The 56916-nt window shown below is 42.4% G+C and overlaps 1 protein-coding gene across 2 annotated transcripts; it reads left to right on the top strand.

Moving 5' to 3' along the window:
* Positions 1-18424: 18424 nt before the first annotated feature.
* Positions 18425-34362, top strand: RAB29 (RAB29, member RAS oncogene family). 2 transcript variants are annotated; one of them, XM_075264202.1, is made up of 5 exons: positions 18425-18644; positions 19437-19508; positions 23094-23275; positions 32332-32453; positions 34061-34362. In XM_075264202.1, the coding sequence occupies exons 1-5, from the start codon at positions 18521-18523 to the stop codon at positions 34173-34175; spliced, it is 615 nt and encodes a 204-aa protein (XP_075120303.1). In that variant the 5' UTR covers positions 18425-18520; the 3' UTR covers positions 34176-34362. The 2 variants fall into 2 exon arrangements, with proteins under 2 accessions (XP_075120303.1, XP_075120304.1); XM_075264203.1 differs by lacking the exon at positions 19437-19508.
* Positions 34363-56916: the final 22554 nt, after the last annotated feature.

Here is a 56916-nt window from a genome sequence, read left to right as displayed (position 1 = left end):
TGAGGTGTCCAGGCTGGTGGTCTGGATTGTATCTCCAGCACTGGAAACTGTGGAAGAGTCAGTGTTGGCAATGCCGGCTGACGATTGTCCTGCGTTTGCGCTCTCCCACTGTGCCCAGGGCTTGCCTTCCAAATGACTGCGCATGCCAGAGGTGGTAAGGTTGCTCTTTTCAGAGCCCCTACTCAGTTTAGACTTGCAAAGTGTGCAAACCGCACTAAATTTGTCCTCCGCATATACATTGAAAAAATCTCCACACCGAGGAACGTAGCCTCGATGGGGGAGTTTCTCTCGGGTGGCTAGAAGAGGGAACATCTTGGGCCTTGCTGCCTCAGGTCTGGCTTCTGTGAAGCAGCTGTCCTGTGCCTCTGGACATGCCTCTGCCCACTTTTTTTTTTTTTTTCTTCCCCTATTAGAACAAAGGATGAGATTTTTTACTTATATCGGGGGTCGAGGATTGCAAAAATCCAGTATTTTGCTCTCCATGATGTGAACTATGCCTTTGTCTCTTGAAAAGCAACCCAACAGGAAGTCAGCCATGTGTGCCAATGTGTTACTTGGCATGACTTTTAATGAGCTTCTAACCAGCAGAGTTGGGGGGGGGGGGGGGGGAATCGGGGTGGATTGAGCCTAGTAGGAGCAGAATTGTGCAACGCTCATGGTGGAGGAGTATGAGGAGGAATTGTAGAGGGTGAGCATACACATGAAACTTCATGTCGGGGTGCTTAACACTGGTGGACATGTAAATGATGTGTCAATCCATTGGCTGTTCATTTTGTTGAAGGTCAGCAGCCAGCCGGCTGTGCTTATACATGATGATGCCACCGGCTGCACTGAAGGCCCTTTCCGATAGCACGCTGGCGGCAGGGCAGGAAAGGACCACTAAGGCATATAGCGCAAGTTCCAGCCACAAATCCAACTTGTAGACCCACTAAGTGTTGGGCGCAGAGAGGACAGGGCTGTGGTCGGCCAGGTACTCCAGCAACATGCACCTATACTTGTCCCTCCTGGTGACACTAGGCCCCTCAGTGGGGTGCCACTAGGCTCCTGATTGACAATGAGATCATCTGCCACTTCGTCCTCCTCCTTCTCTTCCTCCATCAATATACGCTGTGAAGTGGACAGGAGTGTGCACTGACTATCCTTCTCGGATGGTTCTGCTCCTATGCCCGACTCCTCAGTGTACAATGCGTTATCCCTGATGGCGATGAGGGATTATTCCATCACACACAGGAGCGGGATTGTTATCATCACTAATGCGTCGTCACAGCTGACCCTCTTGGTGGACAACTCAAAGACACGCAAGATCTCTATAAGTCTGCCAACATGAGCGAGTTTTGCGCGAGTGGCTAGTACATGAAAAATCTTTGGCCTTGCTGCCTCTGGACATGCCTCTGCTTCTAGCCACCTTTTTTGCTGCTGCGCTTGCCTCCACATCTACACTGCTTCCCCCCCTAGACATCACTCCTGTCCATGCCTCTACCTCTAGCCACCTTTTTTCCTGGTTAGCTTGCCTCCACATCTACACTGCTTTCCCCGCTAGACATCACCCCTGTCCATGTCGGGTCGGTGGCCTCATCGTCTACCAACTCCTTTTCCAATTGCTCACTCTCCTCTTACTGCAAACCACACATAACCACAGCTTGTCCTGATGGCAACTGTGTCTCGTCATCATCGCTGAGGCTCAGAAACGCCAGTTGCGGGTCCACAACCACAAAATTGGTAGGAAATGGCGGATGCTCCAGTATTTTGGCATCAGGACACAGTCGTCTGGTAGCTCCTGGGATTCGGGAAGTGGTTCAACAGAGGGAGAGACAGTAAAAGGACCCGAAAAGAGATCCTGGGAGGGGGAAAGGGTGGGATGACTCTTTTGGGAAGATTGGGTATGTTGGCAGGAAGGAGGGGAAGACTCTTGGGTATGACCACGACTGCAGGTAGTGGCTGAATGGCTGGTGGAAAAGCAGCTGGAAGCATTATCCGCTAGCCATTGTAACACCTGTTCCTGGTGCTCGGGCCTGGTCTGTGTTGTACCCTGCTTAACGCAGTTGTCATATCAGGAATTGTGATGAGTGCATGCTAATGTTTCTTTCGCTTTAACGTTATGTTTCTGTCCATATTAATGTACAGGAAAGAAGGTTTCAAATTATCCACTTTCATAGAGGTTCTAGTGAGTTTGTAAAGTGTCCAGTGGAAAGGATGGAATAGGATTTCACATAAGTGCCACGCATGGTCACTCATGGTGCAGAAACTGAGGGAGCTGAATTTGATGAATCCTTGGGTTTTGGAGATGGAACTCTATCTAAGGTCTGTGCTGCTCACACACTCTGCTCAACATATGGTATCTAGGGTTTCAGCGTGTGGTGACCTCGCACAACAGCCGGTGCTTCAGGCAGATGTAGGTGTTGCTGGAGTGTATTGAGGCTAGCAGCAGCTACTGTAGACTTGCCAAAGTGGGCGTACAAGTGCCACACTTTCACCAGTAGCTCGAGAACGTTAGGGTACGTTTTTAAAGACCGTTGCACCAATAAGTTGAAAACATGGGCCAGGCATGGACCATGTTGGAGGTTGGCAAGCTCCAGAGCCGCTACCAGGTTCCAATCATTATCACACACGAAAAAATGCCTGGGCCCAGGTGCAACGGCAGAAACCACATTGCCATATCATCCAGGATGGCATCCCTCACCTCGGAGGCAGTGTGTCGTCTGTCCCCCAAGCTGATGAGCTTCTGCTTCACCTGCTGACGTCTCCCCACGCCAGTGTTGCAGCGTTTCCAGCTTGTAGCTGGGGTCGATTTAACAGCGGAGGAGGAGGTTGGTGTTTCAGCACTCCTGCCAGGAATATTAGGCAGGGAGACAAGGCAGGCCGCCACAGTTTGCGACCCAGTCCCAGGCTCAACTACATTCAGCCAGTGTGCCTTGATTAAGATGTAGTGTCCCTGGCCGCATGCACTTATCCACGTGTCGGTGGTCAAGTGGAACTTTGTGCAAAGCACAGAACTTAGGGCCCTCCTGATGTTATGGGACACATGCTGGTGCAAGGCTCAACTCACCCTAAGGGCCAAAAACACTGCTGGTGAATTTTGTTCAGTTCCAAAACATGCCTTGGAAGGCAAGGTTTCCAGAGGAGGAGGAGGAATGAAGAATATGACGCTTGGTTAAATCTGGTGTCAGAACACCTGATCAGAACCCTATAGAGGTAATGTAGAGTCCGATATTAGAGGACCATTACCGGTAGTAGTGGTTGCAGCCCATTCTCCACCTTTGCGGTCCTCTAAATAAAAGTTACCCCCAGGACTTGATGCCAAAATATTATCAATTTCCCAATCAAGGTCAATGTCTGGGTCGTCAGTCCAATCCACTGCATCAATCCCACACAATGAGAGTGATGGTTCTGGAACCACAGTTTTAGGGGCTAACAATTTTAAAGGGGCTAAAACTCTGCTGGTGCAAGGCTGAACCAAGTTAAAGGACCTAAAACTCTGCTGGTAAGAGGCTGAAGTCACCTAAAAAGCCTCAATCTCTGCTGGTAGCTCAGCTTATGGGCCTCTAACTTAATTTGGAATGGCTCACGTTAAGGGCCAGAAAAGTGAATTTTGGAAGGTCTTACCACATCACACACATCCACAATGACAGTTAAGGGTGGGTACTATTGGATTTCTCATTGCCTATTCCATCTGTGGTTGTCATGGGCAACGTGATTTAAAGGGGTGCTTGGTAATGTTTCTTTAGCTTAAAATTTGGGTTTCTGTCCATCCAATTGGGGAGGAAAGAAGGTTTCCAGGTATTTTCCTACTTTCATAGTGGTTTTTTTGAGTGTGGAAAGTGTGTAGTTGATAGGCTGTGATGGTTGGGTAAAACTGTGACTTGGGCTTGTTAGATGCCCCCAGACATGCTTCCCCTGCTGTCCCAGTTGCATTCCAGAGGTGTTGGCATCATTTCCTGAGGTGTCATAGTGGACTTGGTGACCCTCCTGAGTCCAATTGTGTGTTCCCCTGAAACGAAGCATTTTTCTCCATAGACCATAATGGGGTGCGATATTCATTTGAATAGTCGAATATTGAGTGGCTATTTGAAACGAATATCGAATATTTCACTGTTCGCTCATCTCTACCAGTTTATAATTTGATTTGGGGGCCTATGGCAGCTTCCAGAATGGGTGAATGGCTTTGGTCTACTCAGTGCCCTTCCAGACCCTAGGAACCTACCTGAATCCTCAGGACCCACAGCGCCATTCGTCATTGTGGCTGAAAAATGATTTGGACTATCCAACTATATGCTGTGGCCATACTGCATGCCAATGTGGTTTAGAAGAACAGAGATGTATATTTAACTATTGTCTCAGGAGAGCGAAGGCAGTATGTTGAGTTTGCCTTCGGGATTTTGATCAGCTAGTGGTGGGTGTTCTCGACATTTCTTCAAATGGCTCTTGCCAATGTGAAACAAGTTATCCAAGCCTGTGTTGTACTCCACAATTTTGTCAGGCTTCATGATGTTACCCATGATACTGATTTGGAGCAGTTAGTGCTGATTTTAGACATTCCTCTGGACCAGTGGCGCAACTAGAAAGACTGGGCCCTTCAACAAACTTTTGACTTGGGGGTGCCTCTTTCCTGGCCCCTACACAGAACACCCCATTTATGTCAACTATAATGTCCTAAAGTGGCCTCCAGACAGTATAATATCCTGCCACGGCCCCTGCACACACCAGTATTATTCCACATAGTGGACCACCCGTGAACAATTATACTCTGGAGTCTTTTCAGACCCCAGAGTATAATGATCAGAGATCTGGGGAGGTAACAAACACTGTCCTTTATCACTCCCTGTTGCTTTTGGCCCACTGCAATGTTGGTGCAGATGTCACATGACCTAGGCCAGCGTCGCTACGCATAATGACGCTGGCTTGGCTCACGTGATTTCTGGGATGTCACAGAGTAAGCCTGAAGCCTGCTGAAGTGCAAGAGAGGTAATTAACACCGTTTTTTTTTTTGGTTTCCTCACCACCCCTGAGTCACTGATCATTAAATTCGGGAGTCTGGAAAGGACACCCTCCCCCGCCTCGCACTTCCCGAGTAAAATGATAGCAGTGTTTGTTGGGGTTCGCGGGCCCACAGCCTCACTGATGCCAATGCCTGCTTCCACAGAAGGGGGGGGGGGAGTGCAGGTGGCCAGGAGCAAGGATCGTAAAGCAAATAGGGTCTGTTGCCTGCTGGGATTACTACAACAGGTGCTCCACTGTTAAAAAGCAGCAAGAGTTCCCTAATGTCCCGGGCCCCATGGCAGCGGCTACCGCTGCTACCCTGGTATTTATGCCACTGCTGTGGACATCATCATTTATGGATGACCTTGAGCAGCTGTGAACTGCATGCAGCTCACCCCCCCTCCTGCGGGAGAAGTTCCCTGGTATAGACTCTATCCACGGTGGGAGATAACGTGGGTGGCAAGTTTGATGTGGGTTGCAAGCTTAAATATTTGTGCGTGCATACCTTTGATTGATTGCAAGGCCACCAACAGATTTATTTAAAAAAAAACAAACTGCAGAAATATGAAGAAATGCTGTGAAGAGATCAATAAAAAGAAAAACAAGAATTTACTAATCCTATTAATATTATAAATGTGAAAGTTTGTGAGTTTGGATGTTTGTGGGTTTGTGTGTTCGGATGTTTGTTAGTCAATCACGCAAAACCCGCTCGACCGATTTGGCTGAAATTTTCCACAAACATAGTTAATACACCCCATTGCGCAATAGCCTACTTTTCGTCACAATAGCGCACATACGTTTTTCCCAGGACCCCCACAAACCCCAAACTCACATCACCATCTCTGCAATCTCACACACTTTGGACCATAGCAAGCCACAAAATTCATATTGCCCTCTCCAGCCTCACCCCTAACCCCACACAATCACATTCACATATACTTTACCACTTTGCCCCTCACCTTAACGATACTCCAGGAGGTTCTCTTTAACGCTCCGGAGCAGCCATGTTTGCCAACCCCCACCGCTCTGACAATTCGCTACACCGCCCACCCATGTCAATACCCCTAGGCGGTCTAATAAATGCAAAAAAAAAAAGTTTAAAAAAAGTAAAAAAAAATATTAAAAACAAAAAAAAAAAGGATTAAAAATTCAAATCACCCCCCTTTCCCTAGAACACATATAAAAGTAGTTAAAAACTGTGAAACACATACATGTTAGGTATCCCCGCGTCCAAAATCGCCCGCTCTACAAAGCTATACAAATATTTTTCCTGTTCGGTAAACGCCGTAGCGGGAAAAATGGTCAAAAGTGCCAAACCGCCGTTTTTTCACGGTTTTTATTCTGATAAAAATTTGAATAAAAAGTGATCAAAGCAATAACATTTCCTGAAGATGGTAGAACTACAAAGTACACCCAGTCCCGCAAAAAAAGACGCCATATACATCCCCGTACATGCACGTATAAAAAAGTTACGGCTGTCGGAATATGGCGACTTTTCAAAAAAAAAAAATTTTTTAACAGTTTTGGATTTGTTTTCAAGGGGTCAAAATGTAACTAAAACCATATAAATTTGGTATCCTCGGAATTGTAACGAAACACAGAATACAGGGGACATGTCATTTTGGTTGCACAGTGAACGCCGTAAAACCAAAGCCTGTAAGAAAGTCGCAGAAATGCATTTTTTCTTGAAATCCACCCCATTTTGAATTTTTTCCCTGCTTCCCAGTACATTATATAGAATAAATAATGGTGGCATCATGAAGAAAAATTTGTCCCGCAAAAATTAACACCTCATATGTCTCTGAGAGCGGAGAAATAAAAAAGTTATGGGGTTTAGAAGGAGGGGAGTCAAAAACGAAAATCAAAAAATGCCATTGGCGGGAAAGGGTTAACTTCAAATACTTCCGTCCCAAAGTCACTATTTAAAGTTTCTCACAACACCGTATATATAGCAGCTCAAATACAAATTAACTTCAACACAAAAGTCTCACGTATTCTCTGAATTACAGAAAAAAACAAGATACAAAGTTACATTTCATATCCCATACCTTATACACAGTACGAAAACCTTACCCGCGCCTGTATAAACCAACTTCTACAATCACCGCAGACGAAGTCGCGGGTACCAGCTAGTCTTCAATAAATACAACATTCAGCATAGCTACACAAAATCCCACATGCATCCTGATCACTAAGATACAAATGTTGAAGAAACTTGATCAAATTTTATCTCACACTATGAAAAAATATATTAAAACAGAAGTACAAACATAAACTCACCCACACTCAACAGTCTGGGTGGACAAGGGGGTTGCTGTTGGTCCTCCAGTTCAGGAATGAGTGTCTGGCTGGAGTGTGGATCACTATTGTGTGATTGAGCTTGGTGGGCAGCAGTGGCGGCAGAGGAGGAGGATGATGATGACCCTGATGGATAAGGCCCACTAGAGGATGATGAGGGGTAATAATACTCCTGTGAATACATGTGCTGCATGTAATGAGGCCTAGCTTGTGGTGGAACAATCAAGTATGTCGGTATCTAAGGATATTTTTACTCCTAGGCCAGTGACAGTGACAAGAGGACACCCTCTACGTCTGGAGGAGAGAAGGTTTCACCAGAAACACAGAAGGGGATTCTTCACAGTAAGAACAGCGAGGCTCTGGAACTCTCTGCCCCAAGAAGTGGTGATGGTGGATTCATTAAACAAGTTCAAAGAGGGCCTGGATGCCTTTCTTGAAGAGAAAAATATAACAGGTTATGGTCTCTAGATTTAAAGGACACGTTGATCCTGGGTTTTTATACTAACTGCCAGATTTGGAGTTGGGAAGGAATTTTTTTCCCCTGAAATAGGGCAATTGGCATGAGCCTCATGGGGTTTTTTGCCTTCCCCTGGATCAACACTGTAGGGTTATAGGTTGGACTTGATGGACTAATGTCTTTATCCAATCTCATTAACTATGTAACTAACTATGTAACTATGAAAGAGCAGCACTGTGCTTCCAAGCATCGGTCCAGGCTTTATTTTTATTATTTATTATGCTTACTTATATAGTGCCATCATATTCCGCAACGCTTTACAGATATTGTCAGTCACTGTCCCATATAGGGCTCACAATCTACGGTCCCTATCAGTATGTCTTTGGCGTGTGGAAGGAAACCGGAGTACTCGGAGGAAAGCCACGCAAACACGGGGAGAACATACAAACTCCTTGCAGATGTCGTCCTAGGCAGGATTCGAACCCAGGACTCCAGCGCTGCAAGGCTGCAGTGCTAACCACTGAGCTTCAATATTGTCCCTATTACCAAATGAAATTAATTTGCTTACAATCCAACATCTATGGCTTACCCTCCCAAAACATGTCTGGCGTACGTGTATGGCTGTTTGTTGGATCTCCCATCTCCACTTTTCCAATGTTCTTGAGCTCCCTCCTAAATTTGTTCAGGCAGGTGTGCCACCGGGTTATTAATCTGTTTCACTGGAAAAATTTAAGACAAATGTATTGCTTACATAGAAAAAGCATTTTGAAACTATTTTTTTTACATTGCCAGAAATAAAATAGCAATGTTCAAAATGTCATTTTTTGATGGCAAGGGAAAAGATGGGTACTTATAGAGGTTTAAAGGGGCTCGATCAGCAAAATCATGCTGATAGAGCCCCACATATGCGTGCATAGCCTTTAAAAAGGCTATTCAGGCATCGGTAATGTTATATTAAACTACCCCCCCCCCCCCCCCCCGTTTTAAAAAAATAACCTAAAAAAGAATGTGCTCTACTTACGGATCGTACACGCTGGGCGGGCATTCTGGGTGTGTCTTCATCTTCTTCCCCGCCTCTTCTTCCTCCGATTTCCTCCGGTCCCGTCTTCTTCCAGCGCTCGCTCGCGGACAATGATATGAAAAACCGGCCTGGGCGCATGCGCAGTAGCATGCGGCTTCTACTACGGCTACTGCACATGCGCCCAGGCTATAACTGGCCGTTCGCGAGCGCTGGAGGAAGACGGGACCAGAGGACATTGGAGGAAGAAGAGGCGGGGAAGAAGATGAAGACACACTCAGAATGCCCGCCCAGGGTGCACGTTCGGTAAGTAGAGCACATTCTTTTTTAGGTTATTATTTTAAAACGGGGGGGTAGTTTAATATAACATTTACGATGCCTGAATAGCCTTTTTAAAGGCTATGCACGCATATGTGGGGCTCTATCAGCATGATTTTGCTGATTAAGCGCTATGATCTTGATCCATTCTGCAAGTCAGTAGGATACAATCCTCCCACACAATGTCTGTTTCACCACGGTCACATTATTCTTTGGACCTCTTGTCCCTGCTCCAAGGCCAAGAAAAGGAATAAAATATGCTATAACTGCATTGAGTCTGCAAGATACTGTGGGGAGTTCCTGATGGGGCTGAATAACGAGGATACAGTACACTATGGGGGCTAGATGCGGGGGTTAAACACTGCATACAAGGGCCAGATACTGTGGTGGAGCACATGACACATATTATGGGGTGGGTACCCAAATGGAGGGTCCATAATATTGTGGGGGGTCACATAAAGATGGTACAGTACACTATGGGAGCTGCATATCCAGGTCATATACTGTGGGGGGAACGCATGATGTACATTTTTTTCCCACATTTCTGGCTTCAAACATAAAGATATAAAATTTTAATTTGGGGGGGGGGGGAGAATCTACAAGTGGGACACAATTGTGAAGTGGAAAGAAATTTATTGGATATTTTAAACTTTTTTAACAAAGAAAAAACAAAGTGAGGCATGCAGTATTATTTTGGCCCCTTTACTTTCAGTGCAGTAAACTCACTCGGTTCAGTTCAGAGAGGATCTCTGAATGATCCAATGTTGTCCTAAATGACTGATGATGATAAATAGAATCCACCTGTGTGTAATCAAGTCTCTGTATAAATGCACCTGCTCTAAAGGTTCTGTTTAAAGCGCAGAGAGCATCATGAAGACCAAGGAACACACCAAGCAGGTCCGAGATACTGTTGTGGAGAAGTTTAAAGCTGGATTTGGATACAAAAAGATTTCCCAAGCTTTAAACATCCCAAGGAGCACTGTTCAAGCAATCATATTGAAATGGTGGCAAAAGGTGGCTACTTTGAAAAACCTAGAATATAGACATATTTTCAGTTGTTTCACACTTTTTTGTTAAGTATATAATTCCACATGTGTTAATTCATAGTTTTGATGCCATCAATGTGAATCTACAGTTTTCATAATCATGAAAATACAGAAAACCCTTTGAATGAGAAGGTGTGGCCAAACTTTTGCTCTGTACTGTATATGTATATACTAGCTGGTACCCGCGACTTCGTCTGCGGTGATTGTAGCAGTGGGTTTATACAGGCGTGGGTAAGGTTTTTGTACTGTGTATAAGGTATGGGATATGAAATGTAACTTTGTATCTTGTTTTTTTCTGTAATTCAGAGAATACGTGAGACTTTTGTGTTGAAGTTAATTTGTATTTGAGCTGCTATACGGTGTTGTGAGAAACTTTACATAGTGACTTTGGGACGGAAGTATTTGAAGTTAACCCTTTCCCGCCGATGGCATTTTTTGATTTTCGTTTTTGACTCCCCTCCTTCTAAACCCCATAACTTTTTTATTTCTCCGCTCTCAGAGACATATGAGGTGTTAATTTTTGCGGGACAAATTTTTCTTCATGATGCCACCATTATTTATTCTATATAATGTACTGGGAAGCAGGGAAAAAATTCAAAATGGGGTGGATTTCAAGAAAAAATGCATTTCTGCGACTTTCTTACAGGCTTTGGTTTTACGGCGTTCACTGTGCAACCAAAATGACATGTCCCCTGTATTCTGTGTTTCGTTACAATTCCGAGGATACCAAATTTATATGGTTTTAGTTACATTTTGACCCCTTAAAAACAAATCCAAAACTGTTAAAAAATTTTTTTTTTTTGAAAAGTCGCCATATTCCGACAGCCGTAACTTTTTTATACGTGCATGTACGGGGATGTATATGGCGTCTTTTTTTGTGGGACTGGGTGTACTTTGTAGTTCTACCATCTTCAGGAAATGTTATTGCTTTGATCACTTTTTATTCAAATTTTTATCAGAATCAAAACAGTGAAAAAACGGCGGTTTGGCACTTTTGACCATTTTTTCCGCTACGGCGTTTACCGAACAGGAAAAATATTTGTATAGCTTTGTAGAGCGGGCGATTTTGGACGCGGGGATACCTAACATGTATGTGTTTCACAGTTTTTAACTACTTTTATATGTGTTCTAGGGAAAGGGGGGTGATTTGAATTTTTAATCCTTTTTTTTTTTGTTTTTAATATTTTTTTTTACTTTTTTTAAACTTTTTTTTTTTGCATTTATTAGACCGCCTAGGGGTATTGACATGGGTGGGCGGTGTAGCGGATTGTCAGAGCGGTGGGGGTTGGCAAACATGGCTGCTCCGGAGCGTTAAAGAGAGCCTCCTGGAGTATCGTTAAGGTGAGGGGCAAAGTGGTAAAGTATATGTGAATGTGATTGTGTGGGGTTAGGGGTGAGGCTGGAGAGGGCAATATGAATTTTGTGGCTTGCTATGGTCCAAAGTGTGTGAGATTGCAGAGATGGTGATGTGAGTTTGGGGTTTGTGGGGGTTCTGGGAAAAACGTATGTGCGCTATTGTGACGAAAAGTAGGCTATTGCGCAATGGGGTGTATTAACTATGTTTGTGGAAAATTTCAGCCAAATCGGTCGAGCGGGTTTTGCGTGATTGACTAACAAACATCCGAACACACAAACATCCAAACTCACAAACTTTCACATTTATAATATTAATAGGATTATAGTGTGGGTGCCACATACCTAGAATGAGGAGATGCAATGCTCCACAATTGCTTACACGCTCATTTCGGATGTGTGTATGGGCCCATAGAAATGCATGGGTCTGAGGACCTTTCATGGGTTTGGGCACAGGCAGTTTTATATACCGCTGGAAAGCTGACAGTGAGCTGAATTCAGTGCACTGTCGGCTTTCCCGATCTGTGCCCCGGTTGAAGAGCTATTGGTGCCGGTACCGTAGCTCTTCACAGTCAGAAGGGCATTCCTGACAGTCCGTCAGGAATGTCCTTCTTCCCAGAAGCGCCTATATCGCTGTACTGTGTGAGCGGGGAGGAACGCTCCCTCCCCTCCTGATAGTGCTCTTCTATGGACGAGTACTGGGAGCAGAGGGAGGGGGCTCACACAGCACAGCACGATAGGCCCTGCTGGGAAGAAGGACGTTCCTGACAGACTGTCAGGAACACCCTTCTGACTGTGAAGAGTTACGGTACCGGCACCAATAGCTCTTCACCCGGGGCACAGAACGGGAAAGCCGACAGTGCGCTGAATTCAGCACACTGTCGGCTTTCCAGCAGTATATAGAACTGCCTTTGCCCAAACCCATGAAAGGTCCTCTTTAACATCGGGTCCCGGAGAGGTGAGTAACAGTGTTTATTATGTTCCCTCATCTCCCCTGGGGCTCCGATTATTATACTCGGGGGTCTGAAAAGACCCCTGAGTATAATAATAGTTCATGGGTGTGCAACTGTGGGGCATAATAGAGCTTGGAGGGTCCACTGTGGCCCCGTAACCTCTATTATGCCCCACAGCAGCCCCCCTGCAACCTCTATTGTGCCACTGTGGGGCATAATATAGGCTGCAGGGGCCGCTGTGGAGAATTGAGGAGTCAAAGATGTCTATGTTTCAAACTTTACAGAGTCAAGTCACAGCTGAAAGAAGTGGTCATGGCGGTCCAAAGGGAAGAGACTGGAAATGTGGGGAGACGTCTCCTGTGAGTATTACTGCTTTGTATTTATTGTAATGTCCCCCCCCCTGCTGTCTTTGGCTGGCGATCAAGAGATGAACATCACACCCCCCCCCCCCTCGATCTTTCGATCGTCCGCCCCAGGCAGCAGAGAGGCTAGGTTCACCACTGCCCATATTAAAGAGTTACAGACAATAAGATTGTCTTTAAATTTAGGTCTGAATTTTCTTCCTAATGTAGATACCTTTTTTAATGGCTAACCAAAATGATGACAGATTGCAAGCTTTCGAGGCTGCTTGGGCCCCTTCGTCAGGCATGATTTAAACACAATTTAAACCAAGCCTGACGAAGGGGCCCAAGCAGCCTTTAAAGCTTTCGATCTGTCATCGTTTTGGTTAGCCATTAAAAAAAGGTATCTACTACTAAAGACTCTCAATTTTTATATTTCATATCCACTGGCTAACATGGTACAAAGATATATTTTTCCTTCCTAATGTAGTCTTGAACTTTCATAGTGATCAGGAGATTATTCTTCCCTCTTTTTACAATAACCTTAAAGGGGTTGTCCCATCACAAGGATCCTATCTATACAGCTTGTTAATGTGGATTTAAGACTTTTCCTAAATACACTGCTTCAGCAAAACTGCTTTGTTTGTCCACTATCTTACTTTATTCAATTCATTGTGGCCACAGCCCTGACTTAGCTGCTCATGAGTCAAGTGATGTATCTGCTGCTCTCAGGGGGGAGGGAGGAGGGGATAAGTGCAGGGAGCGAGCCTGTGTATCTAGCTATTCCTGTGTCTACACCATGTGACCTAGGTCATGCACTCAGATAGAGGAGAGGAGCTGCTTTCATTTCTTCTGTTCTCCCAGTTATCGGCTAGCTAATTCAATTGTGTTCATTATGGCAGAGACAGGCAGTCTCTGTATGTAACACAGAATGGAGTTGCTGCTGCCTGTACTTCATAGTCCAATATGGGTGGGCGGAGCTACACGTGAATTTGGGGGCGGAGCTAAACGGCATGTTGCATGTGAAACCCCGCCCACCAAATGATGCAAGAAACCAGGAAGAAAGAAGATTTTACAGCAGTAAAGACTGATGAGTATGTGAGGTGGGAATACCCCTTTAAGTCTGAACAAGAGAAGCAATGGCATCTGTTAGATGTGATGTCCTGCAAGCGGTAGTCCGTCCCTAAAAACACCTCATTGGTTACATCTTCACTTGATGCCATTATGGGGGACATTATGATAAATGGGTTTTAGGATTACCGATAATTCTGTTTCCATGAGTCCACAATGACTGTACATATATATTCCTACCCTTGTATATATGAAAAATGTTTTCTTTGGGTATGTGGAGTAACATATAGTTTGTGTGGCTTCTTCCCTTCCAGTGACGTGGTTTGGAGGATACCGGTAGGATGCAGGGATGGAGTTTTAACTTCTCTCAGTTCCTGTCCCAACATAGGTCAAGAGTCATCTTCCACACTTTGTGCCATCATTGCAGATTTATGGAAACAGAATTACTGGTAATCCTAATTTCTATTTTCTGCTGACATGGCTTTATTTAGGACAAGCTGTATATTATTATTCCTGTACTATGTTTTCCATATAATGTAGTGCAAAATGGTTACATTATTTGTATGGTGAAAAGGAGGAAAGGGGGTGCAAGTTGGAGAAGAAAAATTCTTTCCCCTGCCATATTGCCAGTATCTGGAAAAGAGGTGACAATATAAGTTAATTCAAACACTTTTCTGCTTCTGTATTGGATAAATACACTCACCGGCCACTTTATTAAGTACACCATGCTAGTAACGGGTTGGACCCCCTTTTGCCTTCAGAACTGCCTCAATTCTTCGTGGCATAGATACAACAAGGTGCTGGAAGCATTCCTCAGAGATTTTGGTCCATATTGACATGATGGCATCACACAGTTGCCGCAGATTTGTCGGCTGCACATCCATGATGCGAATCTCCCGTTCCACCACATCCCAAAGATGCTCTATTGGATTGAGATCTGGTGACTGTGGAGGCCATTGGAGTACAGTGAACTCATTGTCATGTTCAAAAAACCAGTCTGAGATGATTCCAGCTTTATGACATGGCGCATTATCCTGCTGAAAGTAGCCATCACATGTTGGGTACATTGTGGTCATAAAGGGATGGACATGGTCAGCAACAATACTCAGGTAGGCTTTGGCGTTGCAACGATGCTCAATTGGTACCAAGGGGCCCAAAGAGTGCCAAGAAAATATTCCCCACACCATGACACCACCACCACCAGCCTGAACCGTTGATACAAGGCAGGATGGATCCATGCTTTCAGGTTGTTGACGCCAAATTCTGACCCTACCATCCGAATGTCGCAGCAGAAATCGAGACTCATCAGACCAGGCAACGTTTTTCCAATCTTCAATTGTCCAATTTCGATGAGCTTGTGCAAATTGTAGCCTTAGTTTCCTGTTCTTAGCTGAAAGGAGTGGCACCCGGTGTGGTCTTCTGCTGCTGTAGCCCATCTGCCTCAAAGTTCGACGTACTGTGTGTTCAGAGATGCTCTTCTGGCTACCTTGGTTGTAACGGGTGGCTATTTGAGTCACTGTTGCCTTTCTATCAGCTCGAACCAGTCTGGCCATTCTCCTCTGACCTCTGGCATCAACAACGCATTTCCGCCCACAGAACTGCCGCTCACTGGATGTTTTTTCTTTTTCGGACCATTCTCTGTAAACCCTAGAGATGGTTGTGCGTGAAAATCCCAGTAGATCAGCAGTTTCTGAAATACTCAGACCAGCCCTTCTGGCACCAACAACCATGCCACGTTCAAAGGCACTCAAATCACCTTTCTTCCCCATACTGATGCTCGGTTTGAACTGCAGGAGATTGTCTTGACCATGTCTACATGCCTAAATGCACTGAGTTGCCGCCATGTGATTGGCTGATTAGAAATTAAGTGTTAACGAGCAGTTGGACAGGTGTACCTAATAAAGTGGCCGGTGAGTGTATATTTCAACAGTTTGGGCAACAAAGACAGACTTGCTGTATTAAAGGGGTTATGTAGTGAGAGAAGTTTTTAGTGGCTCTCCAGCACTCCTATTAGATTTGTAGAATATAATGGGGTTTCCGAAGTCTGTTATCATCCCCTACTAATGCTCTGACTCTGTGAACTATATGTTGTGTAAAAGAAGGGATAGAGCGGAGTTGATAACTGAAAAGGCTGAGCACTCGGACTTCTAGCACTGAATAGCCCCCACCCCTTTTTTTTGTTGCTTCTCCTGTACTTGCCATGGATCCAAAGCAAGATGTAGTTCAAGTTCATGCTACCACCTGGTGGTTGCAGTGTGAAGACGCAGTCTGAGCTTTATAATATCAAATAACAACAAGAAGAAATTTAGCCTTGACAGTACAACTTGGGAGCCATGTAAAAAAATAATGGCAATAAAATAATCAAAAAGCATTGTTCTACACACAATAAAAGCCCTGGAAGTGGCTTTCTAATTAAAAAATGCTACTGAGATGTCCAGTCAACATTTATTTTTACCCCAGCTTCCGGGTCTTGGGAGGCAGGCCGGAACCTTTGCAGCGACGTTGCCGGTCTTCTTCTGTGCCAGACGGTGGACTTCCAGATTTAGGCTAGCGGCGGGCCGGAGCCTATTTAAGGAGGGCTCTCTTAAGGAGGGCTCTCGCTCCAGACTACCACTGGCTATTCAGTTGTACTTGTTGTCCTTCTTGTACGACTACGATTTACTCTCTGCTGCCACCTGCTTACCACCCGCTTCAGCTTTCTGGATCTTTGGAACTACACTGCAACCCAAAAGATCTGCTGGTAAGAGAATGTCTCCAAATGTCCTGCCATGCCAAGAGGTTATTTGTAGGTACTTTTCCATAATATCCTTTAGATTAAGGTCCAAAAGTAGAACCCCTTCCCCCAATGTTTGGAGAATATAGCTCAGACATGTATGAATGCATTTTTTGGTACAGTAGTGCTGAATAGCTGTTTTTTATTTTCGTTTTTTTTGTTGTTGTTGTGTGTGGATCTTAAGTTGGGCTATTTAGGCCTCGTTCCCATGGAGTAATGCACCGCTCAATTAGACACGTAAACACGGGTCAGAGTGAGGCGCTTCAAAACAGATCCCATTGACTTCAATGGGTGCCGGCTTACCTGCGCTACACATTGAAATCAATGGGAGGCTTTATAACCCATTGATTTCAATGTGTAGCCCGTGTAAGCCGGCACCCATTGAAGTCAATGGGGTCTGTTTTGAAGCGCCTCGCTCTAACACGTGCTTACGTGTCTAAATGAGCGGCGCGTTACTCTGTGGGAACGGAGCCTTAAGATGTTGCAAACAGCTTTCTATCATTGGATTCCTCATTGCTGATGTTTTTAAATATACAACATTCACCATGGTTTTAACTAGTACATATTTTGGGGACTTTTATTAATTTTATTATTTTGGTACTATTCCGTTATCGGGCCAGCAGCAGCGCAGTTCAGCACCAGCTTTCGGGACAGCAGTTCAGCAGCGGGAATTACAATGACATCCGAGGACTGCTGGCCCGATGCTTGTGCCCAGTAACCAGTACATCGATGACCCCCCTCCCCCATCCTTCTCCTCCTGCCAGTGCTGCCCCCCAGCTCTCCTTACATCTTCCCCGTACCCTCTCCCCGCCACACGACTAGGCCTCACCTCAGCGCTAGTACCGAGACCGAAAGGAAAGACACCGGGGCTCAATCCAGGCCCTGACAAGAAACACGCCGACTATAGGAACGGTGAGCTACAGCGAGCCGGAGGGACAAACTTTCTGCAGCGTCCGGCGGCTATCTAGTAGCATTCATTGCTCAAGATTTACGGTGAGGCCTATTACAGGGAGAGGGTACGGGGCAGATGTAAGAAGAGCTGGGGGGCAGCACTGGAAGGAAGAGGAGGATGAGGGCATCGATCGATGTACTGCCTACTACACACAAGCACGGCCTCTATCATCGGGCCAGCATCGGCTTAGTCATGTGGCGGGGAGAGGGTACGGGGTAGATGTAAGGAGAGCTGGGGGGCAGCACTGGAAGGAGGAGGAGATGGAGGGGGGGTCATTGATGTACTGGCTACTGGGCACAAGCATCGGGCCAGCAGTCCTCGGATGTCATTGTAATTCCCGCTGCTGAACTGAACTGCTGTCCCGAAAGCTGGTGCTGAAATGCGCTGCTGCTGGCCCGATAACGGAATAGTACCATTATTTTTTACACTTTTTTTGCTATCCTAATTTTTGTGGCGCACATGGGGGAGTTTTATTATTTGACTAAATAAACATTTGCAACATAAATTGTACTGCATACATGTAGAAAAGAAAACTAGGTTCTTAGAAGGTAATATATACTTCAGGCGTAAAATGTGTTTGCACGTGGTATAACTACTTGGTTGTAAACCTTCAGGATATTTATTGACAATCCCACCTACACCTTACACAACACAAACACGACTGATTAAGTAACTGCACGCGCCGTACGGACAGCCTTATATAAGCGATGAAGTTGGCCCCGCATCCTTTGCGTACTTCCGCCGCAGTGGACTCTGGGAGTTGTAGTTTTCTATTTCCTTGCATAGAAATAAATGGGGCGGACTAGTTGAAGAGTTGAAAGACTCACATGACAGACTGAGTGCAGACCGGGGCGGGCAGCTGCAGCTGTATAGTCAGTACGTGCTAGCCATAGTCACTAAGCAGGGCCAGCTGTATGCAGGGATGTGTAGCTAGTGCTCTGCTCTGGCAGCTGTGCCGCTGATATGGGGAGCTTTGACTACTTGTTTAAGGTGCTTGTTGTGGGGGACACTGCTGTGGGGAAAACCTCACTATTAAATAGGTACGTCCATGATGTGTTTGGCAAGGAGTACAAAATGACAATGGGAGGTGAGTGGCTTACCTGGGCTCGGGGCTTCTCTAGTAATACAGGTGTTGTGTAATGTGTGTATAGCTCAGTGGCAGGGCTCTCTCCCAGCACTGCAGCCACCTACTCTGGGACACACCTGAATAGACCCTCCCAAGGGTCCTGGCCCACCACTACTGCCCATAGATGCGACATTGAGTGTACTCCAAAAGTTACTCAATGCTATCACAAGTGTGTGTGAGGGCTCACTGTATTGTATTCCAGGTGGAGGTTATTTCTTCCAAATTCTTTGAGAATCTCTTATATGCATAAGTTGTTGTGCAATTGTTTGTTGGGGGGAAAAAAAAAACAAACACCCCCCCTCCCCCAAAAAATTATGGTCCTGGAGCCCATTAATCTATTTGGTGCCCAGTTCTGTCATGAGAAGGTTTGTGTTTAACCCTATAGGTTATGGTGCAAACTGATCAGTTTAGATCAGAGTTCACACTGCCGTTGTATCTTCACTATTCTGACCCATTAGACAATTAAGTCTGTTAAACCCCCGATGGTTCTGTTTTTTTGGATATTTTTTTTCTGATTGCTGTAAAAAGAAAAAAAGCTGACTGAAGTGATCCATCCCATCGACCTCAAATAAGACGGACCTGATCACAAAGTCTTCTGGCTATATCAGTTTATAAGAGAAAGTCATCTTTCCCTTTTTCTGTTGTTCTGTGGAAGACTCTAATGTGCACATCCCATCAGTAGTAAAACCCATAACACTTGTAGCAGAGAAATTGTAAACTAATGACTATTTACACGTATATTTTGCATTTTAGTGGATTTTGCACTGAAGGTAGTCCAATGGTCGGATACAGAAATGGTTCGGCTACAGCTATGGGATATCGCAGGTAAGTACCAAATTTATTTATTTTTTGGGGGTGTTTGACATAAGCACAAATATCTTTCTGATCCTGATACTATGTTGCTGTGTACCATAGTGTAGCTAAAACATGCCAGTCTAGAGTCCAAGATGTTTAGCTCATAGAGCTTTGCCTAAACTGCATACAATTATATTCAGTTCTGCTCTCAGTTGTGAGTTGTATTCAGTCTAAGCAGGTTTTCTTCCTCTAAGGCTGGGGCTACAGCACAACCGTGATTCTGACTCGCAGTCACAATGCAACTTCATTTGCTTACATTATGTCAAGTGTCGCAGAGATACAGTACATCTCAATCTTTGAGTGTGACAGCAGTCACACATGAAATCAATGTGTAGCCCAAGCCTAAAAAAATAAGTTTCTTTTATCCACTACAGCAAGCATAGATTCAAAGTAAAGATCGGAATGGTGGAGACCTTTCATAATACAAATTTTTTGCATTATTTTCTACCTAGTTGTATTCCACTGTAGAAATAAAAGTCATAAACCTAATTATGTGAATCTGGATTAATAAGTTTACATAGTTGCTACATTTAGCACTTACTATAGGTATTCATCTTTTGGATGTGTATATACACGTGTGTGTGTGTGTGTGTGTGTGTCGCTCTCTCTTTCTCCCTATCTATCTATATACACAATACTGTTACATTGATGTTTTCTGTGTACTACAGTCTCTTCCAAAATAGAAACTTTTTAATTTATGCACCTTCCATACCACTTTCCTGGAAATAGGGCATGGTAAGGTGCCTGCCAGACTTGCCATCATATATGCCAGAAATCTGTTGTGAATGATGGGGAAGGAAGGGGGGATGTATGCAAGCTACTCTGTGGACATCATTTCAAAAGAAAAGGTCAATTTTTTTGCGTTGTCCTGAAATACAAGTCCTCCCCAGGAGTTAACATTGGTGTCATTTATTCAGAACCTATAGTTATGAATATTGAATGATCTTTTATATGAGTGCTTTTATTCTGACCAGTTGTTACTTCCCTCCACCATTGTGCAACTAAGGGGTATAACAGACTCTTTTACCTCAGCTATATATAAACACAGGTTTTGCTTCCTCAAAAGTGGGTTGGATTTTCTAGTCTAATTCTATGGTTTCTCTACTAGATTTCCAGACAGCTGCAGTGTGGTTATTTATCCTATCCTGCTTTATAGTATTAAACATGCAATTTAGCTGAATAAGCCTATTAATGAATTAGGGGTTTTTAATAGTCTGGGGTATATAGATGCATATGTCACTTCTATATAAATGACTAATCAAGTACAACAGGGCAAATAATAGAAAGACTAGATGTGTGGAACATGCAATACTAGTACAGCCAAAAAATAATGTCCACTAATACATAAATGCAATACATATTTATTAAGTATCAAAATACGATAAAATAATCAAAGAAAACAGGAGAAAGGAGATATACCACAACTGTTAACTACAAAGTTAGAGCACTGTGTAAATGGAGTATGTCATAACCTGTATACATGAACATACTACTTGCTACACTATTGTTACTACTATGTAAGAGCAAATACAAGTCTTAAGTACAGTAATATGACTGGTGCCACTACATGTAAGCAGACAGTATTCCAATACATTCGCATAAGGAAAACCCAACCAGAACGCACACTCCGACACGTGTTTAGTCTGGGGGTGATGAAATATGTATGTGGTGGACAGTTTATTTTTTGATTTTATATAAATGAGTAAATAAAATAAAACCAGTGTACTAAAAACTCTTCATGCAGGTTTTCCTTTTTCTGCATTCCCTTGCCCTACTTAATCCCAAGTTCACCCATACTAGTTTTGTTTATTCCGTGCAGCAGAAATGGGATATCTCTAATTTATATATGGTTTTCTTAATGCCCCATCCCCTGACACCAAACTCGACTTTATGGTGGCCTGGAACGAGACCTTGACTCTACTCTAAACTCTGCCCAATGGACAGATTGTACTGTCATTAGCAAAGGCAGGTCACCTTTAGGGCTAGTTCACACTGGGGCAAAGAGGCTGATTTTGACAGCGGATTTCGCTTCAAAATCCGCCCCTTTACAATAGTGGTCTATGTAGACTGCTAGCGACATGACCTTCCTTCAGGCGTTTTCCACCTGAAGAAAGCAAAAGAAGTGAATGGGAGGCGAAAAATACGTGGTTTTTGCTGCATGGTTTTTTGCAAAAAAAGTGCGGAATAAAACTCAATGCGTTTTTTTTTTTGGCCCATTCACTTTACCGGAGGGGAAAACAGCCTGGCGTTTTTTTTTTTTTTGTTTGTTTGTTTTTTAAGCGGTTTTTACATAAAAACGCTCAAAAAAAAAAAAAAAAAAGCTACAAAGTGCGGCAAGGTCCAAAAAAGCTTCCTAATTAGGAAGCGTTTTTTTCCGGTGCCAAAATAAGCCACACTTAATTTACGTGTGAACTAAGCCTTATGGAACAATCACTGAAGGCCCTTCATAGGACCTATTTAGTCCCTTAGAGAATACCTTTACCTTTCGTTCCCCCTCCCCCCCCCCCCACTCTTCTGTTTCAGAGGTTTCAGTATTTGGTGGTCTTTCCCTCATGCCTGCTGCTTTTGGACAGCTATACATAGAATGTTTCAGCATCTTTTCAACAGTCCTTCCTGACATCAGCTCCTATCGTGTTTTTTTTTGTTTTGTCTTTTTTTTTTTTTTTTTGTTTTGTTTTGTTTGCTAGGACTTTTTGCGGTCCCTTAACAGTGTTGGTAGGTTTTTGTATGTGGTGGTTCATGTTTGTTTGACTTTGCTGGTGTCTTGATGCTGGTATTTATATTTATATAGTACTATCCACTTAGTGGTTCTTGTATTTCCACTCTTTGCTGTATATACCATATTCATGCTTTTATTTTGCCAGCTTTTTGTCACTACTGTTTACCACACATCCCTACATAACTGTCTTGGTACCTTGACTTAATTAGTCCCCATTTCGTATATTTTTTATTTTTCTTTTGTCTACTTATGGTATCCTTCTGTATGTGTTTTGTTTTTAATCCTAGATATCAATAACTTTATACTATTTTATTATTTATATGCGGATAATTTGGGGTTTTGGTGTCTTGGATTTTTATAGATTGTTACGATATTTCAATAAATACCTTTGAAACTACAAACACTTTGAGCTATGACCACTTTAACAGGATCAGCAACTCCTACCCCCTTTAGTGTGCTATAGAATATAGGTTTTATGACTGATAAAGCACTGTATAGACTGATAAAACAAATGCTCAAGATGCCAAGATAAGTATATTGTTCCTCTGTTTGTAAGGGGAAGTGATTTATACATTTCCTGTCGTTGCATGATAGCGACTTCTGTTCAACATCTGCGGTAGTCATTTTATGTCTTGTTTTTGTTTTTTAACTTTGTAATCTATATTTATGGAAATGTATGTATATTGCCTTAACTTTTTGTGCAAAATACCAATAACCAATTGCATGAGCCATGTCAAAGATTATAACGTTAAAAAAACCAAAAAACAAACAAACCCCAGAACACTATTTGTTAGCACATACATGGTGTATATCTTTTTTTTTTTTCTTGTCTACAGGTCAAGAGCGATTTACTTCTATGACCAGACTCTACTATAAACAGGCTTCTGCGTGTATAGTCATGTTTGACCTCACTAATCCTGACTCTTTTAGAAGTTGTCAAATGTGGAAAAATGACCTGGACTCTAAGGTGACGCTACCAAATGGAGATCTTTTGCCTTGTATACTATTGGCAAACAAGGTAAATACAATAGTGGAAATGTTTAATTTACACCATTTTGTTGTTTTACAAAATTTGCAACCTAGATATTCAAAGGGGACAAATGGACGTGTCCAATACATTGTACTTCATTAAAGGGGCTCTGTCAGCAAAATTATGCCGTATGAACCCCACATATGCCTGAATAGCCTTTAAAAAGGCTATTCAGGCACCGCTATTGGTACTTTAAAAGCATGCGCAGTACGCTCGGGTAGTTCTAAGGGGAACTGAGTATGCTCAGTTCCCCTTAGAACTACGACAAAAATGGCGGCAGAGCGTGTGCAGTAGCACTCCGGAGGGAGCGATACTGCGCACGTGCGGGATTTAAACACAACCTGCCAGTGAAAAGAGTTAGACAGTTAGCGGTGCCTGCATATCCTTTTTAAAGGCTATTCAGGCATATGTGGGGCTCATACGGCATAATTTTGCTGATAGAGCCCCTTTAATTTCTCCCCAGTGTATATAGTGTTTATTTGGCAAATAAAACTGGGTAATAACTGCGTTAAAGGGCTACCACATGTACACTTCTTAATAAAAGTGGCATAATTAAAATGGGGTAAAAGAACTATACACCTGGCACACTGCACCATTATACAAATTTGCATGAAACTTGGTCTGTGTTCACTGGATTTACTTAACTTTATGCCGAGAGAGAGATGCCAAGCATGATGGTCATCTGCACTGATAAGAGTCCCTTCTTTCCTCCCAGCAACATATTGTCCAGTACGGAACAGTATGTTGCTGGGAGGCAGGGACACCTACCATCACACATACAGTGCCTACAAGTAGTATTCAACCCCCTGCAGATTTAGCAGGTTTGATAAGATGCAAATAAGTTAGAGCCTTCAAACTTCAAACAAGAGCAGGATTTATTAACAGATGCATAAATCTTACAAACCAAAAAGTTATGTTGCTCAGTTAAATTTTAATAAATTTTAAACATAAAAGTGTGGGTCAATTATTATTCAACCCCTAGGTTTAATATTTTGTGGAATAATCCTTGGTTGCAATTACAGCTAATAATCGTCTTTTATAAGACCTGATCAGGCCGGCACAGGTCTCTGGAGTTATCTTGGCCCACTCCTCCATGCAGATCAACTTATCTAGGTTCTTTGGGTGTCTCATGTGGACTTTAATCTTGAGCTCCTTCCACAAGTTTTCAATTGGGTTAAGGTCAGGAGACTGACTAGGCCACTGCAACACCTTGATTTTTTCCCTCTTGAACCAGGCCTTGGTTTTCTTGGATGTGTGCTTTGGGTCGTTGTCTTGTTGGAAGATGAAATGACGACCCATCTTAAGATCCTTGATGGAGGAGCGGAGGTTCTTGGCCAAAATCTCCAGGTAGACCGTGCTATCCATCTTCCCATGGATGCGGACCAGATGGCCAGGCCCCTTGGCTGACAAGCAGCCCCACAGTATGATGCTGCCACCACCATGCTTGACTGTAGGGATGGTATTCTTGGGGTCGTATGCAGTGCCATCCAGTCTCCAAACGTCACGTGTGTGGTTGGCACCAAAGATCTCGATCTTGGTCTCATCAGACCAGAGATCCTTGAACCAGTCTGTCTCAGAGTCCTCCAAGTGATCATGAGCAAATTGTAGACGAGCCTTGACATGACGCTTTGAAAGTAAATGTACCTTACGGGCTCGTCTGGAACGGAGACCATTGTGGTGGAGTACGTTACTTATGGTATTGACTGAAACCAATGTCCCCACTGCCATGAGATCTTCCCTGAGCTCCTCCCTTGTTGTCCTTGGGTTAGCCTTGACTCTTCGGAAAAGCCTGGCCTTGGCACGGGAGGAAACTTTCAAAGGCTGTCCAGGCCGTGGAAGGCTAACAGTAGTTCCATAAGCCTTCCACTTCCGGATGATGCTCCCAACAGTGGAGACAGGTAGGCCCAACTCCTTGGAAAGGGTTTTGTACCCCTTGCCAGCCTTGTGATCCTCCGCGATCTTGTCTCTGATGGCCTTGGAATGCTCCTTTGTCTTTCCCATGTTGACCATGTATGAGTGCTGTTCACAAGTTTGGGGAGGGTCTTAAATAGTCAGAAAAGGCTGGAAAAAGAGATAATTAATCCAAACATGTGAAGCTCATTGTTCTTTGTGCCTGAACTACTTCTTAATACTTTAGGGGAACCAAACAGAATTCTGGTGGTTTGAGGGGTTGAATAATAAATGACCCTCTGAATAAACTTTTCACAATTTAAAAAAAAATTAAACAAAGAAATAACATTCTTTTTTGCTGCAGTGCATTTCACACTTCCAGGCTGATCTACAGTCCAAATGTCACAATGCCAAGTTACTTCCGAATGTGTAAACCTGCTAAATCTGCAGGGGGTTGAATACTACTTGTAGGCACTGTAGCTGTAATGCTAGTAGTCCCACTACCAACATGAAGTTCAGGCTGTTAAATTTGACAAACCCACCCACTTGTGAATCTAGAATTAGGTTATCATTATTTATTTTCTTTTTTTAAACAGTTGAAATCCTTGTGTATGTATCATCACCATATCACAAGTAAAGGATTCACACATCTGGATTTTAAGCAGCAAATTTACAAAAGAATCACCTTTTATAACAACCATTTGTAATTTAACTTTTCTCACAACAGACCCGTGGTAAACTAAATAGCATTTTGCTGTATTCTATGCATAGTGAGGGTAGTATTTGATAGACTGAATAGATGCATTTCGAGCCTTGATTTAAAATTGTTTGCAGATGAGATCTCTCTGATCAGTATGAGTAATGCGTTCCGGAGAGTAGGGGCTGCATGGCAGAAGGCTCTGGCTTCAAAGATCCTGGAGATGGACATTTTATTTGTGCCTGCTGATCTGAGAGGTTGGCGAGGATTATGGGGCTTCAAATGTTCTTTCAAGTAGTCGGGGCCTAAGCTGTTTATGGATTTGAAGGTCATCAACTTTAAAAGTTTCTCTCTATTTTATGTGCAGTTAGCAGAGGATGGCAGTTATGGGAGCATGTTGGAGTTATTTGGTTATTAACCTCGCAGAAGCATTTTGGAGTAACTGACAGTAATATATTCCTTTATCTGGAAGACCTATGTATAGGGCATTAGAGTAGTCCAGACATGAGGTTATGAAGGTATGGGGCATCGTGAAGAGGTCTTCTGTCAAAATAAGGTGTCTGATTACACTGGGCAAAAAATTTCAACTTCTTTTCTGGTTCTTTAATGAAAGCAACGGTTTCTGATACATTTCGGTGTGCTGAATACAAAAATGATAATGAAAATGCTGTCCTGGTTCCTATTTTTGTGATATGGAACATTTCTCATTACCTATGAACAGAAAGTACATGTTTCACAGTTACATTTTTTATTTTTTATTTTTTTTTCTTGCATGAACATTCTGGAGTCTTTCTATTGGTGGTCCAGCAATGGTCTGCAAGCATGTTGGGATTCCAGTGGCCCTGGTAACGATTTTCCATTGTAACTATTTGTTGGTGAAATCGTTCTCCATGTTCGTTGCTTACAGATCCTAGGTTGTCTGGGAAGAAGTCCAAGTGACAATGTAGGAAGTGTAGTTTTAAAGACATGAGACATCCCATATCTCTAACATTTGCCAAAATGGTTTCAACAATTTCCACATGGCTGGATGCTTTCATGTTTCCAAGAAAATTAACGGTTTTGAAAGAACACCATGCCTCCTTTTCCACTCCTGCTAGAATTTCAGTGAAATCTTCACTTCCATAACCTTCTGAATCTGTGGCCCAATAAATACACCCTCCAATACTCCCTGAGCTTTGCTTCACTCGGGTATGGAAACCTTTGTCTAAGGCAATGAAACGACTCATTGTCATGAAGATCCTACAGAGGTTTCTTCTACAAACTTTCTGCTTCAGTTATACCTATAGGGAAACCGCTAGGGTTTATGTAGGTTTAATAGACCTGCTGCGACTTCCAAAACCACAACTGTTTTGGAAATCGCAGCGTTTCTGCTTCGGGAATTTTTCTGCAATGTGCGGATTTGCAGTGACTGTAAAATGCTGTGGTTTTTGCTGCAGCCAAACTACCACATTCACACCATGTGAGGCTCTGGCCTGAGACTGAGGCCCCACATTGCGGAAACCAGCTTTAACCTCACCACCAAGAAAACGCCAACACTGAAGAGATTGACCCTTGACCCTAATAAGAACAGGAACACAAACATTAAATGCACCCTCACATCCTCAGTATTTTTCTGTTTGGATCAGGTCGTAGAGAGTCCTTCTCTGATGGTGTTATCCTGGTGAAAAGGCAGCAAGGGATTGCTACTTTCCAGGTAGTCCCACTGCTTTCCCTTCTGCTCCTGCCGTGGTGCAGGCAGTGCAGGTCCTGGAGTTGGCTTGTATGTGACATGGATGTCACAGGCCAGGAGTCTTGCAAAGGGCCAGCTGGATACTCCTGCTTAGGCTGGAATGTTGTCTCTACTTCTTCTATATTCCAGGGTTAGTGGCAGAGCGATTAACTGGTGAAAACCGCATGGAGATTCCAATGCAGATCTCAATTCTGCCGTTCGGTTAAAATCCCGGTTTTTGTCGGTATGCAAATGAGTTCTCTCGCAATACTGGGAGCGGGCTTCAGTGCTCAAACAGCACTGTCCCAGCGACGCTTTCCTCTTCTTCAGCAACCGCCTCTCCACTCGTCTTCTTCTGGCTGGGGTCACACTTTGACGCTTGCGCAGTTGGCTCTGCCATTGGGCCGCTAGCAGAGCCGAGTGCACATGCTGGTCGTTTTTTTTTTTTTTTTTTTTTTTTGCAGCTGCTTACGTGAGCATGTGCAGTACGCTTCTGTAGTTCTATGGAATACAGAGCGTACTGTCCAATATCCTCTGCTTGCCATACACCTCTCAGATTCGCTCTAGTATTCCAAGGGGAAATAAGACACTTCCAATTTGTATCCACAGCCTCAAGATTTACAGAAATAATGCTGGAAGTGGCAGATTTTCTCAGTAAAAAAAACAAAAACCGTCCTTATCCTGGAGATAATAATCAAATCAGGATCAAAGAAAATATGGTAGTGGACTCGCTCAGCAGGAATGACTTAAATCCAGGAGAATGGTCCCTAAATCAGGAAGTGTTTGCTCTACTCACAGATAAATGGGGGCATCCAGACACTTGTTTGCATTGAAGAAAAAGACAAACCCCCAAAAAACCTGGAACTTTAAAGTAGGTTATGTCTTTCCACCATTCACATTGATCTCAAGGGCTTTGCAGAAGAAGACCCTTCAAGTGATTTTTGTGGCCCCCTCCTGGCCAAATAGGGGATGGTTCAGTCTTCTGCAGAATCTAGCAGTGGAAGAACCCTTCCCCAACAAGTAAGAGACAACCTGCTAACTCGGAGACTAGTTTGGTAAACAAATTTGCCAAACCTTCACTTAACAGCTTGGAAATTGAAGTCTGTCCTAGCTAGTAAGGGTTTATCTGCCATGGTAATTATCTTAATGTCTTCAAGGGAAAAAAAAGTTAATTTGTGTCTATCATAAAATTTGGAATGAATATATATGTATGGTGTTTTTTTTGTTTTGTTTTTTTTGGTGTGGATCTTCTCCTTCTAATCTATCCAAGCCTAATATTTCGTAATTTTGTACTTCTTCCAGGCATGCCAAAAAAAAAAAAAAAAGGGTCTCTTAGTGTGCTCAAGGTTTATATTGATGGCTATGGAACAGTTCTCTAGACATGCTCTGTGCAGTCAAAGGAGTGGTTAGCTTTATATAGAGAAAATGTTTTCGTACCATGTTAGCCAGTGGATATGAGAAAAAAAAAAAAACTTGAGACTTAAGTAGTTGATACATTATGAATACAAGTTGATGACCTTGTTCAACACACTCCAGGAGGGGTTGAATCTGTCACACGGATTTATGGCCTTGTACAGGAACAAGCCAGCTCCTCACTGATCAAAAGCAGACATAAAGACCACTCATTGAACTGAAAAGGGCCTTGTGAACTGATTGTTTACTTGTATGTACCAATTACCATCCACCCTCCCACCTAATATTCTATTCCTATGTGTCTCTTTTTGCATAAATATGCATCCTTCAGAAAAATTTTTTAAACTATACCTGAGGAAGAGGCCTAGAGCCTCGAAAGCTTGTAATCTGTCATCATTATTAGTTAGCCATTAAAAAAGTATCAACTATTGAAGACTCAAGTTTGGTTAAGCTGTGACATCTATTGTAAGTAGTGGATATTTTGGTTCACTAAGGGTGTTACAGTGGGGCAAAAAAGTATTTAGTCAGTCACCAATAGTGCAAGTTCCACCACTTAAAAAGATGAGGCGTCTGTAATTTACATCATAGGTAGACCTCAACTATGAGAGACAAAATGAGAAAACAAATCCAGAAAATTACATTGTCTGATTTTGTAAGAATTTATTTTAAAATTATGGTGAAAAATAAGAATTTGGTCAGTAACAAAATTTCATCTCAATACTTTGTTATATATCCTTTGTTGGCAATGACAGAGGTCAAACGTTTTCTGTAAGTCTTCACAAGGTTGGCACACACTGTTGTTGGTATGTTGGCCCATTCCTCCATGCAGATCTCCTCTAGAGCAGTGATGTTTTGGGGCTGTCGCTTGGCAACACGGACTTTCAACTCCCTCCAAAGGTTTTCTATAGGGTTGAGATCTGGAGACTGGCTAGGCCACTCCAGGACCTTGAAATGCTTCTTACAAAGCCACTCCTTCATTGCCCTGGCGCTGTGCTTTGGATCATTGTCATGTTGAAAGACCCAGCCACGTTTCATCTTCAATGCCCTTGCTGATGGAAGGAGGTTTGCACTCAAAATCTCACGATACATGGCCCCATTCATTCTTTCATGTACCCGGATCAGTCGTCCTGGCCCCTTTGCAGAGAAACAGCCCCAAAGCATGATGTTTCCACCCCCATGCTTTACAGTAGGTATGGTGTTTGATGGATGCAACTCAGTATTCTTTTTCCTCCAAACACGAAAAGTTGTGTTTCTACCAAACAGTTCCAGTTTGGTTTCATCAGACCATAGGACATTCTCCCAATACTCTTCTGGATCATCCAAATGCTCTCTAGCAAACTTCAGACGGGCCCGGACATGTACTGGCTTAAGCAGTGGGACACGTCTGGCACTGCAGGATCTGAGTCCCTGGCGGCGTAGTATGTTACTGATGGTAGGCTTTGTTACATTGGTCCCAGCTCTCTGCAGTTCATTCACTAGGTCCCCCCGCGTGGTTCTGGGGTTTTTGCTTACCGTTCTTGTGATCATTTTGAACCCACGGGGCGAGATTTTGCGTGGAGCCCTAGATCGAGGGAGATTATCAGTGGTCTTGTATGTCTTCCATTTTCTAATTATTGCTCCCACAGTTGATTTCTTCAATCCAAGCTGGTTGCCTATTGCAGATTCAGTCTTCCCAGCCTGGTGCAGGGCTACAATTTTGTTTCTGGTGTCCTTTGACAGCTCTTTGGACTTCACCATAGTGATGTTTGGAGTCTGACTGTTTGAGGGTGTGCACAGGTGTCTTTTTATACTGATCACAAGTTTAAACAGATGCCATTACTACAGGCAATGAGTGGAGGAAAGAGGAGACTCTTAAAGAAGAAGTTACAGGTCTGTGAGAGCCAGAAATCTTGATTGTTTGTAGGTGACCAAATACTTATTTTCCACCATAATTTTAAAATAAATTCTTACAAAATCAGACAATGTGATTTTTCTGGATTTGTTTTCTCATTTTGTCTCTCATAGTTGAGGTCTACCTATGATGTAAATTACAGACGCCTCATCTTTTTAAGTGGTGGAACTTGCACTGTTAGTGACTGACTAAATACTTTTTTGCCCCACTGTATCTATAGAGGTATGAACTTCTATTGTAATGTAAATGAAGTAATTGCTGCAATGAAAACACCTACAGAATTATCAAGTATAAGGCTGCTATTATGCTTTAGTAAACAAAGTAAAATTTTCAGGATATTGAACATAGTCTAAAATGTCCACCAACTCCAGTTCTTAGCATCTGTTAACACTTTCATACCTCTGTCAGGTTGTGGTTTGTTTGTTGTGTTTTTTTTTTTTTTTTTTTTCCCTCACCCCATTTTTCAATTTCCAGTTCAGTCACATGATGGCTTATTGTTTGTGGGACAAACTGTACTTTGTAATGGTGCCATTCAATATCCTGTATAATGTACTAGGAATCTGGGAAACTCTGAGGTGGATTGGAAATAAAATGTATTTGCGCTATTTTGAGATAAGTATTGCATATTCATAAAAATAAGTCATGGACTATGGAGTCTAACTGGTTAATACCTGCATACATAGGTTCTCTGACTGCAGGTGCTCTAGCAGGATGCTTTAACTCGGAATACTCCATGACATACTACTATGTCACAATTCCCTTCTAGCAAGTGATGTCCCTGAAGACTGGGTGAATACCATTGTTGTACCCATTCACAAGAAGGGTAACTGAGGAGAAGCTGGAAGCTACAGACTAGTTAGCTTGACATATGTAGTAGTACATAATAAAAAAAAAAAAAAAAAAAAAAAAATACAAAATAATAAACATATGAATAATATAATATATGAGAAATTATTTTAATATAAATGCATATATGAATAATGTAGGTTGTTTTTTTTTTTTTGTTTTTTTTTATGTACTACTACAGATGTCAAGCTAACTGGTGTGTAGCTGATGCAAAAATATGGCTATCCATTTACACAGATTGGATAGACACAAAAATGGAGAATACGATACTTTTGTTTCTGTCCAAATAAAACCTTAACACAATATAATAAAAAAAAATTTAGGACCTGATCAATATTCATTTATCTCTATGTAAACCGAGGGCCATCTTCCATTTGCATCCGTTGTTTTTTTTTGTTTTTTGCATTCATTAAACAGATCAGATGAATGGATGGGGAAAAACGTGATGTGAATGGAGTCTTACACAGTTTATATGGGGATCTGTTGAAAAGAATCTGTCAAGGCCGAAAAGCTTAATTTAATAAGTTTAACCACAACATTTTCTCGTGTTACATCTTAGAGAAACTTAACATATGGTATTTGTTTTTCTGTGTATTCAGAGTGATCTTTCACCATGGGCATTGACCAAAGAGCAGATAGACAAATTCAGTAAGGAAAATAATTTCATTGGATGGACAGAGACATCAGTCAAGGAAAATAAAAACATCAATGAATCTATGAGGTGAGCCTTCAGCTATCCAATGTAAAGTGTTTGGGAGTTATAGGGACAGTGTATCAAGCTCCAAATCCTTGTAAGGCTATGGCCCTACGTTAAGGAAATGCAGTTGTGTGGTCTGTTTTTTTTGTTTTTTTTTTGAGCCAAAGCCTGAATTGGATTGAGCAAAACGTAGAAAAATAAGAGCTTCCTATATAGCTCCCATATACTTTTGCAGCCATTCTTTGCTTTATTTTAAAAAGTTTGTAACAAAAAAAGCTGCATATCTGCAACATGGAGCCTTAACCTAAAACCTAAATTACTTGCAGGGGCATACAAGCATTTATTGATTAGTTCGAGTCTAACTCTACCAGTATAAAGCAATGTGGTACCATATTCCCATCTTTCATAATTTTGTTCTTTTGCTTTGTGGTGTGTGTGGTTTTTTTTTTTTTTTTTTTTTTTCTCTTTTTTTTTTTCTGGTACCATATTTGGGGTACATATCACTTTTTATCCTTTCATTATCACAAAGATTTGAACATGCGATTGGTTGATCAGTTATTCAGCATGATATAATAGTATGAGGCAAAGCAGGAAGTGGTTAAAGAGTACCTTCCATGTCCTAACATTGTCCATGTTATATAGAACTGGAAAGCTGGCAGTATGCTGGATTCGGCACAATGTGCGCTTTTTTTTTTTTTTTAATATATCTGTGTAGAGCTAGGAGTCTGGCCCCTCAGTGATATCACTGCCAAAACTGACTGCACAAGACTTCACAGAAAGGAGCCAAAATCTGTTAATCAAGTGCAATAAGACCTCTTTAGGTTGACAACCCAAAAGTCTACAGAATGCAGTATAAGGGGGCATTCACACTACGTATACTGAAGCTTATTCTGAACGTAAAACACGTTCAGAATAAGCGGCGTATAAAGCCGCTCCATTCATTTCTATGGGAGCCGGCATACGAGCGCTCCCCATAGAAATGAATGGGCTGCTTCTTTCACTACAAGCAGTCCCATTGAAGTGAATGGGAAGTGTCGGCGTGTACGGCTCGGCATGAGCAGAGCTTGCCGTACACGCCGGCACTTCCCATTCACTTCAATGGGACTGCTTGTAGTGAAAGAAGCAGCCCATTCATTTCTATGGTGAGCGCTCGTATGCCGGCTCCCATAGAAATGAATGGGAACTGCTTTATACGCCGCTGATTCTGAACGTGTTTTACGTTCAGAATAAGCTTCAGTATATGTAGTGTGAATGCCCCCTAAGAGTGACCGTTCCTGAAAATAATAATGAAAGGGCCCAAAATCTTTAATTTTATGCTTCAGCATATTGCACAGAACCAGGTGCGGTCTAGGAGTAAAAAAAAAACCAGCTATGGTGACACGTCACTTCAACACACATGTAATCTTAGGAGGCCCCAACTTACTCCCTTAGTGATCTGCAAAATCCCTAGTTTAAGATGGGCCCCACCATTCTTGGACCCCAGCAGGCAACTTTCTAAATCTAGATCTTCAGCATGGCTTTCCCTGTCATTCTTGGTCCAAGCATGGTATTCTTTTAAAGCGTAGTTCTCGTCATAAGCAAACAAAAGTAATGTGTTTTTTTTGTTTTTTTTTCACAAATATTTTATACAGAGTGCTCATTCAGAGAATGATGGAGACAAGAGATTCTGGACGTCCCTCTACGCCACCCCAGGGAGAATACATCAATATAAATGACATTTCTGTGCCTGGTTCAGGCTGCTGCTGACATGACTTCATGAGACTGCACTGGGTAGCACTTCAACTTCCGGAAGACATTTGCTAATTAGAACAAACCTTGTTCTGAAAACTATTGTGCAGAGGAGAATTCTGTTTGAAGGTTGTGGGCTTATACTTGTACATACTCATACATTCGTTTCTTGGTACGTATCAGTAGATTCCTTGCAATTTTCCGTGGTGTTTTTTTTTTTTTTTTTTTCTTTCAACTTTTTTTGCACTTCAACCTTAAAATAATGTATACACATAAAATGAGCAAAAGTTTATTTTTGTATGTTAGAAGCCATTTACACTGTTACATAGTCTGTATACCTCTTTGTGTATATATTGCTAGTTTGGCATCAGGCGTATGAATTCAATCTGTTTTGTTTCTTTTGCTTTTTATTTTTCTGTTAGAAACCTAACCTAATACTGTGCACAATGCAAATTTATTACTCAGTCTTGATATAAGGTATATCTCAGGTACCAATATGTCTTTTTTTTTTTTTTTTTTTTTTCTTTCAGTTTTTCATACTTAAGTATATTTTTATCTAAAAAAAAATGTATCCAATAAATTTTACTGTGATAACATTTTTGAATGTGTTATGATCATTTTCTATATAGTGAAGTGGATAGGTGTAGTGCACACTACGTGGGACTTGGTTCATTACAGTAGCACAATTTAAAGGGGCTCTATCTTTGGGAAAAGTCATTTTTAACTAAGCACATCCTTGCATAGCCTTTAGAAATGCTATTTCACACCTACCTTCTGTGTGTAAATTGCCTCAGTGTTTTTTTTTGAATAAGCCTGTTTTTATTCATATGCTAATTAGCTTCCAGCCAGCACAGGAAGTTCCCAGCAGCCTCCTCTCTGCTAATTTCTCCTATCTGTGTGTGCAAACAGGAGTCATCAGCAGAAGACATGTGGTGTACTACACTGCTAGAAAGCTGACAGTGAATTCAGTGCACTGTTGGCTTTCTAGCGGTGTATTACACTGCATGTGCCTGAGGATGTGAAAGGTCCTCTTTAACACACACACTCACACACTTTTTTTGGATAAAAAATATGCACATCTATTCTCCAGGATGGAATTAGGAGAACAGAGTGCACTCTGTACGCCACCCTATAGAGGGCAGCATCCTTAACATCATGAATGACTCCGTTATAAAGTCTTTTAATCATAATGTGGATTTAATTGCCAAATCAGTATTTCTGTCCCAAAAGGAACAGATTCCCAGCTATGGACAGCGCTGTTTCGGCCTATTGGGCCATCCTCAGCATAGCGTAGGGATACTGATTTGGCAGAGTGAGAGACTATAGACCCAGGGTATGGGGACAATCGTACACATCAGGGAGAGTGTTTGCCTACATAGGCCGAAACAGCGCTGTCCATAGCTGGGAATCTGTTCCTTTTGGGACAAATACTGATTTGGCAATTAAATCCACATTATGATTAAAAGACTTTATAACTGAGTCGTTCATGATGTTAAGGATGCTGCCCTCTACAGAGTGGTGTACAGAGTGCACTGTTCTCCTAATTACATCCTGGAGAATAGATTTGCATATCTTTTACCCAGAATCCCTAGTGGAGCAGGAATGACTTGTAAGTCTCCGTATTGCCTATGTAGGCAAACACTCTCCCTGACTTTTTTTTGGATACATAGTAACTAGAAAATAAACTATAGTATTACATGCTGGCCATTCAGTTGAATAGTCATCCGTGTAGTACTGCACATGGATAAGCTGTGGGCTTCTTACATAGTTACATAGTAGATGAGGTTGGATAAAGACATTAGTCCATCAAGTCCAACCTATAACCCTACAATCCCCTACAGCAGGGGTCCTCAAACTTTTCAAACAGGGGGCCAGTTCACTGTGTCTCAAACCACTGGAGGGCCGAAATATAGTTTTTAAAAAAATTAAGATTATATGCTCCACAGTAGTGCCCCCCACAGTATTATACGCTGTACAGCAGCGCCCCCACAGTATAATATGCTCCACAGTACGCCCCCCCCCACACAGTATTATCTGTGCCTCAGTACCATCCCACTGTATTATATGTTCCTCAGTACCCCCCGCATTGTATTATATGCTCCTCAGTACAACTCACACACTCTCTTTTACTCACCCATGAAGAGCCGCCATGCGTCCTGCTCCTTCAGACTGCATCATCGCGCCTGCGTCAGGTCAGAGGTCACTCTTTAGAGTCAATGTAGGCCGCGGTTGCGCGGCCTACACTGATAGCTTCCGGTTGTCAGGAAATTGGATTCCCTGTTTGTGAGCGATCCAGGCGACGGCGTGTGGACCACATGCGGTGGGCCGGATAAATGTCCATGGCAGGCCGCATGTGGGCCGTAGTTTGAGGACCCCTGCCCTACAGTGTTGATCCAGGGGAAGGCAAAAAAAAACCCCATGAGGCTCATGCCAATTGCCCTATTTCAGGGGAACAAATTCCTTTTTGACTCCAAATCTGGCAGTCAGTATAAAAACCCTGGATCGTGTCCTTAAAATTTAGAGTCCATAACCTCTGATATTTTTCTCTTCAAGAAAGGCATCCAGGCCCTCTTTGAACTTGTTTAATGAATCCGCCATCACCACTTCCTGGGGCAGAGAGTTCCAGAGCCTCGCTGTCTTACTGTGAAGAATCCCCTTCTATGTTTCTGGTGAAACCTTCTCTCCTCCAGACATAGTGGATGTCCTCTTGTCACTGTCACTGGCCTAGGAGTAAAAAAAATATCCTTAGAAAGTTCTTTGTATTGTCCCTTCATGTATTTGTACATTGTTATTAGATCTCCCCGTAGATAACTGTAAGTGAAAATAGTCAGAGGTATGTACAAAAGGGGCACAATAGAAACACTGCTGGAGGTCACATTAAGTCTTTCAAAAGTGTTGCATGGTTGTTTATGGATCCACTATTTCAAAACACAGAAGGAAAATGATTATCCTCTTCTGGACCGTCCATAGACTATATATGACTGGACGGTCCCTCTCTTGTTCTGAAATGGGGAGCCAGCTGTGACTACAGCCAGAGCTCTCCTAGGGAAGGCAGGGACTGTTGGTTTATTACCGTCCCCGTCTTCCTGATTACTGAATACACGGCTATGATTGCCGCCATGATGTAGCTCCCCTCTGACCCTGGCGGTCATGTGATCTGCTGGGATCAGAGTCTGTTGGAGCTACTGGGCCCTTCAGGACCCAGATCTGCTCTCTAGTAACATGCAGGAGGCTGTATTCCTTCTGTAACTGGGGCTAAATGTAGCAGCCCCCAGTTACAGGGGTAAAACACACAATTGACACAACTAAAAACAAAAAAATGCCAATAAAACGCTCTTATTACAGGTTATAGCCATCTCCAAGGACACCATACAAATAAGATTACTGTAACAGAGGGGAAAAACTACTTTAAAAAGTTTAGCAGCACTTTGTGCTATTAAATAAAAATGAAAAACAGACACTTTTTCCCTTCTTTAAAAATAAAGCTCTATGTGTTACCGAAAAAAAAAAAGCAGAAATTAGTTGAATTACCCAAATGAGGATGATGATGTTAAAGTCCTCAAAACCACACTAACACCCCCCCCCTCCCAAATTGGCCCAGTACAGAAATGGTTAAATAAATTACCCATCTTTTTCCTAATAACCTTGCTATCCACATGACTGGGCATAACTTTTTAATAACTGGGTATCTGTCAGATGCCAACTATCAGCTATCGTGAGAATAGGGCCTTCAAAGGGCCCCAAGTGAATCTAAAGGTAGTGTGCATGCTAGACTGCTGCTCCATTTCACTATGGGACTACCAGAGATGACTAGCCCAGTATTTGCAGAAACCAAACAATGTATTCACAAGGGGAGGGGTTCCAGGATTCATCTGAATCCCTAGAAATGAGAAGATTGTCCCCTATTCTGAGAAGTAATTAACTTTAATACTATATGCTAGTTCCCTGAAATCCTGATAAAATATATATATATAATTTTATTTATTTTGGTTCCCTGGTAATTTTGAGATTGTGGGGATTTTTCTCTCGTGCAATGGTAGTGCCCACTATATTTTTCTATAGAGTGATATGGTGATATATAGACGTACTTAGCTCTATTGCTGATATTCAGGAGAGGATCTGGGGTCACATTGGAAGCAGTATAAACCAAAGTACAAACGAGAGTGGATGAGCGGCACACAGTCCAGATACAAAAACTCCTTTATTTGAGCACTGTGCAGACAGATATCAACTGTGGACATACAGCAATAGGCCATTTTGTGCTTATAGTGCTTCTATAGGCTTGATAACATATGAACTATTGCTAATAAGAATACTATATAGAACGACCTAAATAGGGACAAGGAAAAAGCATTATAAGAATGCATTCATTTCAGTTCTATCGTTCAAACCTAACAGGCCAAGAGCTTGAGTTCTTAGAATCCATCTTCCCTCACATTTTAATAATTTCTGGTTGCGGTCACCTCCTGCGGGACTAATCTTAATTTCTTCAATGCCTGCAAAACACAGAACTTTCGTATCTCCCCCATGAACCTCTTTATCACGTACTATTACTTCATGGGCGCTAATCAGAAGCGGGTGATAGCTGTTACTGGCAGCTATCACCCTTTTCCATAAACTTCGGTCAGTGCTTTCACCGATCAAAGGTTTTAACCCTTTGATTGCGATGGTCAAACATGACCACCGCAAACAGTGTTTCGTGCCTTTCAATTCCCTACTAAGCCAGACCCCAGGCTGCCCTGAGCCCCCGGGTCTTCTGGAAGTGAGTCTGTGCCATCTGCACAACTCACTTCCTGTTATGCCCTGTGAGACCCGTGCAGCCTGTGTCTCACAGAGCATAATACAGAATTAGTGATGCAATCATCACTGATCCAAGTGTCCCATAGGGACACATGAAAAAGTAAAAAAAAAAAAGTGTTTTAAAATAAAGTTATAAAGTTAAAATTAATTTCTTTCTATAAAAAATAGAGTTCTATTAAAAACCTAAAAATTAATAAAAACAATGCATATTTGGTATTGCCGCATCCGTAACAATCTGTACAATAAAACTGAAGCAGTATTTAATGTACACGGTGAATGACGTAAAAAAAAAAACCTGAAAAAACCCGCTGGAAGTAGTGATTTTTCGACATCTCACCTTTACAAAATATGCTATAAGAAGTGATCAAAATGTCATATGTACCCCGCAACAGTACCAATAAAAAGGCGCAGGTTGTCCCGCAAAAAAACTGTCAACTGAAAAATAAAAATGTTACGCCTGTCAGAAGATGGCGAAGCAAAAATCACTGATTTATGTAATGTACGTAATCGTACCGACTCGCAGAATAAAGGTCACATATTACTTTTACTGTATGCTGCATGGCGAAAAATTTAAAAGGTAAAATGCAATATTGGAATTGATTTTCAATGTGAAGACAACCCCAAATCATCAAATTATTAGAATACAAGTGGCTGCAGGCAGGAAGAGAATATATAAGCTGTGTGAGCGTATATCAGGGGACACCCCAGATTTACAGTTTATGAGGGAAAAGACACCAGAAGTGACACATGTGGGTATAAACTGACTTAGTTTAGTTTTTGGATGCCATGACACTTTTGCAGAGACCCTAAAATTGCCCTTACAAAATGGGGCCACTTCTTGGGGAATTCCAGTTTACTGGCACCTCCAGGGCTCTGCAAAAACAACATGGTGCCCAGAAAGTCCCTCTAACACTGTATCCCAATAGCTAAAAAGCGCACTGCTCCTTCCCTTCTGAGCCCTGCTGTGTGCCCAAGCAGCAGTTTACACCCACATATATCATTTTTGGACGCTCGAAATGGCCCACTTAATAGTTTTAGGAGTGCAGGTCTCTGACAACACAAAGTGGGTGCAACATATTGGGCAACGAAAAGGCATATTTCTTTAAAAATTTAAATTTTCAATTTTTGGGAAGCATTTTTAGGCTCAAAATGATAATACACCTTGATACATTCCTTGAGGGTGTAGTTTCTAAAATGGGGTCACTTTTGAATGGTTTCCATTTTACTGATACTTTAGGGGCTCAGCAGATGTGACATGGCACCTGAAAACTATTCCAGCAATATCTGCCCTTCAAAAGCCAAATAGCGCTCTTTCCATTCTGAGCCCCGCCATGTACCCATAGAGTAGATTATGGCCACATATGGGGTGTTGCTGTGTTCAGGAGAAATTATGTAACAACATGTGGGGGGCTTTTAATTCTTTAACTACTTGCAAAAATTTCAAATAAGGCGCTAAATGGATGATTCATTGGGGAAAAAAAGTGATTTTTCATTTTTACGTCCCAATGTTAATAAAATCTGTGAAAAAGCTGTGAGGTCAAAATGCTCACTCTACCCCTAGATAAATTCTATGAGGGGTGTAGTTTCCAAAATGGGGTCACTTTTAGGGGGTTTCCACTGTATTGGTACTCTAGGGGCTCTGCAAATGCGACATGGCATCTGAAAAATATTCCAGCAACATCTGCCCTCCAAAAGCCAAATAGCGCTCTGTCCATTCTGACCCCCGCCATGTTCCCATACAGCAGATTATGTCCACATATGGGGTACTTCTGTGTTCAGGAGAAATTGTTCAACAAACTGTGGGGGGCTTTTTCTCCTTTAACTCCTTGTGAAAATGAAAACTTTGGGGATAAAGTGACATTTTAGTCATTTTTCATTTACACATCCCAATGTTAGTAAAATCTGTGAAATAGCCGTAGGGTCAAAATGCTCACTATACCCCTTGATGAATTCTGTGCGGGGTGTAGTTTCAAAGATGGGGTCACTTTTGGGGGGTTTCCATTGTTTTGGTACTTTAGGGGCTCTGCAAATGAGGGACAGCGCATTAAAACTATTCCAGCACAATCTGCTTTTCATACCCCCAGTCAGCGCTGGACCTCTAATGTAAGCCTTGTGGTGTCCAAAATAAATTAAAAGACAATCAAAAGATGATGCCGATATAAAGCAGAGATATGGGAGATGATATTTATTCATATATTTGGGTGGTATAACTATCTGCCTGAAAAGCAGAGAATTTCACATTTTGAAAATTGCAATTTTTTTCAAATGTCCTATTTTTTTTTTATAAGTAAATACAAAAATATTGCTTAGTGTTTACCACTAACATGAAGTATAATGTGTTACGAGAAAATCTCAAAATCACTTGTGTAAGTTAAAGCATCTCAAAGTTATTGCCATTTAAAGAGACACATGTCAGTTTTGAAAAAAGAGACCTGGTCCTTAACGCACTTTTGGGCTGTGTCTCTAAGGGGTTAAAAGAGGGCAACCTGTATGGATAGAATTTGTAAGCTCCATAAATCGTATGTGTAGACTTCTTATAGTTTTGCCAATGTAAAATCGTTGGCAGGAGCAGAAAATAATGTATACCAAGAATTTAGTTTTACAATTGAAAAACTGATTACTAGAGATGAGCGAACACTAAAATGTTCGAGGTTCGAAATTCGATTCGAACAGCCGCTCACTGTTCGAGTGTTCGAACGGGTTTCGAACCCCATTATAGTCTATGGGGAACATATACTCGTTAAGGGGGAAACCCAAATCCGTGTCTGGAGGGTCACCAAGTCCACTATGACACCCCAGGAAATGATACCAACACCCTGGAATGACACTGGGACAGCAGGGGAAGCATGTCTGGGGGCATAAAAGTCACTTTATGTCATGGAAATCCCTGTCAGCTTGCGATTTTCGCAAGCTAACTTTTCCCCATAGAAATGCAGTGGCCAGCGCTGATTGGCCAGAATACGGAATTCGACCAATCAGCGCTGGCTCTGCTGGAGGAGGCGGAGTCTAAGATCGCTCCACACCAGTCTCCATTCAGGTCCGACCTTAGACTCCGCCTCCTCCGGCAGAGCCAGCGCTGATTGGCCGAAGGCTGGCCAATGCATTCCTATTGGTAGCAGTGCTGAGCCAGTTCTGCTCAACTACACCGTGTGCCGGTCAGCCCATCTGATATAGCAGAGCCGAGTGTGCACACTCGGCATCTGATATAGCAGAGCCGAGTGTGCACACTCGGCTCTGCTATATCAGATGGGCTGACCGGCACATGGTGTAGTTGAGCAGAACTTGATTGAAGTTGATTGGTCGAGTTCCGTACTCTGGCCAATCAGCGCTGTCCAATGCATTCCTATTGGAAAAAGTTTATGTCACAAAAATCACAATTACACACCCGATAGAGCCCCAAAAAGTTATTTTTAATAACATTCCTACCTAAATAAAGGTTATCCCTAGCTATCCCTGCCTGTACAGCTATCCCTGTCTCTTAGTCACAAAGTTCACATTCTCATATGACCCGGATTTGAAATCCACTATTCGTCTAAAATGGAGGTCACCTGATTTCGGCAGCCAATGACTTTTTCTGATTTTTTTCGATGCCTCCGGTGTCGTAGTTCCTGTCCCACCTCCCCTGCGCTGTTATTGGTGCCAAAAAAGCGCCAGGGAAGGTGGGAGGGGAATCAAATTTTTTTGCAGTTTGCCACGTGATGTTCGATTCGAATCGAACACATTGAACAGCTTGATATCCAATCGAACATGTGTTCGGTAGAACACTGTTCGCTCATCTCTACTGATTACCTATCCAATAAATGTTCCACATAAATGAATTTCTACTTAAGTTTTGGTTGCAATAATTGCAGTGCCCACAGAAGAAGTTCCCCTTTGGCAAACCAGATCTCAGTCAATTTCTATTTGTGTTCTTCTCCAAAAATCTACTATAAACCAATTTATTTCTTAGTCTGACTTCTTCTAAATGCCACAATGGGTTGTGTGGGGAATATCTTGGCTAGATCAGGCTTCCTCTGTACAGTGTGCCAGTTATTAAATATCGCTGTGTATATGACACTTACGTGTGGGCTATATTGTAAAGAAAACACAACCCTGTTCTGATCCTTTTCCTCACATCTATCATAGGACTTAGATAACTATTCCCTTTGTGTGACCAATGAGGCTCTATTTCTGGATTCTTCTAAAACTCTCTTGGGATACTCTCTTGTTGTTGGAAAGTCGTATCCTCACTGTTGATTCATCTAAAGCACAAAAATTGCCCATAGGGTACAGCAGACTTGACATGTTTTGGATGAAAACTGTTATAATGTAATAATGCATTGGTGGCAGTTGGTTTTCTAGATACTATAGTGACAATATTGCCACCTTCCAGTAATACTGTGACATTCAGAAAATCCAGATGTTTATCACCAAACATGGAAGCAAATCTCATGTTCATTTTGTCATTCAAATATCCAACAAAATCATTAAACTCTGTAAGTGACCATGCCGAAACAATGAATATTTCATCAACATATCTAAAAAGACATGCAATGAACTTCAAAAATGGATTAGATGTGGTGAAGATATGTTTTTCAAATTCTGGTAAGAAAATGTTGGCTAGCGTGCACACGCTACAGGGGTACTCATAGCGGTACCTTTTCCTGAATATACCAACTATCCCCAAACTTAATGCATTATGCTTAAGAACAAACAACAATGCATATTGGATGAAATTCATATAATTTTTGCAGTAGGGGATGTAGTTACCGGCGAAGGTATTGTGATAAGGGTTCAGTTAAGGACCCAATTCCTGCCATTTTGGGACGACGCGGGGGATTTTTGGCAAAAAGTACCAGTAGGGTGTTTTTGGATTCGGTGGAAAGAGTAGTTTAATACAACATGTGAAAGAGATTCATGGGTGAGATATTACTTTCTTCAACTTTCGTATTAGCCCGGCAAGAGGTGACCGCAACCAGGAACTATTAAAAATGCGAGGGAAGATGGATTCTAAGAACTGAAGCTCTTGGCCTGTTTGATTTGAATGATATAAGAACACATTCATTTAAATTCTAACACTTTTTCCTAGTCCCTATTTAGGTCGTTCTATATAGTATTCTTATTAGCAATAGTTCATATGTTTGGAACATGATGGGATGTTTGTTTGCCCTAAACATTTATATGGTAGGGGACAAGCATATTATGGATAGTTATAAGTAAGTACTAACTTGATATTGCCGTAACATCACAATATTTGACACTAGCGCTGTATTTGTTTTTAATAAAGCACAGCATTACTGGCCATGTATACAGTGCTTGTGCGCTTCCTCAAGGATCTTCCTTGATAGTCATTGGTATTCACCGACACACTCACAGAGGTAGGCGTCACTATCAGATGATGCTATGGGGGGGGGGGTTTCAGCTGTCAAGAATTTTCCTAGACAGTTAGGGCTAGTTCACACAGGGGCAGATGGGGCGGATTTTGGCACCGGGAGTGACGAGGGGAGCCGCGTCACACTCGGGTCAAAAACCACCTGCCACGACCGTTGCGGTCACGGCTTCCCCCTCCGGAGTCAGCTCAAATGAATGGGCCGACACCGAAGATTGCTGCTGCCAGGCAGAAGCCACGGCCCAGCGAGCCGCAGCTTCTGCCTGAAGAAAGGGCAGCTCGCTTCTTTCTCCATAGACCACCATTGTATGGAGGCGGATTTTGAGGCGAAATCTGCCTCCTTGCCCCGTATGAACTAGCCCTTATTGGTGTTTAAGGACACACCCACTGAGGTAGGCGTCACTATAAGATGGCGCTTTGAGAGGTGTGTTAGTAATCAAGCCTGTAGAAGCACTGTAAGTGCAAAATGGCTTATTGCTGTCTGTCCACATCTGATACCTGTCTGCGCTGTGCTCAAATAAAGGATTTTTTGTATTCAGACTGTGGGCCGCTCCTCCACTCTCTTCCTTTGTATTTTTATTTTTCTGTTCACAGAGTCATATGAGGTCTTATTTTTTGCGGGAAGAATTGTACTTCATTGTGGTAACATTTCATTTTCCATACGCTGTACTGAAGAGCTGGACAAATTTTCAGAATTTAGAGAAATTGAAGGAAAAAAAATGCAGTTGCACAATTTTCTTAGAGGTTTAATTTTTTTCAGCATTTCACAGCGGTAAAAATGACATGTTAAATATACTGTGTGGGTCAATATGACCATGGTGTTACCAAATTTATATAGCTTTGTTGTATTTTCATTCCTTTACAAAAACTCTAAACGTCAAAAAATTTTAATCTTTCTTTCTGTCATCATATTGTGACACCTGTAATGCTTTAGAGTTCCATGTACATTGCTGTGACAGGGCTCTTTTATAGCGGGGCAAGTTGTAGTTTTTAATATTTTAGGTATTGTATAATGTTTTGATCGCTATTTATTCATTTTATATGCGAGGGGAAACTACGAAATATGGCAGTTTGTGTGTTCACTGTATGGGATAAATATGATTATAGTAAAGTTATTTTCAGACACAGGGATACCTAATTTGTTTAAAGAGGACCTTTCACCGATTTGGGCACAGGCAGTTCTATATACTGGTGGAAAGCTGACAAGGCTTTGCCGATCTGTGCCCGGTGTAAAGCGCTATCGGTCCCGTTACCGTAGCACTTTACAGTCAGAAGGACGTTTCTGACACTTAGCCAGGGACGCCCTTCTGCCCAGCAGCACCTATCGCACTGTACTGTGGAACGCCCCCTCCCTCTCCTGATAATACTCGTCTATGGACGAGCTGTGTGAGCAGAGGGAGGGGGCGTTCCTCCCCGCTCCACAGTACAGTGCGATAGGCTCTGCTGGGCAGAAGGGCGTCCCTGGCTAAGTGTCAGAAACGCCCTTCTGACACTAAAGCGCTACGGTACCGGGACCGATAGTGCTTTACCCAGGGCACACATCGGGAAAGCCGACAGTGCGCTGAATTCAGGGCACTGTCAGCTTTCCAGCAGTATATAGAACTGCCTGTGCCCAATCTGATGAAAGGTCCTCTTTAATAACTTAATGTTTTTTGTTTTTTTTTTGTGTAATTTAGGGAAAGGAGGCAAGTTTAATATTTTTATTTATACTTTTTCTTTTTTTGTTTATTTTTTTTCCTTTATCCTTCATTTTTAGACCCCCAAAGGCATTTAAACCATAGGTGGTCTGAACGCCCATACAATATAAAACTGTATTGCATTATATTGTGAAATTCATTCATTTCTATTACGCACTGCCTATGGGCTACAGGCACCAATTGCGGTTGTTACCAGCGGGTGCCTACTGTTTAAAACAGTCAGTAATCACCAAGTATGGAGAGGGCTCAGCTGCCGAGCCCTCTTCATTCTTCCTTAGTAACAACATGAGATACAGGCACCACACACGAGAGAGAGCGAGACTGGGACTGGGAAAGGTGTGAGGGGAAAGGGTCACTGCATGATCCTTTGTATTATACACTAAGCAAATGTTGGGGTAATAATGAAATACAATAAAGGGAAGGGAAAGAATCAGGGGGAGGTTCGAGGTTCATCATTCCACCAAAGTTGGAGAGGCGGTGAATTTGCAAAGACTGGGAATGACTAACCTGGCTGCAATCAGAATGTAGCCAACTAATCTACAAACATGCTTCTGAATTTTACATGGAAAGATAGAGAGGAGAAGAGAGGTTGAATCATCCTCCAATATGACACCAATAACTTCCCTAATGACCCAACAGACCTCATGCCAGAATGGGTAAACGTGATTAATTCCACCAAATTAGCCCATCACCAGCCCATCATTGGTAAAGAGGCAAACAATGGTGCGGTATACGACACACACCAAGAACTTTTTGAGCAATTAACCCCCTCCCGACATCTGCCGTACTAGTACGGTGGATGCCGGGTGTTTAACTACGGCAGCTGCTCGGGAGCCAGGCGGCAGCCATAGCCGCCGCGTGTCTACTGCTTTATTCAGTAGATACCCAGCACTAATGCCCCCGATCAGTGCCCACACCGATCCCCCCGATAGTACTCTGGCATTAACCCCTCCAGCTCCTAGGTCAAAGCTGATCGAGGCGCCATTTTCCCTGTGATCGCAAGCGCCCAGAGTAAGTTCCGGGCCCTGCGTTACATTGCCATGACAGCCGGGAGCCTTGTGAAGGCTACCCAGCCTGTCATTCTATAGCTTCTATTGCAGGCTATACGCCTCTTTCCCTAGTACACATATAAAACTACTTAAATACTGTGAAACACATACATGTTAGGTATCTCTGTGTCCGAAATTGCCCGCTCTATAAAAATATTTTTCCTCTACAATAAACGCCATAGTGGGGAAAAAAAGTCAAGAGTGCCAAATTGCCGTTTTTTCACAGTTTTTCCTCTTGTAATAATTTGAATAAAAAGTGATCAAAGCAAAAGGAATTCCCCAAAATGGTAGAACTAAAAAGTACACCTGGCCGCGCAAATAAAGACTCCCTCCATATGGTGACTTTTAGAAAAAAAAATTTTTAACACAGTTTTGGATTTTTGTTAAGGGATTAAAATGGAAATAAAACCATATAAATTAGGTATCCCCAGAATCGTACCTAAACTTAGAATGCAGATGACATGTCATTTTGGCTGCACAGTGAATGCTGTAAAACCAAAGCCTGTAAGAAAGTCACACAAATGCATTTCTTTTTTCAAATACACCCCATTCTGAATTTTTTTCCAGCTTCTCAGTACATTATACAGAATAATTAATGGCGGCATCATGAAGAAAAATGTCCTGCACACATTGAGACCTCATATGGCTCTGAGTGTGGAAAAATTAAAAAAGTGGAGTCAAAAACGAAAATCGAAATATGCTGTCGGTGAGAAGGAGTTAAAGAAAGACTCGAGAAAGTTCTGACTGACCAGTGGTATCTATGGAGTGACTATGATGCCAGTCAAGGATATGAGCCATAACAGCTGCCAATTAATATTGGGTGCAATCTGGTATTGCTAGCCCACCCAGCTGTTTGAGTTTGGAAGAGGGTACATCTGGCTATCCTCAGTGGTTTAGAGACCCAAATAAATTTAGTGAAGGCTTTCCAGATGGTGAAAAATTCCTTTGAGAGAATAATAGGGATAGTCGGGAAGACGTAGAGTAGTCTGAGGAGGACATTCATTTTTAGGAGGTTTATGTGGCCTAACTATGAAAGTCCTCTCGTAGCCTATTTATATAGCATCATCTTGAGGGATGCACGAAAGTGGGAGGAAGTTCAGGGCATAGGGGAAGGAACAGCGTGTGGACCAGGGAGTCATGGAGGGGAACATTAAAAAGGACCTTTCACGTCCTATGGGCACATGCGGTGACATACACTGTTCTTTGCCACTACTGAAGAGCTATCGGTGCCGTTACCGTAGCTCTTCAGTGTCTGAAAGGCATTTCTGACAGTCAGTCAGGAATGCCCTTCCTCAAAGTAGTGTGTATTGCACTGTACTGTGAGAGGGAGTGTTCCTTACTGCCCAACCATGACCGTGAGCAATGAGGAACGTCTCTCCTACTCCTGATAGTACTCGTCCATAGATGAGGACTGGGGACGCGTTCTATTCAGCACACTGTCAGCTTTCTAGCGGTGTATTACACGGCATGTGCCCCGAGGACATGAAAGGTCGTCTTTAAGTGCTGTACTGTTTGGTTGATTTTATAATTAATATAAAAACTATAGGTGACTATTTCTTGCAGTTTGGAGGGCTGACATGCCAGGGCCTATGCCTATTTGTTGGAGAGTGGCGATAAGGAAGTTCTAGTCAACCGGGTCAAAGGCCTTCTCTGCGCCCAAAAAGTAACATCAAGGGCTTATGAGACTTACGAGCGTAATGGATAGCAGATAAGGCCTGGAGAGTATATAGTCATGGGCCTTTCTACGAAGGATAAATCCCACTTGATCAAATTGAACTATGGTGCCCATATGGTGTCCCAAGCTATTGGTAAACAATTTAGCATCCGTGTTAATCAGGGAAACTGCATTAGCTAGGGAATTGTAAGTGATCTTTACCCTCTTTGGGTCAGACCATGATATGGGGGTGAAGAAAGGAGGGGGAAAGGGAGTGTGAAGGGAAGCTGAATTAAATGTTTTGAGAAGGTATGGAGCGAGTTCCGGGAGGAGAGTTTTGTAGAAGCATGCAGAGTAGCCATCTGGGCCAAGGCTTTTACCTCCCAGGGGGTTGGAGACCCCCTTTCCAGTTCAGCTTGGGAGAAGGGCATTTCAACCTGATTTGCATGATCTGTCGTGAGGGATGCGAGAGCAGTGTTGTTGATGTACTGGGGTAGGCTTTGGAAATGGCAAGGGGGATGTTGGGTGTCTGGTTGAAAGTGATACGGGATACTGGGTTCCTGCAGTAGAGATGGAAAAGGCTTCGGGGTGGCTTTTGCTACAGGTTATGATGAGATATCCGGGAACAGAGACCATAGACCAAAATCAATAGATTATTGACCCTGGCTTTCTGCATAATGTCTTCTTTAAGTGCATAATTGTGTATATGGCATATCACATCACAGTGTTTAGCAAGATCAGAGTTGCGTGGTCAGCAGGGTGACCCAAGAGGGTGCTAAAGATGTCAGGGTAGGCATGATTTCAGATAAGGGAGTATCTTCAGGCAGGCCACGAAGTCTGATATTGTTGCAACGGTTATGATTTTCTAGTTTATCCACATGCGACCATAAGGCGCGATATTCAGTAGTGGAAGTACATGGGAGGCTTGTTGCAGAGAATGCACTGAAGTGGTTATTGACTCTTGAAACAGTTCATTGATCCACTGTTGCAAAGTAGCAGCATCAGCTTTCACTACCTTGAGGTCCTGGCTCCAGGCTTTTTACAGGTCCAAGATCGGTGCCGGTAAAGCCTAGTGCTGCCTGTTTGTTTCATTCGGAGCTCTAGAGGCAGTTAAAGGGGCTCTATCAGCAAAATTTTGCTGTATGAGCTCCACATATGCGTGAATAGCCTTTAAAAAGGCTATTCAGTCATCGGTAATCTTATTTTAAACCCCGCTCCCGTTTTAAAATAAAACTATAAAAACATATATGTAAATCATACCTTTGCATGCACAGGGGCGGTCGTGCACGATCCGACGTCATCTTCAGTCCTGCCTTCCTCTTCTTTCTTCTTCCAGCGATGTCCTCCTGTCCTGGCTCTTCTCCGCCTTCATCTTCTGCTCTTCCGGCATGCTCGCGTTGTTCTAAGGGATACTTAGAAGTACATGTACAAGTACATGCACTGTATATGCAGTTTTGATCAGTATCTGATATGTGGGCGTCTGATACCCGGATCTACGATATATATACAGTATATCAATACAACATCATTAACCTAATAAATCAACAAATCACCTAATAAGTTTTTGATAGAAGTTATACAGTGGGGCAAAAAAGTATTTAGTCAGTCACCAATAATGCAAGTTCCACCACTTAAAAAGATGAGAGGCGTCTGTAATTTACATCATAGGTAGTCCTTATTCTAAGAGAGAAAATGAGAAAACAAATCCAGAAAATCACATTGTCTGATTTTGTAAGAATTTATTTGCAAATTATGGTGGAAAATAAGTATTTGGTCACCTACAAGCAATCAAGATTTCTGGCTCTCACAGACCTGTAACTTCTTCTTTAAGAGTCTCCTCTTTCCTCCACTCATTACCTGTAGTAATGGCATCTGTTTAAACTTGTTATCACTATAAAAAGACACCTGTGCACACCCTCAAACAGTCAGACTCCAAACTCCACTATGGTGAAGACCAAAGAGCTATCAAAGGACACCAGAAACAAAATTGTAGCCCTGCACCAGGCTGGGAAGACTGAATCTGCAATAGGCAACCAGCTTGGATTGAAGAAATCAACTGTGGGAGCAATAATTAGAAAATGGAAGACATACAAGACCACTGATAATCTCCCTTGCTCTGGGGCTCCACGCAAAATCTCACCCCGTGGGATCAAAATGATCACAAGAACGGTGAGCAAAAATCCCAGAACAACGCGGGGGGACCTAGTGAATGAACTGCAGAGAGCTGGGACCAATGTAACAAAGCCTAACATCAGTAACACACTACGCCGCCAGGGACTCAGATCCTGCAGTGCCAAATGTGTCCCACTGCTTAAGCCAGTACATGTCCGGGCCCGTCTGAAGTTTGCTAGAGAGCATTTGGATGATCCAGAAGAGTATTGGGAGAATGTCCTATGGTCTGATGAAACCAAACTGGAACTGTTTGGTAGAAACACAACTTTTCGTGTTTGGAGGAAAAAGAATACTGAGTTGCATCCATCAAACACCATACCTACTGTAAAGCATGGGGGTGGAAACATCATGCTTTGGGGCTGTTTCTCTGCAAAGGGGCCAGGACGACTGATCCGGGTACATGAAAGAATGAATGGGGCCATGTATCGTGAGATTTTGAGTGCAAACCTCCTTCCATCAGCAAGGGCATTGAAGATGAAACATGGCTGGGTCTTTCAACATGACAATGATCCAAAGCACACCGCCAGGGCAACGAAGGAGTGGCTTTGTAAGAAGCATTTCAAGGTCCTGGAGTGGCCTAGCCAGTCTCCAGATCTCAACCCTATAGAAAACCTTTGGAGGGAGTTGAAAGTCCGTGTTGCCAAGCGACAGCCCCAAAACATCACTGCTCTAGAGGAGATCTGCAGGGAGGAATGGGCCAACATACCAACAACAGTGTGTGCCAACCTTGTGAAGACTAACAGAAAACGTTTGACCTCTGTCATTCCCAACAAAGGATATATAACAAAGTATTGAGATGAAATTTTGTTACTGACCAAATACTTATTTTCCACCATAATTTGCAAATAAATTCTTACAAAATCAGACAATGTGATTTTCTGGATTTGTTTTCTCATTTTGTCTCTCATACTTGAGGTCTACCTATGATGTAAATTACAGACGCCTCTCATCTTTTTAAGTGGTGGAACTTGCACTATTGGTGACTGACTAAATACTTTTTTGCCCCACTGTATTTCTACATGGCAAATAGTTTAGTAGAAAAAAACTGAGCCAACAATAATATGGACATACATGCTGCTGTCGGGAATGTGATTTTATATGCAGAATGATATAAAACCATACAGCTATATATGGTGACTGTCCCCCCTTTGGTAAATGCTTCACTTCTGCATATTTACAATAAAGTGGTGTGTATACTTTCCCTAGTAACAGCCCTAGGAATAGCGCTACCACAGGATACAATCCCTTAAAACATAACCTTTAATATAAATATACTAAAAAAATGTGATAACCAATTCAAAATAAACCACCACCTGGTGAAAATTTAAGTACTGGAAAGATAACTGAAACTCAACATATTTCCCTCTAAGTCAAAGAGTTCGGTATCTGGTTTCATATCGTGTGGCCCTCATGTGATGAGTCTCGTTCCCCCGTCACTCTGAGCTTCATCTGTGGACTTCTTACATATGTGTGGTATGCATTCTTTGCTTCTGCCTGCGACTGTACAATAAAGTTTCATTGCGTATGCGCTGGCAGAAGCAGAGGAAGTGCCAGAAGAACAAAGATGCGTAAGTATGTAAGGGATGGGGTGGGGGAGTTTTGTTGATGCTTCGTTTTAGGAAATGTGGAAACAGAACATCACCAGATCATCTGAAAATGTGCCTAGGGTGGTCACATGACCGCTCCAGGTATATGGGTAAGTATTAGAGATGAGCGAACACTGTTCGGATCAGCCGATCCGAACAGCACGCTCCCATAGAAATGAAGGGAAGCACCTGTGATGCTGACCTTGCCGGCGGCCGGCGTCACAGGTGCTTCCATTCATTTCTATGGGAGCGTGCTGTTCGGATCGGCTGATCCAAACAGTGTTCGCTCATCTCTAGTAAGTATAGATTTTTTTTTTTAGTTAGTCTATTAGAAATTAGGTGGGTGGAGGAGGTTTAGTTTAGGGACTGATTTTCTATGTATCCCAGACAACACCTTTAAGGAAGATCATGTTGCCCTATGCAGAAGAAATACACTTGAAATGGGTGTTTCAGCACAACGACACAAAAGACACAGTAAGGGCTCGTTCACATCTGCGCCCAGTCTCCGTTCTGCAGGTTTCCGTTTCCTGCACAAAACAGAGGCAGGAGAGGGAAACCTGCAGGACTCTTTCATACCCATTCATTTGAATGGGTTTGAAAGATGTCCGGCCATGAGCGGTGGTGAGCGTTTTAGGCTCTCCGCCGCGAAACCGTTTTTTTAAAATCAGACACAGAGTCGGACATGCAGTACTCTGTGTCCGATATTAAAAAGCCGGTTTTGCGGCAGAGAGCCTAAAACGCTCACCACCGCTCACGGCCGGACCCGCTCTGACAGCTTTCTGTCTTCCGCATGCAGAAGACGGAAAGCTGAGAACGGAGACCCGAACGCTAGTGTGAACCTAGCGTCAATGAGCAATATCTTGATTACAGTCAGACATGATTGAGATAAGTGAGTGGCCAGCGTCAATTTCATAGTGAACTTGTGGGGTGACAAAATGTTTTTAAATAAAGGGATATTGACCCTCATGAATGGCAGACAAGGACTATAACCAATTGCATATTGGCAAGTAAACCCAATTTGCCATTCACGAAAAAGTGAATAAAACTTTTTATTTCAAATAAATAACCGGGTACTTTAAAAATAAAGTGATATGTTGTCTGTTGATAGATTCTACATAGTTTTATATACAATGACCACAAAAGTATATCTCCATGCTATATTCAGGATAAGCTAAAGTATAGATATTAATCGTCTGTATAAGCATCTAGTAAGATAATACTCATAGATTTATCTGTACTGCTTACCCTTTAAGGGCCAATGCTATATGATATTTGCCAACTGCTGCTATAAACAGAATTATTACTAGCTTTTGGTTGTACATTAACCCTCTCAACATCCAGACAGTAAGATACACAGTACATACAACCGCAGTAAACACTACAACTCAACTTTCGAGTTGGTTTACTCAAAGCAAACCAACTCTGTCTGGACCTATCCAGAGCTCTTTGTCTTTTTTTTTTTTTTTAAAAGGGGGGTTTAATTTACTATTTTGAATTTATACCACATTAAAAGTTAAAGGAGTTGTACGGGCAAAAATGGACAAAAAGTTTTGCTTTTAAACAGCCGGAGGCAGTGAAAAAAACTAAAAAAAATTATGCTCGCCATTCCACAGCGGAAATCCCTTTCACACGTGACCAATGAGGCCGATCAGCGGCCTCAGCGAAGGGCATGTGATGTCACTATCTATGACATCCCGGGTCTCTTCTTGAGGTCACTGAGTGACTGCAGAGGCCAATCAGTGGCTTTAGCGGAAGGGATCCGGAACATCATAACCAGTGAGCAGTTTCACTTTGAGAAGACACCAGAGCAGAAGTACCAGTCTGCACTGGGAGGACTCCATAGTACCAGGGATGGATGAGAATTTTTTTTTTTTTTTTTACCTCCCCTGGCGTATTTAAAATATAAAAATGTGCCTGGACAACCTCTTTAATTATTTCCCTTAGGGGTCCAGGCCCAATCAAAAGTCTGCTATGGGGCCTCCATCGTTCCTAGTTACTCACCTAATATATTCTCATATATCAACAATCTAGAAATAAAAAATATACAGTACAGACCAAAAGTTTGGACACACCTTCTCAAAGAGTATTCTGTATTTTCATGACTATGAAAATTGTAGATTCACACTGAAGGCATCAAACTATGAATTAACACATGTGGAATTATATACTTAACAAAAAAGTGTGAAACAACTGAAAATATGTCTTATATTCTAGGTTCTTCAAAGTAGCCACCTTTTGCTTTGATTACTGCTTTGCACACTCTTGGCATTCTCTTGATGAGCTTCTAGAGGTAGTCACCTGAAATGGTCTTCCAACAGTCTTGGAACAGTCTTGGAACAGGTAAAAGGAGTTAAGCCACCACTGCAATGGTATAATGATATAGTGCAAACTTCCTCTGATGTAGGAAATAAATACAATGGGAACTAAAAACTGAATAAATAGATACATACATAAATAATTTAAAAAATAGAAGAAATAAAAACAGAGGGAATAGAAACCTAGCTAGCAATCCCCAATTAATGTAAACTATAATAGCACCCGTTTTAGCCACACTAACTTTTTGGCGAAAAACATTATTTTTATATTGCTTATTGGAAGTTGTTAAGCAGTGGTTCTGACACCCAGGTCTAAGAAGTTTAAAACTGAGACCTGGGTGTCAGAACCACTGCTTAACAACTTCCAATAAGCAATATAAAAATAATGTTTTTCGCCAAAAAGTTAGTGTGGCTAAAACGGGTGCTATTATAGTTTACATTAATTGGGGATTGCTAGCTAGGTTTCTATTCCCTCTGTTTTTATTTCTTCTATTTTTTAAATTATTTATGTATGTATCTATTTATTCATTTTTTAGTTCCCATTGTATTTATTTCCTACATCAGAGGAAGTTTGCACTATATCATTATACCATTGCAGTGGTGGCTTAACTCCTTTTACCTGTTCCAAGCCGGACCCATACTTTGGGTCATCAATAGGGATATACTAGTGCTACTGACTATAGAATATTGAAGCCTGCACCTTAAAAGAGTACAATGACTGAAACAAGCCATTCCTATGAAGCCGTGCTGGTAGCTGAGGATCATGCGCATGCGCATGGGGGCTTCCAGTTTGGGAGGCGACTATCGGAGCTAGACCCGAGGTTCTCTTGCACAGGCGCGGGCCTGTGAGGCCGGGCGCATGCGCACTAACATCGTTTGTTAGAGCCCGGGCGAACGCGCGTGCTTTCAAGTGCGCATGCGCCCCCACGGGTAATCTTGGTGGGCGTTCCCATCCACTCCCGCCAAAGATTTAAATAGCCGTGCCTTCCGCAGGGCTGACATGCAATCCAGCCCAGCGGTTAAGGTAAGGAAATTCTGAAACTTAATTTTAGATCTTTTCTCTCCGTTTTGGGAGGACGTTATGTGGGGAATACCCTGTCTTAATGCAGATTTGAATCGGCGGCTCTATTCTTTCACTAGGAAGGTAGGCGTGACTAGAGCCTGATGCTATTAACTATTAGCTGTAAGGCTCAGATTTACTTTAGAATACGTCATACTAGTGACTTATAAAGAGTGATACATTGATGGGACCATTAGGCTTCACAGTATGATGAAAACAGATAATACCATTCTAATAGGTGTTATTTTTTGTGTGACCCAGAAGGCTAATCATTTTGTATTATGCATATATATCTATATATATTTTTCAACAATTTGACAGTTTCCGGTCTGTTTTAATGACTAAGGTCTGGGATTTGCATATATTTTGTGTATATTTGTATTTTTTATCTTTAGAAACTATTGCACCTGAGGAAGGGCGTGGTAGGACGCCCGAAACGCGTTGTGTGTGAGTTTGCCAATAAAACCGTTTTTTTACTAAATCAAGAAGGGGAGCGCAGTTCCTTATTTTCCAGATTGACACCAAATCTGAGACTTGGTCCTTTCTTCTCTGTACATGAACATCCTATGAGGTGTTGGGATTACTGCTGCTGAACCCGAGGTGGACACTCCGGTTATACATGTGAATACAGAGTTGTGACTTTGATTCACAACCGTTAAAGGTGAGCGTTCACCATTTATTAGGACATTTCTAACTGCAGGATTTACTACACTATGATTGCTCGGTGTCGTTATTCCTTTTTATTTTGAGAAATCTACAGAGTAGGTACTGTGCCACCCATTGTTGTTGCCAAGGTGGGAGACTGGTAGCCAGTCTCCTGTATAGTCAGGGAAAAGTTTCCTTATGTTTAAGTTAGTTCTCAGCGGGGGGCAACACGGTGGCTCAGTGGTTAGCACTGTAGCCTTGCAGCACTGGAGTCCTGGGTTCGAATCTCGCCAGGAACAACATCTGCAAGGAGTTTGTATGTTCTCCCTGTGTTTGCATGGATTTCCTCCCATTCTGCAAAGACATACTGATAGGAGAAAAAAAAATGCACATTGTGATCGCTATATGGGGCT

Source organism: Leptodactylus fuscus, chromosome 2 (genome assembly GCF_031893055.1).
Source record: "Leptodactylus fuscus isolate aLepFus1 chromosome 2, aLepFus1.hap2, whole genome shotgun sequence".
In the NCBI taxonomy this organism is placed as follows: Eukaryota; Metazoa; Chordata; class Amphibia; order Anura; family Leptodactylidae; genus Leptodactylus; species Leptodactylus fuscus.
This window is presented reverse-complemented; position numbering and strand designations above follow the sequence as displayed.

Bases quoted from the DNA above. Each gene is read 5' to 3' on its own strand.
- RAB29 (XM_075264202.1), top strand. From the start codon at position 18,521: ATGGGGAGCTTTGACTACTTGTTTAAGGTGCTTGTTGTGGGGGACACT. The intron at 23,276-32,331 runs GTAAATACAATA...CTGTGTATTCAG, and splicing joins GTATACTATTGGCAAACAAG to AGTGATCTTTCACCATGGGC. The intron at 32,454-34,060 runs GTGAGCCTTCAG...TATTTTATACAG, and splicing joins AACATCAATGAATCTATGAG to AGTGCTCATTCAGAGAATGA.